We start from the raw sequence: 72,089 nt of genomic DNA, 5'->3' as shown, positions 1-72,089 counted from the left end.
TACGGGGAAAAAATCCTTGAGTCAATCACAGTCAATAGCTGTACATAAATAAACAAATATAAATAATATTATTTAATACGTTCCTAATACCTATTCCCAATTTGTTACATGCAAAGTACACATTTATATATTTACGAACAATAGATGCATCTATCATCAATATGGTTTTATAAAAGTACTCATAGTTTTGAGCATAATTTTAACGTCAACATTTATTATGATATGAAAAACGAATTTAAACCAAAATTATTCTAAAACAGGCATCTTTTTTTTAGGAAAATTTAGACAAAATGTAAACGCATTTTTATAAAATGACTACATTGTGATAATGGTGATTATATAAAATATAATACTTTAGCAGAAGGAGCATCAATTCTATTATTCTTTTTCGACTCATAAACTACTGATTCTGAACAATCAACATCATCAATATCAGATTTGTTAAATTTGTTTGGCGCATGCCTTTTACTAGGTTCTTGCTTCAATATATCAAGCGCTGTAAAAATATTATTGTTGCAAGTTAATTTATAAATATTTTTTTACATTTTTTATTGTTATTTTCACAATTATTATTTATTAATTTCTTTACTTACAATTGACGTCTACAATTTCAACAGCATAATATTGTTTATCTGTAGGATTTTTAGCAGCAAACAATTTCCCTTTGTAGGTGTTTTCATTGATTGCTTTGTTTGTCAAACCTCTTACGTGGTCGACAGGAACATTATAATACTTATTAGTCTTCAAAAATCGAACTTTTGCATAATAACCGTTTTTGCTTATTTCATTCATTTTGTACTTTATACTATACAAAAAACACTCAAATTCCTTATTAAATTTTACATTTGTGAACAACAGTATATTTTTTAATATACTATATTTCTTCTTTGTTTATTAAAGTATAATAATGTCTACACAATAAATAATTTTTATCATCTATGTTTTTATCTCTCACATTATGATTTTTGTTTCTATCGCGTGTATTGAATTTTCATAATAAAACACTACTAATATTTTATTTTTCTCATATTATTGTACATTATACATATATAAGAATATAAGAAGATTGTAGAAGCTTACAACATTTCATTAACATCATACAGTCATGAAGTTCACGACACGTGTATAGAAGTATCCAGAGGCTTATCACTGTAGCACATATATATATTACACCGGCACACAAAATAAAAAAAGATGTCTGTAAAAAAATCAGACCCATGTATCCTTATGTTTTTCGAGTCGCTGAATTCGAATCCGGTGTCAGTTTGGCCCCATCACGTCAGGGTCAAGGCCAGTTGGAGGTTAAATTAAGAAGAAACGGTTCAAAAAAATTAAAATGCCATATACGTATGTTTTTTAGGTCGCTGAATCCGAATCCGGGGTCAGTTTGGCCCTACCACGTCAGGGTCAAGGTCAGTTCAAGGTCAAACTGAGAAGAAACCGTTCAAAAAAATTGAAATGCCATATATTTATGTTTTTTTGGTCGCTAAATCCAAATCCGGGGTCAGTTTGACCCGATCACGTCAGGGTCAATGTCAGTTCGAGGTCAAATTGAGAATAAACGGTTAAAAAATGAAAATACCATATATTTATGTTTTTTTGGTCGCTGAATCCGAATCCGGGGTCAGTCTGGCCCTATCACGTTAGGGTCAAGGCCAGTTCAAGGTCAAACTGAGAAGAAACAGTTTAAACCGATAAAAATGTTATATAAAACTATCCAAAAATGGAAAAAGATATCAAAAATTGTAAAAAGTCTTATTCAAGAGATTTGATCACTTAATATCTTCCTTGTGTACAGAGCAAAATTGCTTTCGTTTATATTTTTTTCTTATTTTTTTTCCACTAGTTTAGTAACTGTCGATATCTTTCTTTACTCCTTTTTTCTCTTGTAACGAACTCTTTTTTCTTAAAATGACCTATGTAATGGGTTTCTTTTTCTCTTTTTGTTATTTGTTTTAATGTCTCTCTTCAGTGTCCAGCAAAAATCTGCCATCATGTTGACATTCCATCTTCCTTGGTATCGATTCTCCATTACACTTATATCTCTATGAAATCGTTCTCCCTGTTCTTCACTGACATCTCCTAGATTAAGAGGGAAGTAATCAAGATGGGAATGTAAGATATGCATTTTATAACTCATCAAGCAACCCAAATTTTTCAAATTCTCCAACATTTGTTCAACTAGTTCCTGATAGTTCTCACTCTTTTGATTTCCTAAAAAGTTCTCACGAACAGTTTTAAAACTATGGCATGCAGCTTTTTCTGTGTCGTTTATTTTTGGGATAAATGTTTGTAGTATTAGAAGATGAGGTCATTATCTGAAAAGTTTAAGTTGATTTACAGTGAATGCTTTGGTATTGAAGTAGCCAATCAAAATGTAAAATGTAAAAAGTTTGCAGTAGATGTTATACGATGGTAACGATGGGAAAGAGATAAAACAGAAAGAAATTTGAAATTTACAAAACCAATGATATAGTCTTCTCCAACGTGTCAAAATGACTGCTATTTTTGTATGACTAATACCAAAGGTTTTAACACGGCTACTAAATCTAAAATTGTATACGCAGACGTTTCTTCAGTAGTGAAACCTGTGAGAATAGAAGTCAGGGATAAAACTGTTAGTATCGAACCCATGGATGTGGACCGCTCAGGCGAAGTAGAAGAAATGCAAGTTGATGAGTCCTGTGACGAAGAAGGTTCTGAGGTTGAAGAAGAATCTGACGAAGAATCCTCAAACGAAGAATACCTGCCAGCTAGTACAAGAAAAGCTCCAGAAACCTTTAACCAAGAAGAGTTAAGTGATCTTATTCGAAATTTAGGATTACCTAAGAAGGAGGAGAACATCTAGCGTCAGTTCTTAAAGCGAAAAATCTGTTAGCAAAAGGAACAACGGCCTCTTTTTATCGAGATAGAGAAAAAGAATTTAGGAATTTTTTTACGAACGATGAAGAGAATTCGTTGGTATATTGTATAGATGTTAAAGGTTTAGTCTATGCAATAAAACCGAATACGTATAAAGACGAGGAATGGAGACTTTTTATTGATTCGTCAAAACGAAGTCTGAAAGCTGTTCTGCTTCATAACGGAAACAGGTTTGCATCCATTCCCATAGCTCACTCGCCTAAGCTGAAAGAGACTTATGAAAATTTAGAAATTGTATTGGAAAAAATAAAGTACTTGGAACATCAATGGAAAATTTGTGGGGATCTTAAAATTGCAACCACGATCTTAAGACAACAATCAGGTTTTACTAAAAATCCCTGCTTCTTGTGTTTATGAGATAGTAGAGACAGGGTAAATCACTACGTTAAGAAAGTATGGCCAACTAGAACGCATTTTTAACCAGGATCGAGGAACATTATACGTACGCCATTGATTGACCCATCAAACTATCTGCTACCACCAATTCATATCAAACTTGGCCTCATGAAGCAGTTCGTCAAAGCTCTGGATAAAGACGGCGATTGTTTCCAGTATTTAGGAGAAAAGTTTCCCGCAATAAGTGATGCTAAATTAAAAGAAGGTATTTTTGATGGTCCTCAAATTCGTACTCTATTTGAAGACGAAACATTTATTACAAAAATGAACGACACAGAAAAAGCTGCATGGCAAAGTTTCAAAACTGTTCGTGAGAACTTTTTAGGAAATAAAAAGAGTGAGAACTATCAGGAACTAGTTGCACAAATGTTGGAGAATTTCAAAAATTTGGGTTGCTTGATAAGTTATAAAATGCATTTCTTACATTCCCATCTTGATTACTTTCCTCTTAATCTAGGAGACGTCAGTGAAGAACAGGGAGAACGATTTCATCAAGATATAAGTGTAATAGAGAATCGATACCAAGGAAGATGGAATCTCAACATGATGGCAGATTTTTGCTGGACGCTGAAGATTTAGATTTAGATTTAATTGTTTTTTATTGTTGTACATTGTATTGTACATATACAATTATACTATATTATAAAAAGAATAAAAATTTTGTGTAAGGGTGTATTGTGTAGGGGTGCTAGTGCGTTTGAAGAGTGTGAAATGGAATGAAGTGAAATGAGATGAATGAGAATGTGTGTATGTTTGTGTGATGTTTATGTGTTTTCCAGATTGAAGAAGTAATTTTTAGCTGCTTGTTTAAAGTGTGATATGGATAGTGTGTTGCGAAGATGAGATGGAAGGCTATTCCAGAGGTAGGAGGCGCTGATGAAAAATGAAGTTTTCAGCGTCTCCGTCTTGAAGGACGGGATGTCCAGTGGAGTCACCTCACCTCTCACAGGCCTGAGCGCGACGTGAAAATCAAAATAGGCTATTAGATAAGTAGGTATTGAGGTGTTGAACATTTTTCTTAGAAAACAGGCCATGAAGTATTTCCTACGTCCGGCGGTATTAAGCCATTGCAGCTCACGCCTGTAAGGGGAGATGTGCTCGTCCCTCCTCACGCCGTAGATATAACGGATCTCCGTATTGACAAGCCTCTGCAGTTTTAAGTCAAGTTCCTGAGTCAGGTCGCAGTAAGCAAGTGAGCAATAGTCAATGAGCCTTAGTTTTAGTTACATTTAGTTTAAGTCTATTCAGCGCAGCCCAGCCCATTATCCTCTCGGCGTTAGCGTTCATCCTGACAGAACAGGAGTCAAGCTCCTCGAGGTAGCATTGGCTGTAGATCTACAGGTCATACGCGTAGATTAGATGGGATACATCTGAATCTAGGCAAAAACCAATATCATTGATGTACAACGAGAACAACAGGGGGCCTAAAACTGACCCCTGTGGGACACCGGTGTTTAGTGGTAGAAAGGTAGAGATCTCATTGTTGTCACCAATGACGGCCTGTTCTCTTCCCGAGAGGTAAGATGCAAGCCAGCGGATAACCTGCTCGGAGAAGCCTAAGGAGGATAGCTTTCCGAGTAGCCTGACGTGGCACACCGTATCAAACGCCTTGCTAAAATCAAATAGAAGTAGAAGAGTGACCTTCTTCCTGTCTATCCCAAGCCTGACATCATCAGTCAGCAAAGACAGGTTGAAAATTTGACAAAGTAAAGGCGCGAGTATTGGCAATGCTTTGGAGATTACAACCTGTGGGATGCCATCGCTTCCCCTGGCCTGGGTATTGAAGTGTGATACTGCATCCAACACGTCCGACTCTGTGATAGCCCTGAAGATGAAATGTTCAGGGAGGTCTAGACTCTCAAGGGTTCGCAGATACTCCTCAACAGATGGAGCTTGAGGATCATTTGAGATGGAACTAAAGTGTTTGTTGAGAGCATCTGGAGAGAACCGAGCAGGTGGAGAAGATTTAGAGGTAGTAATATCAAGATTTTCAAGCTCTCTCCATATCTCTGCAACGTCGGTCAGAGTAGACAAGAGTGAATAATAGTAATTCAGCCTGGCCTCCTCGACCCGTCTATGAGCGTCGTCCCTTGCGATTCTATAAAAGTATAGATCCCAAGGTAGTCGACTTCTGCGAAAGCGCCTGTAGAGTCTATTCCTTTCAGTTAAGAGGTCACGAAGAGCCGCGGTGAACAACAGGTGACGCTTACGTCCAGGTGTCACAGTCTTTAATGGGGCGAGATGATTTATTGCTTTCGTGATGTTGTCGTTAAGGATGGTAATGCATTCGTCAAGTGATGGCGTGGTGAAAGATGACCAGTTGCATGCGCTAAGGAAGTCCCTTAGCTTCTCAGCACAAATTCCTTTGTAGTTTCTGTAGGTGTATGTAGCAGGTACGTGGCGTGGAATCTGTACGTCGAGTGTGGCTATGATAAGGTCATGTCCGTTGATGAAAGGAGTGTCTGTATTCCAATATGAGAGCAGGCGATCCTGTTCATCGATTAAGCATAGGTCGAGTCAGGTGTCAGAGTCCTGTCTGTGATGGGTTGCACCATATGGCACACAAGTAAGGGAGTTTTCGTCGATGAACGCCTTGATGAAGTTGGCGTCTTCAGACGAGGAAAGCTGGTCTGCATTAAAGTCTCCCATGATGACCTTCGTGGAGTAATTGTGCATATGTGTTGTTAGTTGTTCAATGAAATTAGATCCCTGGATAAAGGGAGAATGAGGAGGGCGATGCACAACCCCCACGAAGATGGGTGATACTCCCTTAGCTGTGATTTCACAGAAAAGATACTCCGGCTTATCTGGTTTGCCCCATTCACCGTCAGATGAAGAAATAATACTAGCTGTCAATGAGTGATGAATGTAGAGGGCCACACCTCCACCGTTCCTGTTTCTGTCCCGTCTGTACAAATTGTAGTCGTCCAGTGAAGGGATGGACGATATCTTGTCGCTTAGCCAGGTCTCAGTTACGGCTATTACGTGGAAGGGGGAACGAGTGGACAAGAAGAACCTGATCATCTCAATGTGACCCGTAAGGGAATTCGCATTGAAATGACAGACCCTTAGGCCCCCAGACAGAGACGCTTTAGAGGTAGATGTGGATGAGTTTAATGTTTTAGATGGTGGTTTTGGTGGGATGATGAAGAGAAACATTAAAACAAATAACAAAAAGAGAAAAAGAAACCCATTGCATAGGTCATTTGAAGAAAAAAGAGTTCGTTACAAGAGAAAAAAGGAGTAAAGAAAGATATCGACAGTTACTAAACTAGTGGAAAAAAAATAAGAAAAAAATATAAGCGAAAGCAATTTTGCTCTGTACACAAGGAAGATATTAAGTGATCATATCTCTTGAATAAGACTTTTTACAATTTTTGGTATCTTTTTCCATTTTTGGAAAGTTTTATATAACATTTTTATCGGTTTAAACTGTTTCTTCTCTGTTTGACCTTGAACTGGCCTTGACCCTAACGTGATAGGGACAGACTGACCTCGGATTCGGATTCAGCAACCAAAGAAACATAAATATATGGTATTTTCATTTTTTAACCGTTTATTCTCAATTTGACCTCGAACTGACCTTGACCCTGACGTGATCGGGTCAAACTGACAACGGATTCGAATTCAGCGACTCGAAAAACATAAGGATACATGGGTCTGATTTTTTGTACAGACATCTTTTTTTATTTTGTGTGCCGGTGTTATGTATGCATATATATATATATATATGTGTGATACCTCTTTGTTTTTCAGATCTTTTGAACACAATTAGTGAGAAAGATAAAAGTTTGCCTTCTACATCACGTAGTGCAGACAAAACATTCCCTAATCCTCAGCCATCGACAAGTTTTTCTACAGTACCACCTTTTGTAAATGAACCTTCAGAATTTCAAGAATATGATTACCGCAATATCACCAGTTAACACGCAGACATAAAATTCTGGAGAACTATACGAACTAGAAGAAATAAAAAAGAATATTGACATGAATTGTGAAGTAAAAGTTGCTCATGAAAATTCATTTAAGGCAATGAAAAGGAAACAGAAAAAGCAGAAAGATGCCAAAAACATACACAAAAGAAAGAAAAGCAAGCATGAGAAAAACTTGCCTGAAGGAAAATCAGGTTCATCGTCAAAAAAAAAAAAAAAAGAATCAAAGAAAAGATCCAAAATGGGTCGTAGAAAGAGTGATTCCGATTACGATTCGGACAAATTCATCAAAAGCGGTCAAAAGAAAGATATGGAATATTGGAGAAATGAAACAGAAGATGGATTTGTAAGTACTGATATAGTATATTACGATACTTTATGAAACAACTTGCGTAAACCGAAATTTAACGAGTGCATTTTTGCACGAGCGTGGCATAAATTGAGGTTAACACTACGGCGTGTCATAAAAAGATTTAGTTTATTTCTATTGATTTAATAATTTTTTGTATGTGTTTTTAGGTGAAAATGATACATTTCAGATTTGGAATATCCATACCTCTTTCGACATGGAAACAAATTACACTGGAACAAACGCCCACCAAATTTTTAAGAAAATTGGCGAGAGCATTGTGGGGTTCTCACGCTCTGGCTAAGCGGGCAATCAATATTAAGAAATGTTCAACTAGTCTTCCAGATCGATCTCCAAGAAAATCTCTTATACCGGTTAAAAAAACACTTTTAAGAAGTAAGATTATTTACATTTCTTTTTTTTTATGCACTATTTATTATAAATACTTTTAAACATCAATCTATTATTTAATTGTTTTAGAATTGTACTTCTCTTTTATCAATGACAAAATCTCTAAGGCTGAAGACCGACTCCGACTTAGAAATAATTGGAAAGTTGATTTGGGAGCTTATATAAATTATTTGATTAAAAAATATAGAAAGGAATCTTCAAGTTCAGATTCCAATTCTGATAATGATTCATCGAGTTCAAGATCGAAGTCTGATTCAAATTCGAGGTCAAGTTCAAGATCGCAAAAATCAGAATCTTCCGATCAGACTATCTGATTATGTACTGAAGCTTTTACTATGTGATTCATAGTTGTTAATTAATATACGAAGGTTTATAGATGTTTATTTCTATTCAATTAAAATATTAAAGTTTATACTATGTGTACTTCATAGATGTTGTTTACGAATGGTTATACCATACTGAAGTAATGGTTAAACTGTACGCTTCTACTAATACAGTATTTTATTAGTAAAATAAAGTAATATTTTGTTTACAATATAACTTGGTATTTATTTTTTATTGAAATCATGATTAATAACATGAATATTTTGTGATTGATAGTTTATCATATATAGCTCTATTATATAGTTTTATCATATATTTTTATCATGTAATAAATTGAAACCGAAAATCATATAATAAAACTATATGATAAAATTATATGATAAAACCATATAATAAAACTATATGTTTTCTTCAAACGGGGTACTGCATGTAATTATTGCATTGTTTGGCAAAGCTATACGGTAACTGTGTAGTGATTTCACGTAGCCAATGTAAAAAAGGTATGTACGTCCAACTATTGAAAAATAATTACAATTAGTAATTGTTGAGGTTGTTTTTTCCTGTTTGAATATGTATTGTCTCTGTGTGTATGTACGAGTGTGAGTGAGGTGAGCGTCGCTCTTATTGCCCCTCCCTCGCACCCTATACATATATCGGAGCACTCGCCGTTCGTTGAGTTTAGAGACTGTGAGTCGTTCGTCGAGGTCGGACCTCAGCATTCTTGTACACTAGCTATAGAAGGAGTTTTTTTAATAAATATACTTATATACGAATATATCAAGCTACCCGTTCAAGATTCGTCTTTCTCCCATTCCACTACCCTGTCACACGATAAAGTGCCAGTTATTCTACAGGTTATGGGCCCAGAGCCCCGCAGTGGAGAGAAAGAGTCTTAAACTTTATTTTGATCGAAGTATATACAACGCGCACAAAGTGTCGAAGATTCTAGAAGAAACCGTTGGAGAGACGCCGAGTGAATCAAGATGTCCGAAATTTCAATGAAGCACGTCACGCTGTTCGATGGAACCAATTATCAATCGTGGAAATACCAGATGCAAAATGTGTTCATCATGCATGGTATCCAGGATGTCGTTGATGGTACGAGAATACAACCAGATAATAGAGCATCGGCTGCTGCTATCGCATGGCGGAAAGACGACGCAAAGGCGAAGTTTGCAATGTCGTCGACCATGGAAGCGAAACAAGTGGAAAATATTCTCTCATGCGACACGTCGGCGGAAGCCTGGAATCGACTTAAATCCATCCGTGAGCAGAAAACGGAGTCACACAAATTGCTGCTTAGTCAGCGCTTCCACGAGTATCGGATGAATCCGAACGACAACGTGGCACAGCACGTAAATAAGGTGCAGAATATGGCGCGATCCTTATTAGACGTGGGGCAAAATTTGTCGGACATTCAAATCATGGCCAAACTATTGGTGAGTTTGCCACCAAAATTTCATACGTTTCGGTCGTCATGGAACAGTGTCACACCAGATCGCCAGACCATAGAATATCTTCAAGAGCGTTTGATCGAGGAGGAATCGCTTCTAGATCAAGAGAAAGCTGATATAACGGCTCTAGCTGCTACAAGTAATGCCAAAGGTAAAAGGATGGACACCCACAGTAAGAAGAAGGCGGCTCAACGCCGGGCTAGGTGCAAGAAAAATGTCGAGTGTTATGTTTGCAAACAGCTCGGACACTATGCTCGCGAATGCCCGACAAATTCGAGGCCTGCTAGCAACGTAAACAATAATTCAATACAAGATTGCGCTCTTGTAGCGTCGTACAAGAGAGGCACAAACGTTTCAAATCTGTCGCATTGGGAACCATCGACCGGAGTCAAGCGGGAGATACTCTCGATGGACAGAAATGACGTCTGGATAAGCGACAGTGGAGCTGCGGCTCACATCACCTACCGCAAAGATTGGTTCGCTGAGTACCGGCCGAGAAGGGACGGCACCACAATTGTTCTAGGCGACAACAGGGAATGTGCGGTGCTAGGAGAAGCTACCGTAAAAGTCGAAAAGCTTGTCGACGGCAACTGGAAGGAAACGCTTATTGAAAATGTCGTTTACGCGCCGAGCATGAAGAGAAATTTGTTCTCGGTCGGACGCTGCATTAAGAAGAATATGCAGATAAACAGATAACAGCAGAGATGGCGTCAAAGTAGAGCGCAACGGAATCGTAGTCGCCAACGGAGTCATGGAAGATAATGAAACATTCCGGATGTTTATTCGACCGTGTAGAGGTGTCAAGTACGAGGCAAATGCTGCATCTACAGCAAATCTGAGAACGTAGCACGAAAGATTAGGCCACTTAAACGTACGTGCTCTCAAGCACCTTGCCGAGAAAAATATAGTGGATAGGATCACAGTAGAAGACAGAAGATCAAGAATCGTTCTTCTGCGAGTCATGTCAATACGGCAAAACGCACAGAGTATCGTTCACGAAGGATGTCGTGAGAAATACGAAACCAGGCGAATTTATACACTCTGACGTATGTGGACCCATGCCCGTGACGTCGGTCGGTGGGGCCAACTACTTTGTGACATTCAAGGACGACGCATCGGGTTATTGTCGTGTTTATTTTGTAAAGCACAAGTCAGATGTTGCCGAGTGTATTATTGCCTTTGGTAACGTGATTAAGAACCAATTTGGAAAATCCATGAAGACGTTTCGGAGCGATAATGGACTGGAATACGCCAATAAAAGAGTCAAGGACTATTTCACGTCTCAGGGAACGATCCAGGAATTTTCTGCACCATACACTCCTCAACAAAATGGTATTGCGGAGAGAACTAACCGTACTTTAATGGAATGTGCTCGCACACTGCTCCTTGCAAAAGAACTTCCTAACTCACTTTGAGCGGAAGCAGTAAACTGTGCTTGTTACCTGTTAAACAGAGCAACTCTCTCGAGAACTGAAAAAGTCAAGACAGCGTACGAGGCCTGGTCAGGAAAGAAGCCTGCACTCCAACACCTTAAAGTCATTGGTTCAGAAGCCTTTATGCATCAGCAATCAAACAAGTTGGAACCAAAATCTAAGAAAGTAGTGCTCGTAGGCTATGAGAGAGATTCTGCCAACTATCGACTCTACTGCCCCGAAACCAAGAAAGTCCATGTAGCTAAGCATGTGACAGTGAATGAGCTGAGTGGCTCTGTGTTTCAACAAGTGTTATCTGTCTACGAGTGTGTCGATCTTCCCAAGGACGAAGTCGACGGTGGTGAGGATGAAATTCCGAGTATTTCTGAAGATGATGATCAGGCTGGAATCGACGAAGCTGAACCTGTCTTGCCAGAAGATAAACCTGTTGTACTTAAGAGGAAAATGGCAGTTCAAAAGCCAGCTGCTACCACCATGAAACTCAGGGATCGATCAACAATCCGAACTCCAGTCAAATATGCAGCAAATATAGCCATATACGAGGTACCAGAAAGTTACGAAGAGGCAGAATCGAGCAAGAATTCATACCTCTGGAAACGTGCAATCCAGGAAGAATTGCAAGCACATTCTCGGAATGGCACATGGAAACTCGTAACAAGGGCAGCTGGTATGCGCACCATTGACTCCAAGTGGGTTTTCAAGATCACACAAGACTCTGAAGGAACCATTCAGAGATGCAAGGCCAGGTTATGTGCCCGAGGATTTCAGCAACACGAAGGGCTGGATTACAAGGAAACCTTCGCTCCTGCCGTTCGATACGACACTCTACGAACTCTACTGGCGCACGTCACGCAGGAGGACCTTGAGATGATCACCTTCGACGTGTGCACAGCTTTTCTACACGGTGATTTGGAGGAGACGATCTACATGGAAGTACCTCAAGGTGTAGTGAGTAAATCTAATGAAAGTGTTGTGTGTTTGCAAAAAAATCTCTGTACGGGCTTAAACAAGCTCCAAGAGGTGGAACACTAAGTTCAAGAAATTTTTGGATAAATTCAATTTTACTGAGACAGAGGCCGATCACTCCCTATTTGTAGCAAACTATAAAAATTGTAATGTCTATCTTGCGTTATTTGTGGATGATGGTTTGTTAGTATGCGAGTCAATGGATGTAATTAAGATGATTCTGCATGCATTAGAGTTAGAGTATGATATCACTATAGGTGATGTTTCGTTCTTTGTAGGCATGCAAATTCATCGCGAGAGAACAAAGAAAACTATTTTTGTAAACCAGAGTGCTTATATTACCAAGATAATAGAGAGATTTGGTATGAGTGAAGCGAGAAAGTTGAGTGTGCCTGCTGACCCTCACGCAATTCTGCATCCGGCAGAAGAGGCAGACAGAAAAGAATGCAATGTACCCTACAGACAGGCTATAGGCTCTTTGATGTTTGTTTCAATGGTATTGAGACCCGACATTACATATGTGGTCAGTCTTTTAAGTAGATTTCTGAACAATTACGATATCAACCATTGGAATGCTGTCAAGAGAGTATTGGCCTACCTGTCAGGTACCGCTGATTATGGAATTCTGTACCGCCAAAGCGAGAACGGAGATCAGTTAGTAGGGTATACAGATGCCGATTACGCGAATGACTTGCTCACTCGAAGATCAATTTCTGGTTATATTTTTTGTTTGGCGAACGGGCCTATAACTTCGAGACGGCAAAGCCTAGTTACACTTAGCACAACGGAGTCCGAGTACGTGGCTGCAGCGTCAGGTGCTCGGGAGGCCGTTTGGCTAAAGAAATTACTAACTGGGATCGAATATCAATTTAAACACGGTTTGACTCTTTTCATAGACAATCAAAGTACGATAAAATTAGCTAAGAATCCCGAGTTCCATCAAAGAACCAAACACATTGATATCCAATACCACTACCTGCGTGAAAGATTTCTAACCGGAGAAATCTCTATTGAATATATAGCAACGGAAGCTCAGAAGGCGGATATTCTCACGAAAGCACTCCCTCGAAATAGATTTTGTATGTTGCGAGAGAGCTTAGGTATAACCAACATGAGTACCGTATGAGTGAAGATAATATTCTGTACGCGAAGAAAAACGGCGGAAGTGTTGGGGTTGTTTTTCCCTGTTTGAATATGTATCGTCTCTGTGTGTATGTATGAGTGTGAGTGAGGTGAGCGTCGCTCTTATTGCCCCTCCCTCGCACCCTATATATCGGAGCACTCGCCGTTCGTTAGTTTAGAGACTGTGAGTCGTTCGTCGAGGTCTGACCTCGACGAACGACTCACAGAATTCTTGTACACTAGCTATAGAAGGAGTTTTTTTAATAAATATACTTATATACGAATATATGAAGCTACCTGTTCAAGATTCGTCTTTCTCCCATTCCACTACCCTGTCACACGATAAAGTGCCAGTTATTCTACAGTAATAAAATGCTTTTTTTGCCACTTGAAATCTTAACATACCATGTGGTTTTACCATGATGTAATTTTAGAAAAAAAGACATGCCAAATTATACGGTAATCTTGTAATAATTGTGTATAGTAGAAGCATCTGGTTTTTTTCAACAGTAATGTCTTACCATTTCGTTTTAAGATATAGGTATCTTTATTATACTGTTGTCACAAGCAAAAAGGTACGTTTTTTTAAGAAATTCTGGAATTGAGATCATATTAGATGTTTATTTCTTCATATTTTATTTATTTAAATCCGTTCGCAGAAAATTCAAAAGATAATTTCATCTGTACATTCATAATTTAATACAAATATCATATTTTGATAAGCTACCTTTTTGTTTGTCATGGCAGTAGTATAATATGTAAAAGTTTACAACACAATTCTTTTTACTTACTAAACTTTTGATAAGTTTTTTTGACTTTATTTTGTTTATTGACGTTTCAAAGATAGGTTATAAATACTAAAAGATAAATTATGTTGAAACATAGTTGAAAAATATGATCAAAGACTGTTTTAATATTAAAGAGTACAATGTGATATTAAACGTAATTCATGCTAGTACAGTGTTTTACTGTTTAAATTTACTTGTAACAAGAATAATTTTCTTAGATTCAGAGATCTTGATTCAATGAGCGTTAGCTTAGAAGATTTAATGCCATACATACTTTATATAAATATTTTCACCTTTAAAAACGTGATTACAAAAGTATTATTACATTTAAATGTATTGTATTGAGCAATTTAATGACTGACAGATTGTAACTAAAGAAATTAATTATTTTTATAATTAAGATATAAGTAACTTTGTAATTGTGACGAGACACGAGTCTCACACATATAAATAAACATGAAGACGGCCGTAATAAACATAACATGCGCAACGAGCGAATACACACGACTCGAAATGGGCGCGCACGCGCAACATTCACAAGGCGAGTCCGCACGAAGCGAAGCGAGCGCGCGCGCGCGCAATAACTGCAAGGCGAGTCCGCACGAGCGCGGAGCGCGACAGCCGACGAACAGCTTAGCAACGACGCGCCAGGTGGCGCGAGCGGCGTACGTGCTCATACGTATCCGCACCGCGCGCCTTTATAAGGCGGCTAGCGCAACACGGTAGAGAGTTCTACTCGAGCTCCACTCCAGGTAGCATCGTGCGCACACGTTACAACAGGGAACAGCGAGAGATAGATCTGCGCCGACGAAGTCGTCTCGTGAGCACGCGTGACGATTTGGTAGACGAACCGAAACCCGTATCTCCGAACCCCGAAACTCCGAATTGCCGTCGTGAGTACACGAGGCAACCCGGAACACCCGAGCGACATCGAGTCTCGTCTACGCCACCGTAAAAATCCTAACCAACAAAGCCAGCCTTACGCCAACATCTCACGACTCGCTCTATCTCTGTGCGCACACAGGATAAAGAGAGGAACGAGACGAGCGACGAAGATTTGTGAAGCCGTGCGCACACGACTCCACCGTACCGAATGAAATCCTAACCTTCAAACCCATCACCAATCCGCCATACCGTCACCGTACCGAAACACCGTAGCCGTAACCACCGACTCATTGTTATAGCGAAGTCGCGTAGATATATTCATAAATTGTTAACAGCCCTAGTTTAAACAATTCCATTTGTAAAGGCGAAATATTCTTAATCAAGCGCATAAAGTTATTTGCTAAATGAACAATTGTTTTATTTAATTATGTGTTTTTTTAAAAAAAGGTTAAGCTAATTAAATATTTCTATCAGTTGATTTTGACAATATTTCAAGGTCCATCATTTCATTTAAATTCATGTTTTTTAAGACATCTTTTCTTACAAAATACTTATGACGAATATCACAACTGAACATTTTTACATTAGAATGTATATATTGATCTATTATGGTTTTGTAAACGTATTTTTTGATGAAATTTTTTATTACAATAACTACCCTGATGAAAATTTCTGCCTGGTTATCTGATATTTTCATCAGGGAACGTATTGTGGAAAAATGAATATTTGAAAAAGTCATTTTTTTCACAAACTATCAACTCTATCAAAAAAATGATAGAGGCACTTTTAAATGTAAATACCTCAAACACTCTGTTGATGCTCCCATAATTTATTTATCCCTTAAATTGAAAAAGTTGAAAATGGCTGCCAATTGCCGATACATGAAGTTTTTTACAATATTATCACAGTTTAGAGTGTGCCACTTAATTCTTTGTGTCATTTGGATCAAAAAATATCTCTATCAGTTTTAGTCCAGAGTCAGTCGCTTTTAAGAAAACATGCATTATGTTGATGCATAAATAATTTAAAAAATTATTTTTCTCGAAATCTATCATTTTTTTGATAGAGTTGATAGTTTGTGAAAAAAATGACTTTCAAATATTCATTTTTTCACACTTTCACTACTTTTATACAACTGTATTAAATTTTCGATAAAATAAAAAATAATTATGAAAATCTAGTTTGATTAAGCAGCAATAAACTTGATACAATAATGTATAATAATAGTAAATATTTATCTTCGTAAATCCTTATTTGCAGTTTCCATTGCTGTTAATATTATATAATAACTGAACATTCAAATCAAACACTATTTCGCTGGGAAAGCAATTTCCTGCGCTGTTTTCATGCGCACGCGCACATGAACCTAACCTTTGTCACAGCAGAACTAGCAGAAGGTTAAAACTGGTTTTTCATTCGTTTCGCGCGTATCGGTCTCGATAACTTTTTTATTAAAATCAAAAGTGCAATTGGTATATTTTGTTAAATACGTGCGATAATAAATGTATCGGGAATATAAAGAAAATGTGTATCGTGCAGTAATTGTACTTTAGATTTCATAAAATACTGCAAGAGTTGACTAGTGACAAGACAAGGATGTACAGCTGTATCATATTGGCATTAATTGTTGCAGGTAATAATGTAAACTTTAAATATATTAATATTTATTATGTGACAAATATATTATACTATAAGTATATACATACAGCCAGACGCATGCTTAATATATTCCTAGCTGAAAGAATCTATGAAATCTCATTCAAGAAGTATACAAAACAAAAAAGTAAACTACAAACAAAACCAGTATAAAAAATACATATGCATCTTATCAATTCACCAGATCAATTTAAAAAGGTTGCTTGAATGACTTTTTATATATTCTTTCAGCTAGAATGCTACGTCATTTTTCACATTGTAGTGCAGAATAATTATTTATATTGAAGAAATTGAGGAATTTTTACGTAACCTCAACTAAATTTTTTAATGATAATTATAGTAATATAGTCTGAAATGTTATAGCAATAGGTTTGGTCACACTCGATAACCTAGTATAATATAAGCTAATTTTATCTACAGTATAACTTTTGAAATTTTGTATGATTCGATATACTTCCATTTCTCTTTAAAATATACAATATCTCATTATAGTTTTTAACCTTCTTAATACTTATGTAAAATTTATGTGAAGTACAGATAAATTAATAAATAAATTATACTTATGTTTGGAATCACCAATGACAATAAGATCCAGAAATTAAAACTCTTAGTTATTAGTTACTATACTGATATACTGTTCTGTAAGGTCTAATTTTTGTATAGATTCTTGATAAACGATTCAAAAATAACGAATACACGTCGAATCACTTCATGGTTTTCTTGTATCGCCAAATGAAATGGCCATGTGTTAAGCAGTAACCGAGCAGTGATCGTATGATTTTCCTCAGTTTTTTATCTATACCACTGCCAAATTAAACCCTGCTAATGAACTACTGTTAATCATAATATCTAAAATCGTGAACAATAAGAATAATCAATGCGTTATGTTATAAAAGTACTACATACACAATGATCATTAGTGAAAGTATATAGTTTTGAAACGTGTGTACTATAATATTGAGACTACTCACTGACATATCACTGATATATGTGTCAAATGCTATAACAAAGAAAGTGGTACACATGTGTTCAAGATAGCCAGCAGTAAGCTCTGAAAGTTAAGGATCTACAAAGATATTTCCATATCAGTATGAGATCTAGTTATCAGAGACGATACCTGGACTACTTGACATTCTATACAACTACACAGAAACTTGTGAAGTTGTATAGAATCAAGCTAAGGTGACAGTATTTGCTAGTCTTGTTTTTTAAAAAAATGTATTGTAAAATTTTTATAAAGGTGTTGATATCAAAATCAAACTGGTATCACTTACAACAAAAAAACTGAATTTATTAACACCAATAAACATACAAAATTTGAGCCCTCTGTCTGGGTATGAAAGTTTTTTAATGAAAAAGAATACAATACAAGTAATCGTAATCAACAAAATTTTGTATTCTCTTACATTTAAAAACTGTCATACCTAAAGGGCTGAAATTTTTTATGTTAATTGGTTAAATGGTATTGGAATAAAAAAAAATTAAAAAAAAGTTGTCTGCCGTAAGTGATACCAGCTTGATTTTCATATATTAACACCTCTAAAATAATTTTGACGTCAAAGCCATGAAATTCTATGTGAAGGCTATCTATGACATTGGCTATCTCGCTGGCTACCTTGACACACAAATACCACTTATTAAATTGTAGGATTTTATACAAAAAATGATATAAGAGAATAGTATATGGCAGTAAGTAGTCTGTTAATTTATACATGTGTATATGTGTATAAGGTTAGGTTATGCCACTTTAGTATACAACTTTTAAAACTACACTCAACTAATGATAAATTGTGTATGTAGAAAACTGAAGTAGATTTTCAATTCAATGTAACTTAAAACATAAAACACGTCCTTTTTTAAAATTAATATATATTTTTCGCATGTATCTTTAGCACGTACTAAAAACATGTAATTTGCCTGGTAATTCTTATTATACACACACTTTGGCACACTATGGCACACATCGATTTTTTAGAAAATTTCATTTTTGGCACACTGTTGCACAGTTTAGCATAGATTTGCATACTGTGCCATAGTGTATTATAATGTGTCGTAGTGTGCCACAAAATTTTAAATTTATAAATAGGTGTACGCTTGCTGTGCTATTGTGTGCCATAGTATGTAAAAGTGTGCCATAGTGTGCCATACTGTTTCACTTGTCCGAATTTGACCACTTTGGCATACTTTGGCACACTTTGGCACACTCTCGCACATTTGGCACACTTTGGCATATCTAATTATTTCCACTAGGGTTGTTATTGACATGCTTGCACACCTATTTTTATATATTTATTTTTGTAAGCAAGTGTTTACATAAATTATTTTTATTTTAAAATATTAAATGATATTTTATTATTTAAAAATAAAATATGTTGATAAATTGTTGTTCATTACTTTTTTTTTTATTTTACAGATCTTAATCATTGTATTTTGAACATGGAATCATATTAGTAGCGGTAGCTTCGTATTACACTAAAAGAACTTGTAAGTAGGTTGATATATTTTTATATTGACTCTTTTTATTATTAGCTTAGCTAATGATTTTTTCTTTTCAGGTTCATACGCTTAACTTCAAGTAAATACCAGGATAGCACGATCAGATTTTCTATTAAGGAAACTAGTGATAACTGATTACATAGATTTTGTATAATTTGTGATACATTTTTTTTTTACAACTTATCGATTTCTTCTATAACTTTTATAAGCGAATGATTGTAATTATCATTGAATAAAGTTTTGAAAAAAACTAATAATTTCTTATGCAATCGTTTTTTCCTTTTTGTCCTTTATTTACCTTTTTTACACTGCTACCTATTATCTTAATCCTACAATAATCACCAGTAGCCATAGCCAAAGCCATTAAAAGCCATAGCCATCGCCAAAGCCAGTAAAAGCCATAGCCATTGCCAAAGCCATTAAAAGCCATAGCCAAAGCCATTAACAGCCATAGCCATAGCCATTAACAGTCATAAACAATAGTTATAACCTTTATCAGCTATAAATAGCCATATATAGCATAGCAACTGGCGTTTTAATCGTAATAAATGTTAACTTATTAGAACCTAAATGTATTATTTTAAATATCAAATTGAAACCAAAGCATAGAAATATATTTTGTTTAAGATTTAATTTTAAATTATTATTATTCCATTTGAATATCGAGAGCCTTAATCATTTATCATCAATTATTTTTTATTATATAAAAGTTATTTTTATAATAGTATTTCGTAAGACTAAAAAATAAGAAAATAAACAGTAATATTCCTGAAAAATTCCCACAACATGGACAACAACGCATAAGAGTAGGTGATTTACTGGAAGATTCAGATATTGATGAATTTTATTATTACTAATTGCTTTTTCAAAGTATAAGCCTTTCTCAACTTTGCTTTTACATGCAGGTTTTGTTTCTCAAATTCCAAAAAATCAAAAACATATACAAATCATATATTTATCATCAGCAGATAATGACCCCAACGGTGATGGACATTGGGTAACTTCTTATTATGACACTAATTATATTTACCTATACGATTCTATGAATAATAAAGTAATGCACAGAAATTTGGAAAAATCGTTAAAAATGCTACATCCCCATTATTTTGAAATGCGTAAAGAAGTTATATTCTTAAGTGTTCAACAACAAACAAATATGAAAGATTGTGGTTGTTTTGCCATAGCTTTCACAGTAACTTTGTTGTGTGGCATGAAACCAGATCAAGTTAGATACAGTGTTGATGCAATGCGTCCCCTACTGAAAAAGGTCAGCTGATTTTCAGCTGATTATCACTTGATTATCATCTGATTTTCAAGTGAAAATCATGCCAAAACGTCACCTGATTATCGGGTGATAATCAGCTGAAAATCAGGTTGATAATTTCATTATTTTTAAAAAACTATTGCACTCAATCTACAGTTATTTTCGCTTAAAAATTGTGTTAAAAATGTATTTTTAAAAATGAATTAACGTGATGGAATGTAAAATTGAAATATACATCACAAGTCATTTATTTTAATTCAAAATATTTATTATAACTTTGATACAACCTTTGGTATTTTTATTATATTTAAATACATAAACTTTTTTGGTTTCGATCATTATGTTTACGCTCTTTAGTGACAATAATTTATGGTAGAACTTTTTTAAATTAATAATTAACAATCATTGTTAATAATTTAAAATTATTAACTATCTTTTATAATAGAATTTAAGGAAAGACCCCTATAACCTAAAAATTAACTGTTCTTAAACTGATTTTCTAGAGTATTTTTTGATAAATATTAGACATTCATCTCCTATTACGTTGGAAATAGCCTCCGTAGAATTTTCAATCATTTCTTTTTCAGTTTCCGTTAAATTTTTATAACGTCTATTCTCATTAAGATAATCTTCAAATATACCTACAACACAAAATATAAAAGTTTATGTGTATATATATATATATAATCATAAGTCACGATACATATTTGAAAGTGTCTGCACAAAACCCGTCACACAAATGCAAAAACTAAAGCAGTCATCCCTTTGTCCACACAAGTACCGTTTCGTATCTACAAATGTCCGCACAAGTACCGGATACATTTAATTATATCTATATATGTATGTATGAATGTGTGTGTGTGTGTGCGTGTGTGTATACGCGTCAATAAATATTCATACGTACTTAAGTATAAATTTAACTTGTGCGGCGAACAAAGAACTATAGGGTTTCCTCCAGGTAATTTTTTATTTTTCACTTTTGGAAAATCAAGGAAACGGTGAGCTAACTGTCGTTTTTTCCAAAGAAAGCCTGTTAAACTTCGTAAATAGTTATATACTTTTTCGTATTGGCTATTCTCCATGTTTGTGGGCCAACTTTACAATCCATACCAAGGTAAATCTATTAAATTCATAGGACAATTCTATAATAACTTAATTAAGTAAAACATTGTTTTTCAAATAAATAGCTAGCATAAAAGTACCAACATACCTGCCCATCTACCTCTTCGTATCTTTTATATGTTTCTTGTTTTTCTGTTTTCAAGTCGAATTTTTTTCTCTTGTAAGTCTTGTACAATTTATGTTTGAATTGGAATAAATGCTTCAAAGGAATTTGATTGATATCTGCAAAAATTTAGAAAAGTTTTTATTACAAATTTTAAGTATTTATCAATCGTAGGAGTGCCTCGGGGAGATCAATAAATTCACTCCTACAATTGTTAAAAAGAACCAACGAGGGATAGAGTCGACGAGAGGAAAAACTGTAGATTTTTCTCTTACATCATTATTTAAGTATTTATATTTAAATAAGTAAATAATTTTTTACCAGTTTCATCATCATCGTCATCATCATCATCATCATCTGATGTTTCTCGTATTGGCAAATCAGGAGAAGCACAATTATTTACATTTTCTGCATTACAATTCTTCTCAGTACTATTTAATGGGATTTCTTGCACTCTTGTAACGTTCTGAATTGTAAATACGGCTTCTGCACTATAATCATCGTCTTCCATATTTTGTTCATTTTCTGTTAATCTGAAAAGATTTCTTGGTTCAGGTGATACAGAACGATGAGGTGTTGGTGAACGATGAGGTGATACTGTACGATGAGGTGATGCTATACGATGAGGTGATACTGCACGATGAGGTGATTCCGATTTACTTGATAATGAAGAATCAGATATCCTACGCAAGCGAGCTAGCCTTTTTCGAAATGCAATAGTCTCTGGCGTGATCGAATTACTTGCACGATTATTTATGGATAGCTGTTGCTTATCTTTATTTGTAGAGACATCAAGTCCTTGTAACATAACGGTCTTTGATGATATGAAAGACTTCCTAGCTTTTTGCGTCTTTTGAGGTACGGGAACTATATTGCTTATGTCAGATAAAACAGCAGGTTCTGAATTCATTGTATAGCTTTCTCCTGTTTTTTGTGTACTTGTATGTTCTATTTCTAAACAAATAAAAAAGATTTGTTTAACACGGATTAATATGATTAATAAAATATCTAACTTAACGTAACAGTAAATTGTAGTAAATGATAATAAAAAGTAATTGAAAATAAAAAAATTTAATATAAAATGTAATATTAAAACATTTAAGAAACGTCCAAAATTTAATAGATATTTATAACTTTTTGCATTGTCTTACAAATTATCTTTTATTTTGTAACGCTCTTATATATTTTATTATATTTTAAAATTGTTTTGACAATTTTATGCTGTACATATGAATCTATGTTATACTAACCTTTCGTGTTACTATTACTTGGTACGAGACAGTTAGTCAATCTTACATTAACAATTTTATTTAACTGATTATCATCACTGCGCGTTGTACCACTATCATCATTGCAACCCTCTAAAGTGAAGTCTTGACAACTATCCATTAAAATTTTACTTTTGTACTCTGTAATAACTTTTTTTAAACTCTCTTTTTGAGCTAACATCTTACAAATTTTTTTCTTCAACTGAAAAATGCAACTCAAATATATTGACTAACAATAGAAAATATTAACTGTACATATTATGAGAGTAAAAGTAATATTACTTACAGGTTGCGTATATGTCGTCTCTTCATTATCACTGATATCGCTTGATGATGTCAATTTTTTGGCAAAATTAACCTTTTACCTCTTGCAGAAGCTTTTTGCTTAGCATCTTCTTCAGATTCTACAGTTTCAAATAAAATTAATTGCAATAGCTTTATACTGTAATATAACATATAATACATACCACCTAGGCTTACGATGTACCCTGGATATTTTATCCCATCTTCCCATAAAATATAATATTTATTCTTTTGATCAAAGTCGGCTATATCTACTGGTTTGATATGATCAGTATCATTTTTTTGGAAAAATACTGATGATATAGGTACAGTATGATATTTTTTATCATCTAAGTATCGAATGCAAGCATGCCATTCCATTTTAGCACTTTTCTTGTAACATAACTTATACAATATCTTTTGCTCATCAAACATTTTAAATATATATAGAAATATTTCTAAAGATGCAAGATACTATCAACAAACTTTTTTTTTGTGAAACGGTTTTTTTTAAATACATTGTTGGTGGCCTTTAATCACTTCCTTACTTATTTAATTTCTTTTTTCTCGATTCACTTTAATATCGAGCATATAGAGCATAAATGAAAGTATCTATCTATTTTTCTTCCTTAAGCAGTATCGGCTCTAACCTCCAAGCCATGTACTGTAGTATCTATCTTTAAGATACATATACATATAATCTTAAGGTTGTCTACAATCATGTCACACTGCAACATTTTTCGCGACGTGGTTGCGTGATAATACACGCATTACAAATACGGGAGATAGTTTTTAAAAAATATAAAAATAACTCAATAATTGTATTATCAAGAGCAATCGTTAGTATTGCATACCGAGTAATTGGAAAATATAATTTTTCTACATATATGGCATATATATATATATATATATATATATTTTTTTTAAAGAGCAAAACTAGTCCACGTTTTCTACTACCCTTGCCTAAGGCAGTATTATTGTTTATTTAAAATTTTGCAATTAACACAATGGATCAAAATAGGTATAAAAGATACCATGAATTGGGGGATAAATTTATTCCAAAGAGAACTGCTCACAGATATAGTGAGGTAATATCTTCTACTGCTATGTGTATTGAGGTTAGTTAAACACTGATAATATTTATCTAAATCATAAATTATTAACTGTTTATGATTATTAAAAAAAAAATTTTTTATTTCAGGAAGCTGTAGGCAATTTTCTACCTATTATTTCTGACGAGATAATTAATGATATAGAAAGTCATCATGAAGTAAATGTAAACGCAGAAATGTGTCATAACTTGGATTGCACAGAGGTAATATTTTCAATTGTAATTTACATTCTTATATAATGAATGCAGAGTTATTATATTTATTGAATAGTACATGCATACGTTTGTGATTGCGACTAAAAAGTTAATTTTTTTCCCTATTAATAAAACATATTTTTATCTTGTACTGAAATTTTAATGTAAACGGTACATTTATAATAAATTATTATTATACATAATTGAATAAGCTACAAATTAAATCTGTAAAAAGTAGCGAACTCTTATGATGTTATAAACGTTATAAATTACTTCATTAATAAATTTGAAATGAAAAAATAAAGATGATGCATTAGAATAAGTTATACCCAAATTTCATGACCTAATTGTTCATTTCTAATCCAAGAAAATCGGTTGTAACTAGAAAAAGTTGATAAAAGTATTATTTGCACGTAACCTTACATAACCTGCTACTTAATATTTTTGTGTTCCGTTGTAAATTTTTATACTCAACTTAATTTCAAGGTGTGGTACCGTAAAATAAAATATGATGAACAATGAGAAAAAGAAAATGTAACATTATTAATAAACAAATTGAGTTAGTGTACATGAGTGCAACTTTAAATTTTTGTCGACATATAATTAAATTATTAACAAATTTTGTTTATACATTCAAATATGGTTAAATACAAACATGTTAAATTTGAATTATAATATTTTGCAGATTGCTTTCTCGGGTGAATTTCTAAATGATTTGGATGAGTATCTTCATAAGATATTATTAGATGATAAAATAAGAAAGTCTCTTCAATCACCTAAAAATTCAAAAAGTTTGGATGAAATGATTAATAGCAAAGACTTCTTTGATCCGTTATCGATTCAAGTTGAAATTAGTAAGGGCGAATTATTGTTAATGATTTTAAAATATAGTATTGTTAACAGCTTATCAGTGACTGCAATGACTAATTTATTTAAATTAATAAATATCATATTCCAATCTTCAATTTTGCCTGATTCAAGATACTATATTGATAAATTATTTGATTCTTCGAATAAAGTGGAATTTCATGCCGTATGTTACAATTGTACAGCTTATATAGGTAACTTTAATGAAATCAACAATGTTAAGCAATGCCATTTATGTAATACAGAGTTAGATTTAAGTAATGCTACCAATACAAGTTTTTTTGTTTTAATCGATCCATCATCTCAAATCAAAGATCTTATAATAACATACAAAGATCATTATGAATATGTTATCAAAGAGAGACTGAATGAGTCTACTTCTATAAGAGATGTATATGATGGCAAGGAGTACCGTACATTTGTTAGAAATTTGCCAGAAGAAGAAAAATCAAATTATGTAAGTGCAGTTTTTAATACAGATGGAGCAAGTACAAATGAACTGCCTAAGCAAGATAGAATGTCTAAGTTAGTAACTTGTGGCTTGTGGTTTAATAAGCAGAAGCCTGATATGAGTATTTTTTTATCGCCTTTTGTTCATATGATGAATAAATTAACGAAAGACGGCATCCAATGTACTATAAATGAAGTAAACTGCAATTTAAAATTATATATTGTTAATTGCTGTGTAGATTGTGTAGATTCTGTGGCTCGTGCACCTATCCAAGGAGTGAAACAATTTAATGGTAAATCTGCTTGTAATTGGTGCCTTCATCCTGGTGTGTGGGTAGAAGATTCAATGAAATATACTTTACTAGAAACTACTGTTCAATCAAGGACCCATGAAAATACAGTTCACAATATGATGATTGCGACTCCTCAGAATTCAATTGATGACATAAAATATCCTTCGCCGCTTATCAATTTACCATTTTTTAACATTATATCAGGATTTGTACCTGATTATATGCATTGCTGCTTGGAAGGAGTTGCAAAACAGCTTACCGAGTATTATTTATCTACTATGAACAATGAAGATATTATAGAAATTGATTCAAAAATTAATAAAATTACGGCTCCGCATCAAATATCTAGATTAAGTCGACCAATAAGTATAAGGAATGAATGGAAAGCTCGTGAATGGGAAAATTATACATTGTACTATAGCGTAGTTGTTTTGACTGACCATTTAAAGCGAGATTATTATGAACATTGGCTTCTTTTTGTCGAGAGCTTGTACTTATTACTACAAGATAATATTCACATCGATGATATAAATCAAGCTAACAAGATGTTATATGAGTTTGTGTGTGAAACCGAGAAATTCTTTGGACAAAAAGCTATGACCTATAACATTCACCAATTATTGCATTTAGCTGAAAGTGTCTTCAATTGGGGACCATTATGGTGCCATTCAACATTCTCGTTTGAATCAGCTAATCACGATTTACTTAAAGCGATAAAGTCATCAAAGGGAGTCACATCCCAAATCATAAGATTTATAAAATTGAACCACACAACATCAGTTTTAAGAGAATGTGCATTTCCATACATAGATGAAACTGTGAAGATATACTGTGATGACATTCTGGAGCCAAGCATTCAAAATTTTTCGAAAATATTGAACATCACTTACTTTGGTAAAGGCGAAACCATTGACGATTTATTATCAACGAGATTTGGTCTGCCCACAAATGCATTGGTTTATTATAAACTTATAAAAGATGGTTGCTTATATGAGTCCAATTTAAAACAAAAAAGAAGATCAAATAATGCATTTGTCTTATTAAAAGATAACAGTACATTTGTAAGAATCGAAAAATTTATTATAGACGAAGAAAGCAAACAAGAATTAACAATTTGCAGTATTTTGAAAACACGACATTATTTTACGAAACATTATCATATGTTGCAATTAATTGAAAAAATTGAACCAGATTATAGTATTATACATACGCAAGATATTAAGACCATTAGTACTATGATGAACGTTATGAATAAATTGTATTTGACTCCTTTACCCAATTTATTACATTATTAGGTAATTTATTATATTTTTGTAAAAAATAAGTAGAATTATTTGTCTGTTGTATATTCCTAATTACAATAACAATCTAAAATACTTTTATCCCTTCTTTGCAAATTAGATATCCGAAAAGTGAATTTGAATAAAATTGTACTATTATACTTAAATTAATAATGAAATATTATTTTATTTATATAAACTTATTTTTGGTATAGAAATAGATATATAATATTGTTTAATAAATATTCATGATAATAATTAAAGCATTATATGACGTGAAATTATTTCCAAAAATCCTAACCCCAAAACTTTAGCGCACCTGAATGTTGACAATTCATTAATTAACATCATTTTTAAGCGAACATAACTGTAGATTGAGTGAAATAGTTTTTTAAAATAATGAAATTATTAACCTGATTTTCACCTGATTATCACCTGACGTTTTGGCATGATTTTCACCTGAAAATCAGGTGATAATCAAGTGATAATCAGCTGAAAATCAGCTGACCTTTTTCAGTAGGGTCCACATTTATTGAAATTGCTTGTAAATCAGTACATAGAACATTTCCCTTGTAGTATAGTCCCCATTCCAATTTTAGTCCGGCCCAGAAATTTGTATAATAGAGATATTATTATCAATAATGGTTGTCTTAATGATGATCACATTCATTATTTTCATGAAATGTTGCAACGAATTTCTGTGTATAAACCTTGTTCAACATTATATTTATAGAATACGTCTTAAATATTACAAATAGATGAACACAATAAACACATACAAATTTTATTCCAGCATTCTCCTATGACGGTAGGCCATTTTATATGTACTTATTATGATACGAATAGTTTATTTGTGTATGATTCCATTAACAATACAGAATTACATAGCGATTTTATTAAAGTTTTAGAAAAGTTACATCCTTATTGTTTTAATGAGCATAAAAAACCTATTATATTTAAAAAAGTTCAATCCCAAACAAATGCTACAGATTGTGGTATTTATGCTATAGCGTTTGCTGTGCCAATTTTATTTGGTTACAAACCTGAGACTATAGTATATAATCAAAAAGAAATGCGTAAACATTTATTACAAATGTTTGAAAATAGATCAATACATTTTCCATATATTAATATTATTATTAATAATTCTACACTATTTAATTTTAATGGCATAATCGATAAAGGAATTGCAGTTCCAGGTTTTAGTAATAATGTTGCGCAGGATAAGAAACGTAAAATAGATCAAAATTCGGATGAAGTTTTTACAGACAGTAATAAAAAAGCAAAGATACTCAGTATTGCTATCAAGAATAAAAATAAAAGCTATTATGAAAAAAAAGCAAAGCTTTTACAGGTACGCAAAGAAAAACGAAAAATGAAAACATCGAAATATTTACTTAATAGTCAAAGTAAAACTGATAATGAAACCTTGAAATACTCAGTTCAACAATTAAAACCTTCAAAAATAATAAGTAATCTCGAAAAAAATTCTTTCACAGAAAATAAAAAACATATTTTTTCTCAAAATAAGAAATCCAATACACAGCTGGATATTAACTCACAGAACTACAAAAAGAACGACACTGACAGTCATAATATCCTTGATTCTGATAAAAGTAAAGAATTGTCGTGTAGTAAAAATTCCGACATACACTTAAATTATACTAGTAAACAAAGTTTAAAAAATAGTAGTTTAAGTAATAGAAAACTACATTATACAGCTAAAAAATCTGCAGCAATATTAAAAAAGCGTAACAATAAGTATAATCGTGATAAACTATTACTAATTACAAAAAATCAAAACATAAATAGAAACAAAATTACAATGGCAAAAAAAAAATATAATATTATGAATGTGGTTAAGGACAGTACAATTAAATTGCTAAAAAACACTGCAAATTTTATACCTCAAATTATGATTGAATTAGGTTCTTCATATTCTTTGTCACAGCGTAGAATAGAAGCTAAAAATTTAGTTTCTACTTCTATTTATGTACGAGACAACTACATGAATATAGCAAGAAAAGAATTGAAAAATCTTCAAAATAAAATTCAATTATCTTTAACTCGATTAGGTGATGTATCTATTATGGACAATGTGGACTGTGCATTAACTGTCTTATGCGGTATTCCTAAACATACCTCCTCCTCGGAACCTTATTTTTTCGATGCTGCTTATGACTTTCGACTTGGTTTATTTAATGATTTTAATATTGAAAATAAAATTATTATAAATGAAGAAGGAAAAACCACAAATATTTTACCACTTATTGAAGATAAAACTAAAAAAAGTAAAGTTTGGCCGTGCAATGGTTACTGTAAAAGTATTGATGTTGATATATTAATTGAACTCAAACTCTTTTTCTTGGAAATTCTTGAAGTGAGTTTTAGAAGCGGTTACAATAAATGCATTTTCAATCGCCGCCAACGGGTCCACTACCAGTCCAACGCGCATGCGTAAACCAACAGATAATAGTACATTACGATAATAGTGGCATAAGTCGTACTTTACGGCACGGCATGTATAAGTGCCCGAGCGTAGCGAGTGCGCTTAACGCCGTGCCATGAAGATCGACTTATGACGCGTGTATCGTACGATATTTTATAGCACTGACTAGCATAAATCCGCTGTCACGCCTATCCGTGGGATTAGCAGTCCTTTTTTGCACCGTGAGGTTAGCACCCGAGCGTAGTGAGGGTGATATGCATGGTGCAATAAAGGACTACTTATGCCACGGATAGGTGTGACATAAATGCGGATTTATGCCACGCAGTGCCACAAATTGTTTTTTTTTTCGTTAAAGCAATAACTGTTTGTTATGGTGTGATTTTAGATAAAAAAATACGATGTGTATTAAGGGCAAAGTATTTCCCAGTACTCGTTTTCGGCTCGCTAACGCATCAGCCTTCGATTTGTTCTAGCTTGGTATGCAATATATTATTTTAATAAGTAACAACTTTTACTGGGTAAGTGCAAAATTTACAACATTCTTTAAGTGCATAGATATTTTTATTTTGTCATAGTATTTATTTCGAATTCTGATAATGTGTATAATACTATTTTTAGACAAATTATAGCTTGTAAAATCGTTATTACAGTAGAATAATCAGCATTTATATTTAACTTTATATTTATATTATATTATATTATACCTTCAGTAATCTTATTATTTGTGCTGGACTTTTTTTTATATAAAATTTACTTTTTCGATACAGTGAGCGTAAAATGCACTTTTACCACATTTTCATTTAACGCATCTTCAACCGCACTTTCCGCATTCTGTATCAAAAAATAATGTATATGTAAAATAATATACTATTTCGCTACTGTAAATGTCACTATTCAAAAAGAAAAAAAAAATAAATAAAAAAAGAAAAAGTTTGTATGTTTCAGTAGATTACAACTGAATAATATTCAGAGATAATGGACTGTAAACATATTTCTATAAGTGCATTTCAATTTATTTTTTACCTGATATAAATGGTTAATTGTGTGGAAAACAGATTTAAAGGCTTTTTTTTAACAAGGTGATAAGCTAAGTTACAATGAAACTTTCTAATTAACATAAAGGTAATGTATGGTATAATAAATTTCAAGCGAAAAAAACATAGTTAATAAATTATAGTATAAGTAATTATTTACCATTAATTTAATTGTGATGTAGTAAGAGTATAACGTAGGACTTCTGATCATTAAAAAATAAACACGCTTTGTTGCGTATGTTTTTGACTAAAATAATTTTCATCCCTGACAAATTTTTTACTTCGCCAATTCCCATTTTTGTAGATTCAAGTGGATAGTTTGGAATGTCTTCTTTAGTTAAAAATTCTCTACCAACTATCACATCTTCATTTCCTTGTTTGCAAATCCGTTCTATAACGATTATATTGTTTTCCGCTGTAATACAGCAATTGTTCGGCCTAGAATCTTTTAATTCAAAATCAGGAAATCGCAATGAACGATGACTACTGTGACAACCTCTCCGAAGAGTTCTGTTAGCCGCAGGTTGGGTCATTAATGGTACATAGTTTTCCTCATTGCAATGTTTCTTTTCGACAAAACCACTTCTTTCCGCCAATCGCCTATGTATTTGTTGAAGTATTTGTTCTTTTTTTCTCACCATTCTTTTTAATGTTTGCATGTAATTTTCGAACGGAAAAGCGTTATACTTATCCAATGGTCCAAACATTTTCGAATCGTCAGCAATATGTATCAAGTTATGCATATTCCATGTGACCCATTTTTCATCATAAACAATTTTAAATTTACGAACAAAATAAACTAATAATTCTTTTGCGTAATCATTATATTTCTGATGCATAGTAGGGTGGCATAGAATGCGAATAGCACAGTTTAAAACGTTGAAATGCTCCATGTACTCTTCAGGAAGTATACTCTGTATACTTCCTGAAGAGTACATAGATAATACATACATACATACTAGATAATTGGTCCTACATATAATAAAAATAATCGAAAAGTGGTTGCCTTCCAACGTCCTAATTCCATGAGTGTTTGTGGTTTTCTTGCGAAATCTTTAGGTAAATAGGGACTTAAGCCGACAAAAGAATTTGATAAACTATCCAGTTGCAGAATATTTAGATTTGGAGTTCGTGGAGTAATCCAAAGTCGAAGTAACACCTTCATTACGCCGAGGCAAACTAGGTGCATATAGTCAAGTGGTACTTGTTGAACCATATCAAGGGTTAAGTGGTCTAAAGGAGACGTTCCATTGTGATGTTCCATTTGAACACGTGAACGAAAAGAATCATTGGTTCTAAGCGACTTATCTTCGTAAAAAAATACTAAGCGAGACTTCCAATCCACTTTAACAGTGCACTTCCTGCAGCCATAATAGCCATTAAATTGCTTTGTGCATAAAATATAACTTGCGGCAGGACTGTCAAAAATAAGGCATCTAATATTCACAAAATATCGCTGACCCTTGTGAATGAAGCCATTTTTATGTAATTCAAGATACTCATCAATAAAAGGATTTAGGTAGGTTTCCACAGAATTTGGTTTTTCATGACCATGGTATACACCAATTAAAAAAACTTCATTAAAAGAATCATGGACAATTCTTCCAAGTATAGGCCACAAAGCTGATTGAGGTGACTTCGTTATAGGAAGCCCGTCAACATTAACATCTATTTTAATTTTATCACCATATTTATTTATAGCATTCTCTAAAGCTTCTTCTAATCCGTAGTGGAAGTAGTTGCCAGGAGGGCATGCAGTAATATTTGTTTTTCATGGAGTGTTTCGCAATGAACGCACATCTTTTGGAAGATAGCTTAATCCAGCATCTCGCAATATCTTTAATAAAGTATTTCCATGGATATCAGGATAATTACTAGACACAAGTAAATTAGATAATCTATATTTTATGTCTGCTTCTATTTTTTCTTTTTCGCTAAAACTATCTTCATCCTCATCGGTACTGTCAAAATCTGTTGATGAATCATCCGAATTTTCAGCTTCACATCTGCTAATAAGTTTATTAAATTCAGCTGTTATGTAATCAAGTGGAACGTCATCATCAGTAAATTCCAAAAGAAAGTTGTCTATCTGTACGCTATTATTTTCTTATATTTCATTAGTATTAATTACTTCTTCATAATCAATTTCAAAATTATTTTCTTCCAACTGTGCAAATGCCATATCTATTTGATTAAGAGCATCTCTGCAGTTTGCATTTACTCTTCTCCTTTTCTGTCTCTCAGACAGTTTAATGAAACGTTTTCTTTCAGTCATTCTAGAAAGATATTTAAAAAGAACGTTTTTGAAATGGTGCAACCTTATTGGTTAGTTTTTTTTCAGTCGAGCGCTCTGATTGGAGCAGTTAAAAAAACGTTCTTTCAGTATCCACTACCACCGAGTGTACCAATTTTTTAAATAATTTTTCAGTATGTACTATACGCAGTAATTATTTTTGTTTTGAGTAGCAATGCATAAGCGTGCGTGAATGTTTATGACTTTTATAACGGTGTGCTGGATGCAGTTGTTCAGTTTCCAGTTCCGCTATAATCAAGGTCCGTAGACCTCGTTACTCTCGAGGAAGAGAGTCGTCGGGATAGCACCTAGTGCTGAATAGGTTCCGGCCAGGCCAGTTATGCTGCGATCTCGTACATATACAAGACGCAAGCCCGCGGAGGCGGCTGGGTCGGTGATGGAGCGAGATACAAGTGTACGCGTAGGAACACGCAAAATAACGACTACCGAGATTGTTGAGGGACTGTCACAGCGTTTATTGATAAACTATATACAGGGCTTGCATGCGAGCAAGCGAGGTCGCAGGTACGAGGGAGGATAAGGAGAGCCCTGGCGAGTGTAGCGTGAGAGAGAGAGAGAGAGAGAGAGCTGGCACTTACAGTTAGCCGGTATTGCCCTGATGTTCGCTGTCAGCAGTCGGGACCCCGTCGGTGCAATTCCGGATGCGGTAGCGAGACGCAATGTCGTATACGCACGCACACTCACACACTTCAACTTTCACTCTCCTAACAGCTATCTCCCGAAAGTACTGAGCGTCTCGCGAGGAGTCAGTTCAAAGGTCGGATCGTATCTGGCGGCACGCGTCTCAGTCGCGTGTCGCCGAATTTTCTCTCTCTCTCCCTCTCTCTCCGCGTCGTCCAGCGGCTCTCCCCGCCTTGCCAGCGCTGGTACCTGTAACAGTGTGAATTTAGTACAAGTCTTTCTTCTCGCGGCATGCTGAGCTTATGACGTGCTAATATCGCCCGTCATACTTTACATGCGGTAGTATGAATGTATTTAGCAATGAATGGATGAAAACAAAAAAACCAATAATACGTGATTAGAACTTCAAACATTTACAATAATTAGTGTTACATATTTTAACCAGTGCTAAAGTGAATGTTTAATATTACAAAGCTTCGTCTAGAAAAAAGCAAAATTAATATATTTATAGGTAGCATGAAAGTATTAAATATTTTTATAGTACTATGGGATCGAAATCCTCACTTATGTTTTTCTAATCCGCGGTGAGCTCATTATTTACTTTTACTAGGAATGATCAGGCGCGCAAGCACGGCGAGTTTTCGATTGTTGTTTATTAATTTTATTTTTTCTCTGTTAAGGTTTCTCATACCGATTAAAAAAGCGTTTATGATTATGTTATATATGGTTATGTTTGTAAAAACAAATCAACATAAACAAAGCCATCCGGCTCGTGGCTCGCGACTCTCATTACTCGTTTGATTCGAGATCCATTTCGAGATCGAGATCGAGATTCGAGATTCGAGATTCTCGAATAGGATTTTTATATAAGAGATTACTCATTGTTACTCTAAATGTGTGTTTTTATTAATGGGAATAAAATAAAGAAGTACAGAATTTCTGTATCCAAATATCCTTAAGGGATCAAAACACTTTTAAAACCAACATTTTTATCGGAGGAAAATTCAAACTATATACTATACACATTGGAATTGCGTACTCTACTAAAAAAATCACGTGATTAAACACGCAATTAATCACATGATTACATGAATAGGGTGCCCTATTTAGCTGTTACCATCCGGATGGTAACACCTCAATTAGGCACCTTACTTATAAATTTTGCTTTTTTAATAATTATATTTAGTAAAAAAATTATTGTAAGTAAGTCACGTGATTAATCATGTGATTAATTGCGTGATAAAGGCGTGATTGGTTGCATGATTAAACACGTGACTAAGCACGTGAACAATTTCGTTATTAATTATCGATTATATAATGAAGTGATCAATCACGCGATTAATTGATCAATAATATCGCGTCATTTACCACGAGATTGATTACGTGATTAATCACGTGTTTAATCACGTGATTTTTTTTAGTTGGGTAGGTTAAAATGGAATATTCACTAACTAAGCAACCAGCTAATTTAATGTTATTAAATAATATTCAAAGTACGATGCTCATACAGTAGTATCAACAACATATCAAACAAGAAATCAATGGAAATAATAAAACGAAATTACGTTAAAAAGCAAATTCAAACTATAATAGGTCGCGGTGTTCCCCGACGGCACAGTGTATTACTAAACTTATACTTGCCATCGTGGCGCTACCGCGCCTCTTGATTTCATTATTAATTAAATAATAATTTTGAAATTATTTGTTTCATAATTTTGTAACAACAAAACTTTTTATACTTCATTGTATGGCAAGCGAATGCATGCATAAGAACATTTTTTTTTAATTTTTTCGACCAATCTAATTTCTTTTTGGAGGCATTATACGTTCTTTGATTGGTCGATTGAAAAGGGCGCGTTTGCTGGTCGATTTTGAATGAAATTCATATTTTAAATTTAAGAATTTAAGAAATAAAATCTAAAATTTAAGGGGTCAAGCCTGGGTTAAAATGTACAAAAAATCAAAATTTTTTTGCTTCATCGGTAGGAAATTTTCTGTACAATATAATCCTGAAACCAAATTACTACAATCAAGTAAATACAGAATATTTATAATTTAACAATTTTTTTGTAATTTACCAGCGCTCGAAAATGTTAAGGTGAGATTTCATAAGCCTGCATTTTACAGGAAATTTCCCGTAGAATATGTTCCTGAAACTCATTTTGCCAAAAATAATTGTCTTGCAAAGTTATAAACGAATTACTATACCCATGTAAATAAACATTTTTCATATAGTATATTACGATACATGTGACCTAAGTGGCACTTTATTACACGGCCCGTAGTTAGCGTCGTCCCGTGTAATAAACGTTCCGCTTAGGTCACAAGTATCGTATACTATTTTTTAGCACGTGTGACATAAAACCGCCACCGAAACGGGGACAGGCGGTGATGAGGGGGGAGAGGATGGTGGGCGGGGGGGGGGGGGGTAAAAAAAAATCAAAAAAAAAGAAAAAAATTCTAACCCATGAAATTATACAATCACCCTGGTAAAAATAACTTATTAAATCCGATTCAAAAGGTAATAGGTTGTAATTGGATTTCTTAATCGGAAATTATTCAATTAAAATCAATTTAATCGATTAAAATCTATTTAATCTGATTATAACTTTTAGTCGGTTTTAATCGGATTCAATCAGTTGTATTTTTGAACAAATAGAACATTTTATTTAAAAACACAACTGTTTAAATCCGATTAAGACCGACTAAAACTTATAATCCGATTAAATAGATTTTAATCGATTAAATAGGTTTTAATTCGATAATTTCCGATTAAGAAATAATATTAAACCCTATTATCTTTTGAATCGGATTTAATAAGTTATTTTTACCAGGGCAAGTACAAAAAGTTATTTTCTTACTAAATTATGCAACAAATAATTTAAAACTACTATTTAATAATTTCATACTATTATATAATGATTTTAAACTATTATTTAATGACCAATGAAATTAATATTATATAGTTAATTAGTATTAATAGTATACATATTTGAATTTCCCTCCTAGAAAAATGTCGCATGCATGGTTGCCATCTTGAAACTAACGTACAAATATCGAAGTGATTAGAAGGCGTTTTTTCAATTTTGGACGCTCTTTGAGGCTATTTACAGAGATTATTTACTTCTTTCTTTTATTCCCGTCAATCATAAGATATATTTCAAGTGTTTTGAGTATTTATTGTAGCTTAGTATGGGTCTGTGACTTAAGTAAATTCGTTATTACACAGTGTAATAAAGAGCTCCTTAGGTCACGGATAAGCGTGAACTAAGTGCGAGTTTAGGTCACACAGTGCTATAAAAATCATAATTTTTTATATATTAATTTTCCAAAATAATATAAATCCGAAATTGAAATTAATTAGTAGTTTTAAAATTTCATGTAAAAGAAGTGAAATATCCAATCAAATTCAAATTCCCGCTCGAACACGCCGCGCCGAATGACGAGGAAAAAGAAAATCACTGCTTTACCGATCTAGTATATATAGTAAACAGCTTGAACAAAAGCTAATGAGTTCAAATTATATATATATATATATATATATATATATATATATATATATATATATATATATATATATATATAAAATTAAAATGGTGGAATGAGTGAGGGAAGCTTGGGTGAATAGATCAACGCAAAACACAATGAATTTCGCGGGAGAAGAAAGACGACTTGCCGCGGCGTAAAAACTCTCACAGAGTAGAGAGAAAAGCCGGGACAAGCCTATAGTTTTATTTTAGAAATAAGGAAATTATACAAAGAAAAGTGACTCTACGATAGACTAAATAAATAAAGAGAAACGCAATTACAATGTACGCTTATACAAAAAAAGAGAGACTCTACTATAGACAACAACCGAGAAAGAAACGCAAGTAGCTTAATTTTATCACCGCGAGGTACCTTTCGCACGCTGGAGAGCTCTCCTACCTTAGACACAGAACGAGACGTGGACGGCGCGACGTAAAGCCCTGGCCGCACGTTGGTGGGATGCACCTTCCTCGGTCGCAGGACGCCTCGACGTCTCGAGGGAACCAATCCTGGACCACGGGCAGGCCTTTTAAGCCCTGCCGCGTAGGCAGCAATCGCCGGGTGGAGATCGACACGGCGAGGAAGCTCACACGTGGCCAAAATCCCAACACTCGAAGACACACACACTACGCAACGCACGGTGATACAATAAAGAGTGTCGATCGTCCTGAAAAGGACGATGATGACGACTCTATTCGCTCGCAATTTACACAGAGGCTTTTGCAATTGCAAGTACAAAAGCGCAAAAAGTCAACTGATTACTCGAGAGGAGCTGTCAGAACTGAACTGCACGTGCTCCCTCGCGCCGGAGCCCATCTGGACAAACGATTTTCTGGCAACTTTGGATAATTATCTTCCGGAAGTAAGACCGAGACTCCTTCATTGAGAAAATGAGAGGGAGTGAGCGCCCGTAGATCGTTGACGTCAGCACTCAAGGCACCTAGTGGACGAGAGTTGAGACAGGCCTCGATCTCTACCAGAACTGTAGAAAACTCCTCGAAAGTGAGAGTATGCTCGCCAACAACTCTCTTCGAGTGATGCTTCACCGACTTGACACCTGCTTCCCACAAACCACCGTAATGACGCACACTAGGGCGAATAAATGTCCAGTTGATTCCATCATTGGCAAGGACAGCGCCAACCTTCTTGTAGAAGTCTGAGGCACGCTGGAACATACTCCTTATCTGCTCCTTAGAAGTTGGTGCCATTGTCGCTGTAATGATTTTGGCAAATGCCTCGACGTCCCACAAACCTACGATACGCACAGATAAACGACGCTGAAGTCAGGTCACCAACAAGCTCCAGATGGATAGCACGAGTAGCGAAACATACGAACAACGCGATGTAACCCTTGAAAGAACGATTTCCACGACCCTTTGACATCCGAATTTGGAAGGGACCCGCGTAATCGAGACCAGAATGAGAGAAAGCCCTACTACTTCTCACTCTGTTAGCAGGAAGCTCACCCATGAGTTGTTGAGCCGAGTAAGGTAGTAAGTAAAGGTATCATCAACGTACGTCTCCGATTCTAGACAACGAGCCCCGAGAGGAAACCGATGACCTTCATCCTTAACTAACTGAGACAGAGTGCGAATCGCTAAATAAGGAGCACAAGCCGTCTCATAGGTGACCGTAGTCAGACGAAAATCAACTGGTTCCGATGCTGCATCGGGTGACCAGACCATCCTCTGATAGTCCTGATGCTCTGGTTCCACCTGAATCTGCCGAAACATCTTGATTATATCGGCAGTAAATACGAAGCGATACCTACGCCAATTTAAAAGAATCAAAGAGAGGTCACTCAGCAATGGAGGTCCTGTCAACAAAAAGGCATTGAGCAAGTGCCCGTCCTTCGTACGCCGAGAAGCATCGAACACAACTCTCAACTTCCATATCAACAGAAGCATTTGCACGACTGGGTGGTGAGGCAGATACCAGGCGTCAGCCTTGTGGACTTCCGACGGAAGAACGCGCGTCATGTGCCCTAATTTCTCGTACACCTCCATGAATTCGCGATACGAATTGGTAATCCTCGAATCCCGTGAAAACCGACGATGCAAATTCGAGAGAGAACCAAGAGCCATACGTCGAGTTTCTGCTCCCACTGACGGAAGATCAGGCTTCAACGGCAGCTTCACCACGTACCGCCCCTGTGCGTCCCTACGATGAGTGTCCTGGAAGAGTTTAGTTTCCACCACTTTCATGTATAATCTTTTGGGCTTATAGACTGTCTGCACTAAATTAAATAAGAGTAAGTAGCAATAAAAATTATATCCATTGAAATAGATAAATTGTGAACTGCTATCAACAACTTCTATTTCATTTTCATCTTCCAGACAAGTTGACACAACAATGTGCTATACCCGGGTCACCAGAAATACCAAGATGCAAGTTGTTCCGTCGAGACCCGAGGAGAAGAGTTCCGCCGTGAAAACGGCGTCGAGCGAACTCCGCGAGGTCGATGTAGAGCCCGTGGCGCCATCTCCCGTGCTCGAGTTGAGTAAGCGACTTCCCGACTTGCTGCGCTCGCCGACAGCGCCGCCGGCCTCGTGTCGCGCACGGTCGGACGAGTGCCGAGTCAGTACTCGATAAGACGCCAAGCCGTTGACAGCTCACGCTGTCTAGCTAAGCGACGAATCGATTTCGACCTCACGAATTTGCTCGTACGAAACGTCCGCCGAAGTATTGTGGTGCTGGTGCTTCCGCTGATCTCTCTCTCTCTCTCTCTCTCTCTGGATATCTTGGTGTTGGTATCTCTCATTCTCTCTCTCTCTCTCTCTCTCTTTCGCTCTATCTCAGCTTGCACGCCGTGCTTGACTCGCGACCGGTTCCGCGAACGTGGTTACGCGCGCGTCGAATCGTGCAAGTCGGTAGAACTGCGCTACCGACTTGAGTCAGCGGAACTGCGCCGCTGACACGAAGTGAAAACTCTCTTTGAGGGTGATCGAGTACACGATACACACACACACACACACTTACAGTCCACACTTCTTCGTTCCGCAACTTGTAATATCTTCGAGAGGGGTTTTATGCCGGACGGCTATCCCCTCTCATTCTGAGCGTATTAAATCACTCTCGTTTTCGCTCAAATCGACTTCTTTATTCTTCTCCCATACCTCTTCCTATTCGAATAACAAAACACGAACAAGCGGGAATCCACGCCTAAGGGGCTTCCCGCACGACACCAGTGCCTTTTAGTGTAACAATAGAGTAAAAATATACCAGACAGTTGACGTAAGTATTACTAAATCTATTGAGATGATTTTTATGTATTTATTTGAAAGTCATTTATCTCAGTATTTGTATTTTTATGACTTTAGATCACTTATCTCAGGATATCTCAGGGTCCGGGTGTTTAATGAACTTCAAATTTTAAGGGGAGCTTCAGAGAACCTTTAATTACTAATATTATCAACATACTACTTGGCTACTTATTTAAAATTGATATTTTTTATAAATGTCCCATTCAGTCCAAGCGTAACTTCAGTTCTTGTTGCAACTCACTTCAAAGGGTTGTGTATCAAGTTTTAGGTTTGAGACTTTAGAGACAGCGGAAGGTGTACACTGGTCTCAAAATGCGATATTGACGGAAGCGATTCACAAGAAAGTACAACTTGTGCTTTCAATAAAGTCAAAAAAAAAACATACAGGATTGTTGTAATTCACTTCAATGGGTTGTGTATCAAGTTTTAGGTTTGGACGATGGATTAGTTCAGAAATAAACCAGTTTGCACAACAATATTTTGAAATATTTGAATTTGAAACTCTAAACTACGTATACCTATTTATAATTGACATGGGGCAGAATTATAGGAAAATCTCAAAAAGTAAATTGGATGTTGCATACAATATGAGTGTACCTAATAATTCAAATTGTCGTCAAATGGGTTGAGAGGAAGATACACAAGAAAAAACTGAGATTAAACAATAATATACACTGATTAAAAAGCACGAGACAAACAAAAAAGTAAAATTCAGTGTCTTTGTTTCACTCTGACTCATTTTCGGGGTAACTTTTAATTCTTTGAGTCCCTGCGTCGTTTACTACAAAAAGCTGAAATGCTGTATTTCAATTAACCTTACTTTTTATCAATTTTATTCTTAATAAAGTATACATGCAGATCGGTATACATATATTTCAAGCACTGATGCTAATAAATTATTCACGATTCTCTCCCAATCTTTAATAAAGAGCAATTAAAGTTTATTCAAAACTTTCAAAAACTGGAAAAGGTGATACAAATAATTGAAGATTTTTTTAAAAACATGTGGTTTGCAAATACTTATAACAAACATTCGTTTTTAATGTGCCACATGTAGCTTAACGTAAACATTAAGCATTACCTAGAAAATAAAAAATAATTACCTTATTGGAGACTTTTTCCTGCAAAGCCACAAATTGATCGCAGATCCACGATGTAAGTCACCTGCCGTATGAAAGCCGAGGCCTAAAATTGAACGTCTTTGTTCGTCAAGCCTTGAGCGGAAAAGAATGTACAGTGCCCGGAACGTCGCGCAATAACCCCAAATTTCATACACTGAAGAGTGGATCGTCCGGTATATAGCCGTGTAATTCGTTGAGAGAAACAAAACGGCCACAGAATTGTAGATAAACGCCGTTAAACCATTATACCTGTGCCAAATAGGCACGTTCACGAAAGCCGATAATGAAATATGGTCTGTAAAAGTGCTTCCTTTTTAGCTTTCCGGTATGACGCGTTGGCTTGTGGCAACCGCGAAACACTCGACTCGAAAATGGCGAAGTATATACTGCGCTTCATAATCGAATCGAATCCTTTTGAACCGATATATCGCGATTCTTCCGGTATTCTGTTCTTGAATATAGTTATTACCAATATAATTACTAATACATAACGAACCAAAATATTCTAAACAATAAAACACTTAAAAAATTTTATAATTTTCCTTTCATATGAATAAAATATTCAGATAAATAATGTACATAAATAAAATGATTGGATCGTGAATATTTTAATCATAATATTTATAATATATGCATTTATTCATGCATATATTTATTTATCCAACAAACAGGTTGAATAAAAAATCTTTTAATCTCCTTTCTAAAAGAGTTCTAAAAGAGTTCTTTTTGAGATGTGTGAGTAGTAAGTAAGCCGGTATGGGGACATAACAAATGACGTGATCACTGGTGCATCCTTATCTTATCGATGTAAACAATTAATAAAGATAAGGCATCATGTTTGTTTATACAAACAAGTAATTAACATTATCTTTATTACATGTAATATAGATAATTTTAATTAATTATTTATGTAAACAAACAATACCTTGACTTAATTATTTGTTTATAATGATAGGATAACGATACGTTAGTAATGATCTCATTTGTTGTCTCCACACACCAAGTTAGTAAATAAAAAAAAATCATTTCTTACAATATATAATGGTTTTATTATAAAAACAAAAATTATTTATTTGAATTATCATAAACAATGTATATCCAATCACACATGTATACACATACGTACACTTACGCGAGCGCACACACACACACAATCGTGACCACGCTGTGTCGTTCGTATTGTATAATTTTCGAATGTATCGTATCGTCTGCTAACGCACGAGGGACACTAGTTTCTTACATTGCGCTCTGTCTCACTCACACGCACACACTTTCTTACGCATACGCTCTCTTTTCTGCCTCTCTCCTTCTCTCTCTCACGCACAAGCTTTCCTTTTCTCTCTCTCTCTTACGCACACGCTCTTCCTCTCTCTCTCTCTCTCTTACGCACACGCTCTCACTCTCTCTCTCTCTCTCTCTCTCTCTCTCTCTCACGCACAAGCTTTCCTTCTCTCTCTTACGCACACGCTCTTTCTCTCTCTCTCTCTCTCTCTCTCTCTCTCTCTCTCTCTCTCTCTTACGCACACGCTCTCTCTCTCCATCTCTCCTTCTCTCTCTCTCTCTCTCTCTCTCTCTCTCTCTCTCTCTCTCTTACGCACACGCTCTCTCTCTCTCCCTCTCTCTCTTCACCTCTTTTTTTTTCTTACGAACACACTCTCACACATCACTCCTTACTCTTAATTACTAATCTAGTCACACACACACACACACACACGCGCGCGCGCACGTGCACACACACGTACGGGTAAATATAATTAGTGATAAAACTTACGCGTTCACTATATACTATACACTCACATAAAAACACAAAATATCACTATACGACGTCAACTGTCTCGTCTTCTTCACTTGCTTCTATCTTCATGACGACAGGCTTTTCCATGTCAGCTAGGTCATCGGGAGATGCAGGCAAGTCAAACTGAAAAAATTCTTCTCCTATATCAATTTGCATGGCGGCATCGTCCACGGCCTCCACCTCCACTTCCTCCGCTTCCTGCGCTTCCTCTTCCTGCTCCTCTCTTTTCGTGATTTTCACCATAGCATCTTCATTAGTATGCACCTGTGTAAAGATACACACAATTAACTTATTATGACAAACAAAAGATATTTACCTTACGAACTAACCTGCTGCTGCACCAACTCCTCGGCAACCTCCTCCGTCGCATCCCTCTTCGCTATTCCTACGCTGCAACACCACAGTTCTCTTCTGCTGCACGTCGTACAGCGTCGTTCCCTGCACTCTGTGCAGTACGTCCAGCGTGTACGTATTGTTATACGCTTCATCACCCGCGCACACACTTCACATACATCCCCAAGCTTAGGGATGTAGTAATTGACGGGGCCGATGGAAGGTGAACTTTTCATGATGTGCAGCGTGCGTTTGATTTCTTCACGCTCCTCATACAGCTCAGCATACGTGTCGCGGTGCTGCTGTATGAGCCGCGACGTACGCTCCATCCGCGATTTTAGGAGAGAGCATTTCTCCTCCAACTGACGTAAAACAACACTTTTCACAGACATCCTAGTGGAACTACGATCAACTTGGACTGACGCAGCAGTCATCTGTAGGGCCTAGGAGGAGAAGGAGGGACGAAGGAGAAAAATTTAGACTTGTGCTGATTATTGTTTGATACCGCACGTGTGCTCGTACACCCGATACCCGAACGAGCTGGCTGACGCGTTGTGCAGCGAAATGCTTTACGGATACGGGATACTTTTTACGAGCGCGAGAGAGCACAACCTTTGACTCTCAAGTGCTCTTCGCAGGAAGTTGATATTTTTTAGTATCTACTTGTCGCCATGAGTCTTAGCAGGCGATACCTATACAGCGGAGATGAATTAGTGTGACAAAACAACTATACATGTTTGATACTGCTTGCTGCTCTACGAACACGGAATACTTTTTTTACGATTGTGTGTGTGTGTATGTGTGTGTGTGAGAGAGAGAGAGAGAGAGAGAGAGAGAGAGAGAGAGAGAGAGCATGATCTTTGACCCTCGACTGCTCTAAGCGTGAACTTGATATTTTTAGTATCTACTCGGCGGCAAGAGTCTTTACAGTCGATACCTATGCGCGGAAAAAATGGATCAGTGTGACAAAACAACGGTTCAGAGTAATCTCAAATGTAATTAACACGTGGATTCTCGGAGCCGTATATTTGATACTGCTTGTATGAGAATCGCTATGGTCATCGCTTGCACAGGAAGTCGAATGCTATTAAATGTGATAGAGCATTGCTTTCAGCCGCCTTGTATCGTGCGAGAATCGTCGACGGTATCATTATTTTAGATTGTTATGCATCTTGGACCCGTGAGAGCGTAGGTAATATAATACCTATTAATCAGTCGATCCTCTTACCGTGTAAGTGACATTCGGCGAACTTTTGATATTCGCGAATGATAAAGCTGAGGCAAAACTTATCACAGGATGTTATTTTTTGTGCTTTATACTGTTCCGCGAGTCCACACATCCCCCCACTAGCAAGACGTTTTTTATACTATATAAACCGTACGTTGACCGCAGGAGCTCAGTAGTCATGAGAGTAGTTGCATTAAATCAAGAGCTCGCAAGCATGTATAACGTAGCCGAGGAGTCTTGACGCAGTGTAGTGCTTTGCATCACGGGCAATCTTCAAGCAAATAGTGTTGTTACACGCAGGTGTACAAGAAGTTGGTGTCTACGCGTGAAACGCATGGTAGTGTGCCAATTATGCCGCGAGTTTTCACGTCTTTTACGATGCTGTGGGCCACGGAAAATTGCACAGCTTCATAGATATTTAAAAAAAATGCAACTTAGCTGTGCGATGTGCAGCAGAATTTTATATGCAACAGAATTTTGCGCATTTACCTGTGTTGACACGGTTAATGACAGCATTCGAGGAGAATAATGTTGAGTACATTTTTATTGATTGCAATTTTTCTGCACTATATCGCGTTGTCATTAATAAAAATCAAACAGCACTTGTACTTGGCAACGAGGTAAACGGTGCCACAGCTGATAGCATCGTCTGCTGCTGCTACAAGCTCTGTTTCATTCACTCGCGCGCGCATATACACATTCGTAACGCAGTGTCGTCTGCTCTTGCCGTAGAACGCGTCGCCTACTACGTATGACGCCTAGTGTTTTCAAGTCGTCTGCTTCAGCGCTAGGGATATTAGCTTCTTACATCTGTCATATTACATAGCATGCGATGCGTATCTCTCTATCATTACAGTAATATAACGTATAATTATAAAATCAAAGAATATACATCCGCTATATTCTATGACAGTGAGAATACTTTTTTAAACAACTGTTTTTCTCACTATACTTCTTGCTTTTTTTATTAAAAAAATGTGTAATCAAATATCGGTTAATATTTTGTTTTAATTCATTCGACATCAAAGAGGTTTTAATATTCATGTGTTGTATGCATCACTACCTTCGAATACATATAACGTTTATTATAAAAAGTAAGCTCTGTATTTTTAACATAAAATTGTTTTACATTTCAGCGTTAGAAAATTTTATTGTTAGCCGACATAACGTCTGATGAAGATGATGATAATATTACAGAATACACATCAAGTGAATATGTTGAACCTACGTCATCGGATGAAGGTGAGGAGGAGGAGGAGGAGGAGGAGGAGGTGGAGGAGGAAGAAAGAGAGGCAAGGAAGAGGAGGATGCAGCGCAAGCGGTGAATGCTGTAGCCGATGTACAGTTTGTACCGGCTGAAATGGTGGGGGTGAGCGCTGCCGATGCACACGGAGAGGAGTTGCGGGCGGAGGAGAGCGAAGCCGTAAGGAGAGAAGCAGCAGCAGCGGTGGCTGCGGCGCCTGCAGCGGTGCATCTTCAGGTGAATGAGGCGATGGAGGAGGAGGAGGAAGATGAAGCAGTAGAGAGAGCGCAGAATGAGCACGATGCTAGAGCGGAAGAGGATGAAGATGTACCTGCCAATAGGGATTCTCAGCGCATGTTTAATGTTGACCACCTTCTTGCCACATGTATAGAGCCAACAGCTGCTGCTAATAATATTCTACAGCGCTTGATGGAACGAGCAGCTGATGAAAACGAGAATATTATTGAGTATGCGGAGCATCCACGTGTCAAAAGACGGCAACAAATCCTCGACTTTTTGGCCCGACCAGTAGAACCCGAAGAAATGCGGTACACAAGAAGAAGAAGCGCTGGAGGATTGGTCACCGAGCATTTTTTTAACAAGGGAAATCCAAAAGATCGTCAAATTAATGAACGTGAGTATTATACTGTATTTAAATATACATTTTTCTTGAAATAAATTCTTATTTTTTATATATTATTTAAGTTATTCGACGTGGTCTCGAAGGATTTGCAAAGTACCCCAGGGCTTTGAAACAAGATATCATGCGTATCATGTATGTTCGAAGAGCACAAGAAATACGTTGGTTTTTCAATGCTTGTAAAAATAAAAATTCCATACTGTTAGACACTGAAAATTTACCTGAAGTGTTTAATCGCCTGGGACAGAGTTTTTCAGGACCACCAGAAGAATAATTTAAAATTAAGAAAGTGTAAAATAGGGTATTCAAATATTTTGTATTCAATAAATTTTTTCAGAACATAATCATTCTAACGATTCATCTTGTTCTTCTTCTACAACCATTTTTCCCTTATCTACATCATCTTCGAACACCAATACTTCTGTAGAATCACAGGATTACGAGGCCGATGAAAGTGATTTTTCTATTCAAGTTGGTAGAGGACCAAGAAGAAGAAGAATTGAAAATTCAAGCAGCAATAATGATTTGTCTGACTACGAACAAGAGTATAATTAGCCCAGTGAGGAGCATGAGGAGGCGGAGGAGGAGATCAGCGAGGAGGAGGAGGAGGAGGATGAGGAGAGAAGCGAAACAGACGATAATATAAATTATCAAGGAGTCGATGAGGAAAGAGAGGATGAGGATACCCAGCCTCCTGGTAATCGTTTTGACATTTTCCAACAAAATTCGCATTATATATTTAAGTATAAAATAGAAGGTAGACGTATTGTGCTAAAAATAAGATCTCCACCGCAGGATGGATCTATAAATCCAATAGTTTACTTGGCATTAGTTATTCGCGATATTTATTCTTATATAATTTCATTATGTAATGAAAACGACATGATTGGTGTCTCCGTTAGAAGTTTAAATTTTGCCCGAGGACCGGGTGGGTTATCTTTACGATTAGTAAATAGATTTTTTTACAATGATTTATGGAATTTAATAAGCGGATTGGAATGGATTGGAATGGAATGGATATGGAATTTAATAGCTCAGAGTAATGAGGATTTTCAAATAGATGAGAGCTTTATTCTAACAATAACACTTATTAATATACCTAATGGTGGCCAAGGTGGAAGTAGAAAGAGGATGAGTGTTGATAGCTTAGCTCAGAGATAATTTATGCTTGCCAAGAGCTTTAATTGTCGGGGAGGCTTTTATGATGTATAAAAAATTCTTTTCAAACGAAGCCATTGATACTTGGAATATTGTTAGAGATAGCAGACGTGGTATGCAAAAAGAGCGCGCAAATCTCCTTACTATTAATGCAAACGTCGTAATTCCTGCAAACGGGTGCGGTATACGAGAAATAGAGACGTATCAGCGGTATTATGTTGTAAAAAATATCGCTATTGTAATATACGATAGTTTATCTTTTGGAAGTGGAGAACCGCCCTTTTACGATGGAAGACCTCTGTTAAATTCAAATTCTTTTGACGTTATAAATCTTTTGTACGATGCGCGAAGGCGACATTTCGATACAATATTAAATTTAACCGGTGCTGCACGCAATCGTTTTTTTCTGCGAACATTGTAATAAAAGCTATAGATACGTAGATGAGCATAGATGCACAGCCAAATTTGACAGGTGTTTTTGTGCACCAACGTGTAATTCTAATATAGATATTATAAAATTTGTAGTAACAGAGAATTTTACGGACAAATATGTTTCGACCGTCACAAAATAGATGGGTCATACAAAAAAAAAAAAAAATAAAAAAATATGCGATCTGGTAAAAGTTTGTAATATGTGTTGCAAACGAATTAATATCTACAAGTCAAAGCACGAGTGTGGAATCAATTGGTGCAACTTATGTCGCGAAAAACATGATGTAAATCAGCTCTGTTATATTCAACACATTGGACGTAATGTTAACGCACAGATTAATTGTAAATCCCCAAAGAAAAACTTATTTATTTTTTATGACTTTGAGACGCGTCAAGATTCTGCTTACCATGAACATGCACAGATAAAAATACACATTCCAAATCTATGTGTTGTACAACAGGTTTGCGATGATTGCATGGATAATGAAAATATAAATATACTATGCCATACGTGTGGTATAAGAGAGCATATATTTCGCGACGATCCAGTTAGACAATTAATAGGTTTGACAGTACGTGAGAAAACTACCTTCGGTCAAATAATTTGTATTGCTCATAACTCTCGTGGGTTTTATTTTGGCAATTTATTTTGAGAGAAATCGTTGAAAATACCTCAATAGTACCGAACGTAATATTGAATGGACAAAATATAATTATGCTTCAATGCAGGCGAACAAAATTTATTGATAGCTTAAACTATTTTCACATGAAATTAAGTGCTTTACCACAAACCTTTTCTCTACCACCAGCTAGCAAAAAAGGATATTTTCCTCATCTATTCAATACTTTAGAAAATCAAAATTATGTTGGGGCTTTACCCGAAGCATCGTTCTACGCACCTAATGCCATGTCGACGTCTGAGAGGGAAAAGTTTATTGCATGGTATGAGGAGAACCGAAATACTTATGTACCGAAACACTGCTAAATTATTCAGCGCCTACAATGAATTCTCATCTTACATCAGCACTCTAGTATTTAGATACTCCTGGTAATATGGAGACACCACCCAACACCCCAGTCATTGATCCAACAGCAAATAAGGGAAACGTTTATCGTCAGTATTTTTCAATTAACGGCCAAACTGTTGATCTAATTGGACATTTACATTGCGATGTTTTTAATCAAAATAAGTTTTTGCTAAATGGTGTTGAACTACGCTTACGATTAGTGAGAAGTAAGGATGCTTTTTGCTTGATGGATGCGTCTGATAACGACAAATTTAACGTACATATTAAAGAAGCATCACTGATTGTACGTCGTGTTAAAGTGAGTCCAGGGATTATGTTAGCACATGCGAACACTCTCGCAAAAGCCACGGCTAAATATCCAATAAATCGTGTAGAAGTAAAAGCATTTACATTGCACAGTGGTGTTCATGGCGATACGCTTGACAATGTTATCCTAAAAGAATAATCATCGGTTTCGTAGATAATAGAGCATTTAATGGGAATAGAAAGTTCAATCCTTTTAATTTTCAACATTTCAACCTAAACTATCTTTCACTTTATGTGGATGGAGTACAGATTCCCAGCAAACCGCTACAGCCACGATTTACGGGGAGTAATCCAATATTCGTAGAATGTTATCACACATTATTCTCTGGTATGGGAATACACTTTCTGAATGAATCACTGACGGTTACACGAACAGATTACAATAAGGGCTATTGCTTTTTTGCTTTTGATCTAACACCTGATTTATCTGCAAACTCATCATTTCATTGGAATCTTATCAAGCTTGGTAGTGTTCGAGTAGAAGTCAAATTTGAACACGCTCTAGCAGCAACAATTAACTGCATAATTTATGCCGAATATGACAATGTCTTGGAAATAGATTCAAGTCGACAAATCATAACGGATTTCAATGCTTAGGAAGAGATGGTGGGGATAGAAAGAGAAACAACAGCAGCGCCTTCTACATCGTTAACGGTCAGAGAACAAGATACACTATGCTCAGTTCTATTTGAACGTTTATACAGTTCAGTAGTGCTACTTTACCTTCTGCTGCTGCTGATGCTAATCGCTCTTAAACTGTCATGGATTACATTATTAACGTTCAAGGTCTGAGAGATCTTAATAACAAATTTATTCCTAAAGAAGTAGCTATACTTGGTCTAAAAATAGAGCTATTGGACACTGGATCGTAAAGGCCCCCACAATTTCACAGAATTGTCTATTGGAATAAAAAGGTCTAACGAATACATCTCTAATCAGTTTCATGGTGTCCGCTGGCATGAAGGTGACATTAGTAGGAACAATTGCAATTTCATTTATAAGTGGCAAAAGTAGCTATACGTATTTTTACTCGTGGATACGATAATTGGAGATATTTGGAAACTGTCATGTCTCGTGAAGTTGTGAATGTGGAAGAAATGTACGCGCCGACTTTTCAAGAATTAAAAAAGAATTATCCGGATAGATTTATGTGTTTAAATCACAGTATCCAAGATATAAACAACACTCGTGATTGTGCTGCCAACCAGGCATATTTATTGAGAAAGTGGTTGCACTCTATTGCCGAGGATATAACCCAAGATTCAGCGCAAAAATTTAGCGACGCTCAATTGCCTCGTGTGTTCACGACGGCAATTCGGAGTTTCGGGATTCGGAGATACGGGTTTCGGTTCGTCTACCAAATCGTCACGTGTGCTCACGAGACGACTTCGTCGGCGCAGATCTATCTCTCGCTGTTCCCTGTAGTAACGTGTGCGCACGATGCTACCTGGAGTGGAGCTCGAGTAGAAGTCCCTACCGTGTTGCGCTGTCCGCCTTATAAAGGCGCGCGGTGCGGATGCGTCTGAGCGCGTACGCCGCTCGCGCCACCTGGCGCGTCGTTGCTAAACTGTTCGTCGGCTGTCGCGCTTTGCGTTCGTGCGGACTCGCCTTGTGAATGTTGCGCGCGCGCGCCCATTTCGCGTCGTGTGTATTCGCTCGTTGCGCATGTTTACGTTTATCACGGCCGTCCTCATGTATATTTATATGTGCGAGACTCGTGTCTCCCCTGGTAAAAATAACTTATTAAATCCGATTCGAAAGATAATAAGGTTTAATTGGATTTCTTAATCGCAAATTATCGAATTAAAACCTATTTAATCGATTAAAATCTGTTTAATCTGATTATAAGTTTTAGTCAGTCTTAATCGGATTTAAACAGTTGTGTTTTTAAATAAAATGTTATATTTGTTGAAAAATACAACTGATTGAATCCGATTAAAACAGACTAAAAGTTATAATCAGGTAAATAGATTTTAATCGATTAAATTGGTTTTAATTGAATAATTTCCGATTAAGAAATCCAATTACAACCTATTACCTTTTGAATCGGATTTAATAAGTTATTTTTACCAGGATCGTCACAACATCATTAAAATTTCATCTTCTAAACAAATAATTATGATATGTTATCATGTAAACATATCGTTAAGATGTCTTATACACGTGTCATAAAGATAATCTTTATCTTGTAAATAAGGTGTCACACGTGTCACATCCTCATCTTATAAACAAGTAATAAAGATTAAGTATCATGTTTGTTTATACAAACAAGTAATAAACATACTGTTTAATATTGTGGTAAAGATATCTTATTTGTTTATGTAAACATGATATCTGACGTACACGGTATAAACATGATACTCTTATCTGAATTACCTGTTTATAAACATGATTCCTTATCTTATCTTTATTACTTGTTTACATTGATAAGATAAGGATGCGCCAGTGATGACGTTATTTGTTATGTCTCCCCATACCGGCTTACTTACTACTTGTGTGTTTGTGTTTGTCAGGTAAAGAATGATTTTTAAATACTCGTTTATTTTGTTTTTTTTTTCCGCAGCAAAACATTTTTTCAAAAAGAATACTTTTTAAATTCTTTTTAAGTACTTATAATATACATAATTATTACTTTGAAGAACTTGAATCCGTTCACTAAACATATAATTTTGTCCAAAAAGAATACTTTTTAATACTTATTTAATTCTTTAAGTATTAAATTATTGCGGACTTTCGTTAACTCTTAAAGAATTCTTTTTTCGAAAGTGTGTTTGTTGGGTATTTTCATAAAGATAGTCCGATTATCTCCTAATACTTTTAGTTATAAATAATTATAAAACAAAATAAACATTTAACTTATTTATCTTCTATAACTTAAATATGTCTTATTAAAAATAATAACAAAATAAAAAGTTTTGTTCACTGGGATTTACTCAAAAACTAATTATTTTATAACAAAAATCTGTTATCATAACAATAGTTTAAAATAATGTATGTAATTAATATATTAACTTACATATTACTGCAATCTTAATAAGATAAAATTTGTAGTTAATTAATCAAACTAAGGTAAATCAATCAGAGTAATAAAAAGGTTGTTTATGAAAACTGATGTTGTTTATGATGTGGTATCTATAACATGTATATATATATATATATATATATATATATATATATATATATATATATATATATATATATATATATATATATATATATGTATGTACATTTGTAACTTCATTCATAGCATTCTAATCTGTTCTATTTTAAGTTTTGATATTATTGATGTTTAGTTTGTATATTTCTTAAAATATTTCAAAAATAAAAATTAATCAAACTCTTAATGTATTTTATATAATTTTAGATAAAACTGTTGTGATGTTTTGATTTCTATTTGAATTTCAAACGTTTCAAGTAGCGTGGAATAGCGGATAGCCAATTAAAGCGCAAAAAGAGAGAAAGAGAAATAGTATATGGGGTGTACTTCGAAAGTCGTATCCCTATCACAAATCAGGCAGCGGCTTAAGATTTACTGTTTTATAATATTGAAATGTTATTATGTCAGAAAGACATCAGCAGATAATGATATGATTATATTTTTCATAAATAAATAGGTTTATTTAAGAATATATAAATAAATTAATGTTGATAAACAAATCAATCATAAATTTTACATAAACATACCTTAAAAATAGTAAAATAATCTTTATTATAAAATAAATATTGTTTTTTATATAATCGTATGTTTTATATTTTAATTATTAATAATTATAATATACATAGTTTATATTTTAAGTAACAATTGTTGTAATACATAGGGTTACTATTTCAAATCGTTGTCTTTCATAACAAAGGAAGGCAGCATACTTGTAATTATATTAAGTAGTTTTATGAATTAAAATGTGTCGATTGTAATTGCTTTTATCAACAAAAGCTTTTGAACAAATTTCACAAGAATATTTTTTATTATCTATATGTATACGTTTATGAGTATATAAATATTCCTTTTGTTTAAATTTCTGATCACAAATATCACATACATAATTAGATTCATTTGTATGCGTATTTTTATGTGAATCTAAATGGCTTTTTCGCAAAAATTTCACATTGCATATGTTACAAGCATACTGTCTATTATCAGTATGTGTATCACATGTGCTTTTAATTGTGAATTAGATACAAAAGCACTTCCACATGTTGAACATTTGTAATTTTTTCTCCAAGGGTTTTTCCCAATCTCCAGGTGAGCGGAATGGTCTTCTTCTTAGGTGGTATGTGCCGCAGGAGGTCGTGCAGCGGTGCGAGGAGTCGTGCTGCGGCCGGGATGCAGCGCCGGTAGTAGTTGACCAGGCCGAGCAGTCGACGAAGTTGGGCGGAGTTGCTGGGCTTTGGAAAGGCCTGTATGGCGTCTATGCGGTCTTGAGGAGGCCTCGAGCCCCCGGCGGAGACCGAATAGCCCAGGTACATGACTTCTTTCTTCCCTAGAACGCACTTCTCGGGATTCACCTTGATGTTTGCTGCCCGCAGGACGTCGAACAGCGCCTTGAGATGGCTTACGTGCTCCTCCTCGTTGCTGGAGGCGACGATTATGTCGTCGAGATAGGCGCGAGCAAAGGGCAGATCGCGGAGCAGCTGATCCATCGCTCTCTGCAGCGACTGGGCGGCGTTACGCAGGCCCAGAGATGACCGCGTGAATTCGAAAAGGCCGAACGGGGTGATTATTGCGGTCTTCTGCATGTCCTCGGGAGCGATAGGCAGCTGGTAGAACGCCTTCTTGAGGTCGACTACCGAAAAGATGCGGCCTCCCAGCGCGAGCAGCTGGTCTTCGATTACTGGGAGTGGGTAGCGGTCCGGTACGGTGCGGCTGTTCAGCTGTCGATAATTGCCAGTGATACGGTAGGTGCCGTCTGGCTTCAGGACGAGGCGCAGCGGGCTGGCCCAGGAGCCGTCTGACAGGCGAACAATCCCCATCTCCAACAGTACACGGAATTCCGCTCGAGCAGCTTCGAGGCGAGGTCCAAGGAGTCGGCGAGCCTTGGCTGCTGCTGGTGGGCCGGTTGTGAGGATGTGGTGTTGCGCGTCGAGGCCCAGAAGGACGATGGTTGTGCTTTCCGGGGTTGCGAGGTCGGTGTACTGCCGCATCAGGTCGGCGAAGATGCCCTCCGCTACGTCTGCGGAAATCACGACCTCCACGGAGTGTACTTCTGGAGGACGGAGTGAGCCAGGGGCATGTCGTGACGTGTCGGTGTCTCTTCTGGATGTCGACAACGAGGCCGTGGTGTGCGAGGAAATCCGCACCGAGGATCGTGCTGCTGACGTCGGCGATGATGAACCGCCATGCAAAGGGCCGCCGCAGTCGAAGATCCACGTCCATGCGATGTGCGCCGTATATATCGATGGACGTGGCGTTGGCTGCGCTCAGCTTGAGTGGGCCGCGCTGGAGTTGCTTTTTGACATAGGAGCGGGGCAGCAGCGAGACTGCTGAGCCCGTGTCGACCAGGAAGCGGAGTCCGGACGTGCGGTCGAGGACGTGCAGGCGTTGCTCGTTGGGTGCGCCGACCGCGGCTGTCTGAGGCGGCGGCGGCGCCATCAGTTTCCCTGGGTCGGATAGGAGCAGGACGGCCGGCACTGCGTTGCTTCGCTCGCAAAGCACTGGTGGTACCAGCACCATGCTGGATTTGCGGAACGCAGCGCTGGTGAAGCGGTGCGGGCTTGGCGCTGGCTGGCGGGAGTGCGGGAGCGGCCGCGTCGCTGCTGCTGTCGTTGCTGTTATTGTTGCTGGTTCGACGTGAGGGTAGAGGCGATGGACTGAAGCACGAGCGACTTCTGCTGGAGCATCGTAGTGACCTGCGTCATGGCGAGGCGGAGTGAGGCCATTTCGTGCTGGGGCAACGGTGTGCTGCTCCCGGATGCGATGCCGCTCGATGTAGGTGAGCTGGGACGCGACACTGCGCTGACTGGCACGCACGGCGCCACGAGCTCGTCGGCGAGAGCGGCGAGTTCCTCCAGCGAGGTCGCCTTCAGCACGCGGCACATGCGACTGGCTTGGGCTGGCAGCAGGTCAAGCCATTTAACCCGCAGGGCCTCGTCGGTGATGGCCGTTCCGGCCAGACGCCGCATGTAGTGCAGCAGCTGGGAAGTTCTTGCTGCTGAAATTCCTTAAATAACTATAATTCAATTTGTTATAAATGAGAATTTTGCGCATTATTTTAATTTTCAATAATCACACATGAAAATTTCAGGTGATAATCTCATAAAGTAATATTTAACAAATTGAAAAATTGAATCAATATTTTGCGCAACTGGAATGCGTCGGCTGATCGCGACTAAAGGAATCAATTTCCTATCATTTGTTATCAACTTCAGATTTGTATCAAGCTATATAGCTTTCTGTTTGTAAACAACGACTTTTTAAAAATTTACCCTCATATAGTTTTGAATATTTACAAATTTGTAAAGTATATTTTTTTATTATTTTCGTATTGGTTTACATATTTTAGATTATATAATTTTATAGTATATATAGAAAATCAATAAATATATTACTAACACATTTACAAATTTATTTACCAAGCATACATAAAAAAGGTAAATAAATTATTTAATTAACAATTATACTAGAAGTAATAAAAAGTTTTATTTATTTATAAATTTGAAAAAATTAGACGTACATATAATAAAATTTAGTATATTTTTGATTATAAAATGAACCAAGAAAATACAAAAGTTATTTGTCCAATATGTCATAAGAGTTTTATTAACGCTCAATTCCTTACTAAACATACAAATGAAAAACATCGACTTAAAATTCTAACGTGTAATAATTGTGGACTTATTTTAAAAAATAAAAAACATTATTCTCGGCATATGATAGAAATACATACAAACGCTATTAAGAATCATAAATGTAAAACGTGTGATTTATCTTTTGTAAGACAAAGTAATTTAATACGCCACGAATTGAAACACAAGGAAAAAACATATATTTGCTATATCTGTGGAAAAAACTATTATAGATCGGATGTCTTAAAAAGACATATACTATCACATGTATGAAAATTACTTATATAAAGGTTATATATGTGGCATTCCGCATCGATCCACCCTGGTAGAAATATTCAGCAGTACTTATTTGGCCAGTCGCTTCTCAGTTTGGAACAAACTGGCCAGTTCCTTAAGCAGTGACTACCCAGTGAAAACACGATTTTCGACAGTTTTTTATCCATTGTCACTGGCTAAGTACTGATGAATACACTACAATGTCTTTTATCAAGAGTCTTTTTATCAAAATTTCATTTAAGAAATTTAAAAGTGTAGATATGATATATATATATATATATATATATATATATATATATATATATATATATATATGGGTGGATCTCTTTCAAATCGAAGATCAAACATTTTTTTCTTCTTTAACTATAGATATGTTATACCTATCTTATAATCCATTTAAACCTTAATATTGGTGAAAGTAAGATTTCGACACCCATATATGTATATATATATATATATATATATATATATATATATATATATATATATTCATATTATACGAATATTATTATATTATTTTTTAGATAATAGTTAAGTAATCTTCTAAAAGTTAAATCTTTCGATCATATAAAATTATTGAGTGAAAAAATAGAACTAGAAGATCTGATTATTGGTTCTGAAATTTTTATCATAAAGGTAATATTTTTAAATCATCTATTATGAATTTCTATTTGAATACCAAATTGATTTATTTACATTAATTTCAGAATATATCAGACAATAAAAACGAGAGTTAAAATATGATTTCAAGATTAAATTCCAAAAAAAATCTACTATCTAAATTCACTATCTACAGATGAACTGTCCTTTTTTAATTATTTACAATACTTTTATATAAATAAATATTTACATTTTTTATACTCAATTTATTATTTATCAATACAATATAATCAAAACCAAAATTTGGGGGTTGGCGAGCGGAGCGAGCAGGGGGTACCCCCCTAGTATATATATATATATATATATATATATATATATATATATATATATATATATATACACAAAGTGAAAAATTGTTTTGTAAATTAAATTTTATTTTAACAATTAATAATAAGAATGCAACAAAAATAAATGTTTAATAGAATGTAGCAAATTTATTTTGGCAACGCATCAGTACTCATATATATTAGTATATTTACATATTTTTAAATTCATATAATATGCATTATTTATTAAATTTAAAGCATAAAATAAACTAAATTAATTTTCAAATACAGATATATTTTTAAAGTAAATGTTCTACACGCAATTAATATTTTAATAATTGATAACAACTGAAATTTACTTGACAACATATCGGTAAATATACATATTCAAATATTATATGATATATTAGAGTAAATAAATTAAATATATCATAGTAAATAAACAAATGATTTTTTTCTGTATAATTTATTTTCATTCTTTACAACATACACTCATTTATATCCAAAGTCTTATGCAGAGGTGTGCCAGCTCAGAACCGGCTTAACCATTAAAGCAACACTTGAACATTTTTTTGTTTTCGGAAGTTTTAATTATAATTTAATATAAATATGACATTAAAAAGGCCTCTAATCAATTTAAAATTCAAATTTTGCGCCACAATATAACAATAAAAAAAACCACTGACCCGCTTATAGCTATAAATAAAGCAAATTTACAATAGTTACAATCAATCACGAACTCTCCCCTATATCATTTTGCAAAATTTCATAGTTTTATTATAATAACATAATGAGAAAATTCAATTGCTCTAATTTTCTTCACAAAACTAAATATATTTTGCATAATACAATCACATTATATCAATTATGCTTCAAAAATTTGTCAATTGACGGGTCCAATAACTATATTTTTATTCTAATTAAAAATATTTATAAAATATATTTTATTTTTAGACAAAATTTAGGATACTTCTAATAAGTTCGCCCAAAAAGAAATGTAATCTCTACAAAAATTTAAATATCCACAAGAGTAAAATTTCTTAAAACATTTTGTTAGGTGAATTTGATTTATTTTGAATTATTGTGCATGCCAATAATATTATGTACCATAATAGTATACATTTCAATTGCAAAAAACTTGCAGATGTAAAAAATAAGATAAATTTTTAAAAAATGAAATGGAGTAGTATAAAAAAAATAATATATGTTAAACGGTTTTAAAATAATATTACAATATTATTTTAAAGGGAAACTCCACTCATTATAAAAACTATTTTAAATTTTTATAAATCAAATATGTAATTTGTAATTAACAAATTTTCATTTGTATTTAGAATAAGAAATATTTGACTTGGGTTAAAGTGCTATTTTTACTGTTCGATATCTCATTTCATCGAGTAATCCACTTTGACAAAAAATGTTCCCTGAGCATAGCCGAATTATGAAAACTTATAAATCTGAGGTTAAAATTTATGTTTCAACTATAAAAATAAAAGTTTGATTTTTAAACAAAATTTTATTTTATGATATTAATTTTTTATATTATTCATTGTAACGAGGAACAACGTCCCTCGCCATAGAGTGACGAAACAGGGTAGACTCGCGCGCGAGAAGAAAAACACGTGCGAATTCGGGTATAAGAGCGAGAGAGATAGAGATAGCGAGCGCGCCGGCTAATCCTTCAGGTACGCGCTCAGATAGCTCTCGGCCTTCCGAAGGTAAACACAGGACTTTGCTCGTGATATCGTGTGCTGTACTGTGTCCAGCGGATCGAATTGTACCTTGTGTGTGAGTGCGACGCGGAATACGAGTATTCCTGATCTCCCTGCTTAGCGGTCCAGCAACGTATAGTCCTGCAGTCTGTCTGGGATCAGGAGCGTCGGTGACGAGATCGTGAACGTTTGTGTGACGCGCAGTGACAGAGATTGTGTGTATGAGAGTGTGTATCACCCGTGCGAGGGTGATCCGGTGCACGCGACCTTCACGGCGATATAATCGTGCGAGCACGATTATTCCAGCATCGCGGTGCGTCGCAAAGTTATAGGCGACTCGCGTACCATTATTATTCTTTTAGATCTGTAAACTCACGGTTTTGACGCGCTAGTGAAATATAACTTAGACTTATTATTTTACGTGCTTTTTCGTCATTTCTAAACCTCGCTCGTTTACTTCCGATTCCTGTTCCTTCCTATGAATACCACCGCCTCTGCGGGCGTTATTTATTGGTACTTATCTGACGCAGTTGAGCAGCCGAGCACGCACCAGGCGGCGCGTAGACCCAGCAAAACAGAAGCAGCAGAGAGCTACATGCAACGGAGGTGTTTCGCGGGCGTAGAGGAGTCCTCCGCCGCATCGAGGGAACGCGATCCAGTCGTTTAGCGTGTTATTCGTTGATCGAATTTACACCCCGTTACAACATCAATATTTAACAACGATTTTCAATAATTTTAAATAATATTTATGTTTATAAATAATATAACGTGTTGAGCACCGCGGCTAACACGAAGCGGTATGAGTACCGCTGCGCCGCGACGAGAGTACGTAGAGTCGCGCGCGCGATAGAAAAACACGTGCGAAATTCGAAGGCGCGAGAGGGACGGAACCAGCGAGCGCGCGGGCTAGTCCAGCGAGGAGGACAGATAGCTTTCGGCTCCCGAATTATAAACACGCGGCTTCGCTTGTATCGCGAAAGTGCGTACATCGGTGTTTCGCGGTACGTGCGGCGTTGAGAAAGGAGTGTGTGTGTGAGTGTGTTAGGCCGATCCAGGTCCTGCCGAGCGGTCCAGCGCTAGACCCCGACAATTGGCGACGGCGTCATCGAGAAGACCAGCGGTTAGTGTGGATGCGCTCAATGCTTGAGAGAGAGAGATTGTGCGCGAGGATACCACCTGCGTGGTGCGCAAAGTTGTTGCGACTCGTGCATTATTATTATTGTGTCTCTCGACGTATTGTAAATTCACGTTTATCTCGCGAACCTAAATATAACCTTAGTCTTTTTATTTTACGACTTTTTGTTATTATTTAACAACCGCCACCTTGATAATTCCTTCCCGCGATTACCGCCGCCTACGCGGGCGTTGAACAAGCAACTTCGACGCACCTGAGTAGCCGAGCACGCACTAGAAGGTGCGGGATCCACGAGAAGAAGCAGCGGGATAAGCTGCATTGCAACGCGGGTTAATCGCTGGCGTTGAGGTGCTATCCGCCGCAACGTAGGATAGCGATCGCATTCAAAGTCTTTTAGGCGAATAAAAGTCTCACCCCGTTACATTGGCGCCCAATTCGTGGGTTAATCGGGAAGGAACGCGAATAAAAATTGTAATTTTCGCGACTTGCGGTGCGAGCGAGAAACCGTTGCGAATCTAAGAAGGTTGCGCGTGTGACGTAAACACGAGCATCCCCTTGTTTACGTCGCGCTCGAATCAAGCGGATTCGAGCGACGTTCGAGTATATTCGTGCGGCGTATACGAATATTTCGAACGTAATTCACTCGAGAGGTCTGTGAATAATAATCGGAGATTTTTGCTGCCGAGCCGAGAGCAAATACCTACCGATATTATCACACGACTTAGTATTAAACGACTCGGAGCAGCGAAACTTGAAGCTGACACTAGTATCGCATGCTCTCCGAGTTGAATAATTTTCTATTTGTTGTCGGGAGAATTTTAAAGCACTCTCGTTAGGATTGAGAGTTGCACAATTATTTTTTCGGGACATCTCGGGTGAAAATAGAGCATAAAGGCGAAATTGTAAATTGTCTATTTTTTTTTACAACGAATAAACAATAAAAGGCAGCAAAGCGGCAACAGAACCACGTGTAGCCGCATAGTGCAGTCCACACACGCTATAGTGGAGCGAAGCGCGCAGCGGCGCGAGTGTGTTAGTGTGAGTGCGAGCGTTTGCGGCGCTATATAGGGTCAATTCTACGAGAACGCGGCGGGCGCGAGATATATAGTCAATTCCACGAGAAGACGCGGAATAGTAGACGCCCAGTTTTCAGCAAAGAAGACCTCAAGAACTTTCAAGAGAACAACACACTCGACTCGTAGTTTGAGTTATACGCGCAATTCCGCGAAATATTTTTTTTTCCGGGTGTGTGAGTGCGTATACGCCTGTAGCGCAAATCGTGTGTTGCAAGTGAGAGCACGGCGGTGCTACGAGTGCGCGACCCAGAAGCAGTTCGTGCTTATCTGGCGTAAATAAAAATATCTTCCATTTTTTTATGGATTTCGCTCCGATTTTACGAACTCGATTTTTCGTTTTACTCGATTTCGCATAATAATCTACGTCACATCGACGCGCTTAGGTGTGCAAGTGTGTGAGTAGACAGGTTGTATTTCTGTGGCTTACGTTGTATCAACAAAAATACAATTTAGGGGCTATCAGGAGTGAGTGAGTAGAGTAGAGAGAGCTGCCACGTCGTTGTTGCGTAACCGCGTAAACGTCATTAGACGCAGTAGATACACAATCAAACATGGCAAACAAGATTGACAAAGTTGTCAAAGATTGTTGCATGGGCATCGATGAAGAAGAGATGGAGGAAGCTCTCGAGAGTATGCAGCTGAGGATAGACGGCAAGCGAATACAACGTGCCGCCAGGCTGCATAAATGGCTCCTTGGAGAATACACCGAGTCCGATTTTAGGGAGAGCCTTGACGCCTCGACAGTAATGGCGCGAGTAAAGAGGGAGGAACTGCGCAAATAATTTATTGACGCGACGGCGGAGCAAGTGTTGACGCGTTCGATTTACACAGGCGACTATGACGCCGATCAGCCGCACCCTCTGAAGCTGTTACAAAGGGAGATCGAAGCCAATGAAGTCGTGGTTACGCCGGCAATCGAAATACATTACGGCCAACCGGCGCAAGGTGTAGACCAATAAGCTGGGCCTAATCTACAAATACTGAACGCGATGACGATGAGAGACGCGTTCGCAGATGCGCCAGCCGATGAAGAGAGCGAACAGGCACAGGCGACAATGAGGACGCCGATAGACCAAGCCAGGCTACCGGCGCAAACGGCGCAGGGGCGAGACCAGAACAGAGTGGCCATGGTAGAAGTGCCAACGGGGAATCTGGTCATGACTGCAACCACGACAACGACGACAACGACAACAACAACGCCAACGACTACGGCGGACGAAGAACACAGCGAATTTGTCTTAATAGACGGAAAAATTCGCAAGGTAACGGTCCCCACGCCACACGCAGACGTTGGCACAGCAGCGGCGAACGGCGGATTAGGGACCAGGCCGCGTCGAAACGCTGCAACGAAGAGGAACCAACCGCAGAACGGCGGATATGGTGAAGGCGAACGTAGCAGCGCGCAATACGCCCAACGCCATGGGGACTAAGCGCAAAATTCGATGGCTCAGAACGACCTACTGAGTCAGTCGATAGCCGAAAATACCGCAGCGGTGAGGGCGCTGATGTGCAAGATGGAGGCCATGATGTCACAATGGCCGACCAACATAGCGTCCAGTACAAGGATGGAGCCACCAGTAAGCGAGAGTAATCCGCAGAACTCACGCAGAGCCGGTCATTTGAATTTTCAAGATATCTATTGTATCAACCACATTAACCACAGCAGCTTCCGCGAAGATGCGGGCGCGATAACTGGTACAGCTTCCAACCCTTGGAGCACGGCGAATCCTCTCGGTTTGCAACCCCCAGTAGTTGCTAGGGGGGGGGGGAGGTGGAGGAGTGTGAACGCGCCTAACGCGTACACGACAGCGCTGATGAATGGTAGCAACTACGACGGGTCGCAAAGAGATAATAGTAGACCCATCGGTCTCGCGGTAAGCAAATGGGGGATTCAGTTCACCGGGGACGCGTCAATGAGCGTCGAGAACTTCCTGCAACGCATGGAAGGACGCAGAAGGCTGGACGACCTGACCGACGCGCAAATGTTGGCTTCACTACAAGAGGTGCTGAAAGACAACGCGTACGAGTGGCTACAGAACCGCCTCATCGAACAGGGAGAATGGTCCAGCTGGGACGATTTCTGCGAATGCATCAAGAGATGGTTCGGCGAGACACAAGGCTACCAACAGAAACTACTGAGCGAACCATGGAGCAACCGTGGAACAACTCCTCGAGGCAGCAGTCGAAGTTGAGGCTGCTCTAGCTTGCGAAGCCTCATATCGAGCCCCTCCGAAGCCTGGAGTAGCGATCATCCCCGAGTGCGCCTTTAAGGGCGAGACGCCAAAAACTGGCGCGAAAACGCCTGTTGCGGCCGTAGAGCTGGCAGCACAGACTGACGTACTGCCCTTACTATATAACGCCTTAGATAAGCTGTTAGATTCGAAGCTTGCGGCGATGGCGCGACCGGCGAAGCAAGCTAACGCTGGAAGAGGCAGTAAGAAGTCAGCCCCTCAGCGCGGACGCTCCATAGGAGACAGAGATAAGTCTCTCAGTCCGAAGAGCCAAAGCCAAAAGTCTGGTGAGAGTTCCGGGCAATCAGAGCAGCAGGGGCAGAGAAAGCCGTTACAGTGCTATAGATGCCGTGGAAATGGACATCTTGTCCGAGAATGCCCCTTGAGTAAGGGAAACGCCAAAAGGGAGGAGTAGGCGAGGTACTACTCCTCTTGAACAACCGCGCGAGACATCCAGAGAAGAGGATAGGCACGTGACGGAGGGCGTAGCCGACACCTCGCGCGAAACCTCAGGCGATTTTGATCGCATGGTCGAACTGTTGTCCCGTGAATCTCACCAACCGACGATACCACCAAATGAAGACGAGTCACGCTGGTGGGTACAAGTGGGCATCGGAGGGTTCCGAGTTAGGGCTCTCTACGACCCAGGCGCCGCTATGACCGTGATGGGGTCGTTGAGACTCCAGATCGCTAGCGCCTGCGGTCGACCTTTGCGACAACGCGATAGCCGTCAAGCACAGTGTGCAAATGGACAAACGTCGCCGATCGTGGGATTCGTGGACTTGCTATTCGACGTCGCGGGTGTACAACGCGACGTGACGGTGGCGATCATGCCCGAAGCGACCAATGAGTGCTTAGTTGGCACGAATTTCGGACGCCTATTCGGCGCAGTCCACGATCCAATCGAAAACGTTTTGTATTTGAAGAAGGAGCGTAAGATGGTCCAACTTCACGTGGCTACAATAGCTGCAGCAGGGGCGATAGATATCGCCGCGGTTGGACTCGCGTAAGTCAATGACGACGAACAAGCACAGATTCGCAGAATGCTAGATAGCGTCCTGCCGAAGTCCAACCGTACGATCGGACGAACGCAATTGATCGAGCACGGGATAGACGTTGGATCGGCTAAGCCGATAAAACAGAAGTATTATCCCGTGTCGCCGAAAATAGAGGAAGAGATGTATCAGCAAGTGCGAGAGTTGCTGGCTGCGGGAATCATCGAACCCTCTGACAGTGCTTGGTCAAGCCCGGTAGTGATGGTGCGCAAAGCGAACGGGCAATATCGTTTTTGCGTCGATTTCCGGAAAGTCAATTCGCTGTCTAAGGCTGACGCATATCCATTGCCTAACATGGATGATACCTTTCGTAAACTGCAGAAAGCGAAGTACATATCAACGTTGGACCTTAGCAGCGCGTACCACCAAATACCGTTGAAACCGGAGGCAAGACCTCTGACGGCCTTTACAGTCCCTGGGCTAGGTCTATTCCAATTTACGCGAATGCCATTTGGGTTAGCCTACGCTGGAGCGACTTTCCAGCGAATGATCGACGAAGTGATCAGCCCAGAGCTCCAGCCGTATGCGTACTCCTATCTCGATGACATCATCATCGCGACTGAGACATTTGAAGAGCATCTCGAGTACTTAGAGAAGGTGCTCAAGCGAGTGAACGCGGCTGGACTGACGATTAACCGGATCATCTGAGAAGATAGCGCCGATTATAGCGTATCCAGCGCCGAAGAACCTCAAACAGCTGAGACGCTTCTTAGGAATGGCGTCGTGCTACCGCAAATTCTTGCGCGAATTTGTGACCGTTGCTGAACCACTCCATCGCCTGACGAAGAAAGGCAGAAAATACGAGTGGGGAGCGGAACAGCAAAACGCTTTCCAACAAGTGAAAGCGCTGATAGCGTCTGCACCGATTCTTCATCGTCCAGATTTCGAATCGCAATTCGTGTTGCAGACGGACGCCAGTGACACCGGGCTCGGCGCGGTGCTTTTCCAAGTAATCAACGGGGAAGAGCGGGTTTTGGAATTCGCTAGCCGCACAATGTCGAAAGCCGAAAGGAATTACAGTGTCACGGAGAGAGAATGTCTCTCTGTCATCTGGGCGATACGGAAGTTCCGACCTTATATCGAGGGGTATCACTGTAAGGTCGTCACGGACCACAGTAGTTTGCGGTGGCTATGCAATCTGCATAATCCCACCGGACGTCTAGCAAGATGGGCGCTAGAAATGCAGGGTCACGTATATACTGTGGAATATAGGAAAGGCCTGCTAAACGCCGTACCAGACGCATTGTCGCGTATGTACGAGGAAGACGCAGTACCGATCAATGCAATCGGATGGGCGAGCGAAACCCAAGACGATTGGTACTGCGACAAGGTCCGTGAGACACAGCTACATCCGAGCAAGGATCCGCTGTACAAAATGTATGGCGGACAGCTGTACTACTTCTGCCCAGATGAGAAATTGCCAGCGTCTATGAATGACGAGACGGCATGGAAAATCGTCGTGCCGAAAGAGAAGCGAGTAGAGATCTTGCGAGAATGTCACGACGAGCCATCAGCCGGTCACCAAGGGCGTGAGAAAACTTGTGCGAGCATCGCAATGTACTATTACTGGCCCGGTATGCACACCGACGTCGCCGAGTATGTTCGACGATGCTTCATTTGCCAGCAATGCAAAGTCGAACAGCGCCCGCCAAGCGGCCTGATGGGAAAACGAGTAATTACCCGGCCATGGCAGATCATAGCAGGTGATGTTATGGGGCCGAAACCAAAGACCGCTCGAGGGAACGAATATATCCTTATATTCGAAGATTTATTCACCCGCTGGATAGAATGTATTCCGATTACGGTACGGAGCGCCAGAGGTATTCCTATCAGACAATGGCACTGAGTTCAAAAACAAGGCCATTAATCAATACCTCAGGGAACAAGGCGTGCGACATGAGTTGACGCCACCTTATCACCCCCAGGCGAACCCTGAAGAGAGGGTGAATCGCACCATCAATAATATGGTGCGTGCGCTCATCGAGAAGAACCATGGGATGAGCGATTAAGCGACATCACCTTCGGGTATAACACCGTACCCCATTCCTCGACAGGCGTGAGTCCGGCAATCTTGATGTACGGGACTCAGCCGAGGAAACACTCAGCAGCGAGACGCGAGCAGGACGCAGCCGCAGATGAAGAGTTGCAGCGACGCGCGATCGATGCATGGCAAGATTGCATGTGGGATTTATCCCAGCTGCGCGAGCAAGCGTCGCAGAGGGCGCAGGACGCGCAAGATCACCAGAAGAGCTACTATCACGCCAAGCGTAAATCGGCCTCATACAATGTGGGAGACTTGGTGATGAAGCGAAATCACGTGTTGTCTTCTGGAGCGGAGCAACGCTCCGCGAAGCTAGCGCCACCGTATATTGGGCCGTATAAAATCGTGGAAATACGCGGTACCAATACATACCGGCTTGTCGATGAGGTGGATCTTGCGCCAGCTGCGCAACTGAAACCGTTCTACGCGTCAGCGACGGACAAGGAGTTGCAGAAGAGCGAAGAAGATGGCGCCGCTCAACCGCCGAGGGATGCGAGCGTAGACGCGGACCGTCCGAAGCGAACCAAAAAACCGCGTGCGATCGTATCAAACCCTGCGGCCAAGAAGAGAGGCCGGCCAGACAAGAAGGTGTATACGGCTAGGCGTGCCAGACCTACGCCTGAGACCGCTAATGCTGGGGTCGACACCGAGAAGAAGAGACCTGGTCGTCCGAAGGGTTCGCGCAACCGCGGGCATGCCACGACGACTACTAACCCGTCGACATCACCGCGAAAAACGCGTGCGCAAAGAGCTGCGGACCTAAGCTAGACGATTTATATGGTTAGGTATGAGTCCCGAGGAGCTCCAAGCAGCCTTCGAGCGAGTGATGGCCGCCCTAACCAGGGAAGAAGAGCGGCCTCACGTGGTCATCTGGGGGGTAGGAGAAGGCGAGGATCTCTGGAGTGCCTTCCCTCCCGATGACGAGGTGGAGGCGTACGTCGCCCCCGTCGAGGAAGAAGAAGACGAGGGGGCGTTGGCGGTACGACGCCCGGATCCACCTGCGCCGGTTGCTGGAGAGGGCGATAAGACCGCGACGGGTCTGCGCCGACCGCGTGCGCCGCAACCGGCGCCATCCAACGTCGGTCGTCCAATGTCGGCTCGCTTGGAACGCGAGCCCGTCCATCGCGAGGACAACCCCGCGGGGACGCGAGCGCCGCCGGCCGTCTCGAAGGCAAGGGGAGAGCCCTCGAGAGAAGAGGCAGCCGCAGCGGCGTGGGGCCAGCAGAGGGCCCAGCTGGTGGAGGCGCTCGAAGCGGCCATCGACGTGCGCCAGATGGAAGGCGACGCGTACCGACTATATACACGGTCGGTGCGCAAATACGGCGACGCCTACTTCCGGTGTGCCGGCAATTGGGCGCACCTCCTTGAAGAAGGGCGAGAGGCGTTCTACGACGCGGAAGAGGTGCAACGCAAAGTCGCCGAGTGCCGCAAGCGGGAAGAACGCAAACGCGAAGATCGCGAGCGCCAGCTAGCCGAAGAGCGGCGTCGGCGAGAAGAAGCGGAGCGCGAAGTTGCCCGGGCCGAGGCAGCCCTAGCCGAAGCCAGAGCCCGCGCCCGACAATTCCAGGCGCCAGGGCGGACCAGCGCGCCGGACATGGAACGGCGTCCACGCGCAAAAAGCACGGTGCGCGCTACGACACCAGGGGCGGCAGACAGGACCTCTCAGAAGTCCTGTTATGTCTGCGGACACCCCAACGTATCGCGGAGCAATAAGTGCCCAAACGTTAGGCTGCACAAGGCCAAATAAAGCCTAACGCATAGACGCAAAATAACGTGTTTTTCTTTTATCACCCCAACATTCCCCAGATCCTTGGCCGATACACGACAACACGTTTCGTCGCGGACGTATTGAGGTAGAATCGACATCTGGTCGATAGATCGATTCTAGGGGGGGGGGGGGGTTGTAACGTGTTGAGCACCGCGGCTAACACGAAGCGGTATGAGTACCGCTGCGCCGCGACGAGAGTACGTAGAGTCGCGCGCGCGATAGAAAAACACGTGCGAAATTCGAAGGCGCGAGAGGGACGGAATCAGCGAGTGCGCGGGCTAGTCCAGCGAGGAGGACAGATAGCTTTCGGCTCCCGAATTATAAACACGCGGCTTCGCTCGTATCGCGAAAGTGCGTACATCGGTGTTTCGCGGTACGTGTGGCGTTGAGAAAGGTGTGTGTGTGTGTGTGTGTGTGTGTGTGTTAGACCGATCCAGGTCCAGCGCTAGACCCCGACAATTGGCGACGGCGTCATCGAGAAGACCAGCAGAAGGTTAGTGTGGATGCGCGCAGTGCGCGAGAGAGAGAGAGAGATTGTGCGCGAGGATACCACCTCCGTGGTGCGATACGCGCGACCTTCGCGGCGAAACACGCGTCGAGCGCAAATACTCCGGCTTCGCGACGAGTCGCAAAGTTGTTGCAACTCGTGCATTATTATTATTGTGTCTCTCGACGTATTGTAAATTCACGTTTATCTCGCGAACCTAAATATAACCTTAGTCTTTTTATTTTACATTCGATAAATGAGCCATGGAACAGTAAAATTGCACTTTCACCGAAGTAAAATATTTCTTATTCTATATACAATTGAAAATATGTTTATAATTCTAAATTACAATTCTGATTTATAAAAATTGATATAATTTAAAATAGTTGTAATAATCAGTAGAGTTCCCCCTTAATCATAATACAACTTTAGGTTTGTGGTATATTATGTTTGAAAATATATTATTATAAACTTACCTTTCTTTGATTAATCACATTTCTATTTCAAATGGTTATCAATATATTTCCCCAATGGAATACTAATAAGCACAGTACAAAAATTATACTAGCTCAACCTTTCAAGTTTTTGTGGTCATAATTATAATATCACTTTTTTAATTTTCCTTAGAGCTATAAACATTTATACCCAACATCAACCGAGTGATGTAATGAGCCAGGTGACCCTGCTAGTATTTATTAATGAACTTTCAAGCTCAGAATCGGGAAGGGGGGAAATTAAAGAAAAATCTTAAATCAATTTTCAATTTTATTTAATTTGCTGAAGAAGCATTTTTTCAACAAAATACTACGGTAATTAGACAGATCTAATTCAAATCTTTAAAATAGAGTACTCACATATAAGCATCAAACTACCGCACACCTCAATTGTAAAAATATATTATTGCAAGTACTAAAAATATTCCAAAATTAATGTAAACAAAATACAAATGTAACAAAACATACCAAATCTGGTGGACCTGTCAATGTGTAAGTTTTTCCGCTTCCTGTTTGTCCATAGCAAATAATTGAAGTAGTATATCCTTTTATAGCATATTTTATAAGTCTTTTTATACCAGAATACTGTAATATATCCTCTTGAGTCGCTGTAGGTTCGAAAACAGCATCAAATGAATACTCCTTGCAGTATTTTGTTGTATTACCTATAGTATGACTATCCTGAAAAATTGTAAAGTACGCAAATCATTTAATAAACTCTAACTTGTAATACTGCGAGTAAACTACACTAAAGTTAGCTAGTAATACAGCCTATCTCACACGCAGCTGTGAAGTACTCCCTATCGAAAATAATGACATCATACAGTGACGTCATTAAATGACGTTATAAAATGACATTATTTTCTGTAAGAAATTGGAACGAAAAATGACGTTATTTTTTTTATTTTTAAATAAAACGGTTAAAGGCTTCATGCTACAAATATATCATAGCATATACGACTATATTATTTCAACTCATCCTGCTGCGACCGCTCAGTACCTTATGCACCCAAAATTCATTAATTAAAATTAAATGATCTCATATTGATTTTATCTATTCATTCTAAGTTTGTAATTAATTGTCGATTCTGATTAATGAACAATTTTTAAAATAAGGATTGCACGCCGTATCTTCAAACCAGCAGTCTCTTTACTTGTCATTAAATTTATATAAAGACAAACTATAGAATAATCTCGCATGGTACCCCTGGTGGGACATAAGGTCACTCGAAACTGAGCGAATAGCAGGTCAAGGTAAAAGCGAAGTCGAATTTCCTTTTGTTTAGAATCGGGCTCGTAATACTGTACGTGATAGAACACACGTGATACCTCACGCGCCTTCGGTTACCTTACCAGTAAATAAAGCGCGGTCAGCCGTGTTATTATACACATTCTTAAGGTCACTGTTGTTAGCAGTTAGTTTGGTTTAGTCAAATACATTTTTTTCGTATCCGGACATTTCACCACGCGACATTTCACCTACAGACATTTCACCTAAAGACATTTCACCACATGCGACATTTCGCCACAGTGACATTTCACCACAGCGACATTTCGCCACAGCGACATTTCGCCACAGTGACATTTCGCCACATGCGACACTTCGCCACATGCAACACTTCGCCACAAATTTCAGATTTATGTTTTTTAGGCCGTTTAGTGTATGTCAGTGCTGCTGTTGGGGTTTTAGGTGGAAGGGTGCCAATTATGATGCGTTGCTCTAGACCCCGGTCGACCAACACGGTACTAGAACCAACGCGGCTGCAGTGCTACTTCGGTACTACACCGAGTCGCTGCTATTGAGGTTTTAGGTTATTTTTATATACCTTGAGAGTTCAATTATAAACCCAAGGTCAGCCCGAGTTGACCCGGTGGGTTTTGGGTGTGGAAGAGCGCGAAGCGCCCGACACACCCATAACCCATGAGGGTCAACCATCACGGTACTAGAATCAACGCGGCAACAGAGCCACTGCGGCACCACCCCGAGTCGGTGCTGTTGGGGTTTTAGGTTATTTTTATATATATTGAGAGTTCAATAAAAACCAAGGTCAGCCCGAGTTGACCCGGTGGGTAGAACCAACGCGGCAACAGAGCCACAGCGGTACCACCCCGTTTAATTTTAGTTATTTTATAATTTTCTTATTTTCACTTCCAGAAACAAATTAAAAAAACTACTATTATAAAATGAAAATAACACATAAAAAGTGATAAAAATAAAAAAAATAATAAAAATGGAACCATTG

The 72,089-nt window shown here is 37.8% G+C and overlaps 6 protein-coding genes and 1 long non-coding RNA gene across 8 annotated transcripts; 5 read left to right on the top strand and 2 right to left on the bottom strand.

The window, feature by feature from the left end:
* The first annotated feature begins 7,080 nt into the window (after positions 1–7,080).
* Positions 7,081–8,486, top strand: LOC116418314 (protein PXR1-like). The gene is made up of 3 exons (XM_031933383.1): positions 7,081–7,596; positions 7,770–7,995; positions 8,080–8,486. The coding sequence occupies exons 1-3, from the start codon at positions 7,306–7,308 to the stop codon at positions 8,322–8,324; spliced, it is 762 nt and encodes a 253-aa protein (XP_031789243.1). The 5' UTR covers positions 7,081–7,305; the 3' UTR covers positions 8,325–8,486.
* Positions 8,487–14,826: 6,340 nt separating this feature from the next.
* On the top strand, positions 14,827–19,398 carry LOC107980909. Its single transcript, XR_001729012.3, has 3 exons — positions 14,827–16,615; positions 19,052–19,122; positions 19,194–19,398. It is a non-coding gene; the product is annotated as an uncharacterized LOC107980909 (long non-coding RNA).
* A 1,246-nt stretch (positions 19,399–20,644) lies between these two features.
* Positions 20,645–23,872, bottom strand: LOC100680424. 2 transcript variants are annotated; one of them, XR_004345327.1, is made up of 8 exons: positions 23,359–23,866; positions 23,178–23,295; positions 22,874–23,093; positions 22,284–22,577; positions 21,945–22,156; positions 21,609–21,742; positions 21,303–21,518; positions 20,645–21,039 (listed from the first exon to the last, which is right to left on the bottom strand). XR_004345327.1 is itself a non-coding variant. In XM_031933382.2 (6 exons), the coding sequence occupies exons 3-6, from the start codon at positions 23,070–23,072 to the stop codon at positions 21,432–21,434; spliced, it is 1,053 nt and encodes a 350-aa protein (XP_031789242.1). In that variant the 5' UTR covers positions 23,073–23,093; positions 23,178–23,295; positions 23,359–23,872; the 3' UTR covers positions 21,419–21,431. The 2 variants fall into 2 exon arrangements, 1 of the variants encoding a protein (XP_031789242.1); XM_031933382.2 differs by lacking the exon at positions 20,645–21,039 and having other exon boundaries at positions 21,419–21,518; positions 21,945–22,577; positions 23,359–23,872.
* Positions 23,873–24,075: 203 nt separating this feature from the next.
* LOC100678206 lies at positions 24,076–27,638 on the top strand. The gene is made up of 3 exons (XM_016981916.3): positions 24,076–24,291; positions 24,375–24,488; positions 25,165–27,638. The coding sequence occupies exons 1-3, from the start codon at positions 24,181–24,183 to the stop codon at positions 27,382–27,384; spliced, it is 2,445 nt and encodes an 814-aa protein (XP_016837405.1). The 5' UTR covers positions 24,076–24,180; the 3' UTR covers positions 27,385–27,638.
* Positions 27,639–38,073: 10,435 nt separating this feature from the next.
* On the bottom strand, positions 38,074–38,523 carry LOC103316894. The gene has a single exon (XM_008212851.1). It carries the CDS (start codon positions 38,521–38,523, stop codon positions 38,074–38,076), a length of 450 nt encoding a protein of 149 aa, XP_008211073.1.
* A 7,668-nt stretch (positions 38,524–46,191) lies between these two features.
* Positions 46,192–47,613, top strand: LOC116418315. Its single transcript, XM_031933384.2, has 2 exons — positions 46,192–46,932; positions 47,004–47,613. Exons 1-2 carry the CDS (start codon positions 46,416–46,418, stop codon positions 47,210–47,212), a joined length of 726 nt encoding a protein of 241 aa, XP_031789244.1. The 5' UTR covers positions 46,192–46,415; the 3' UTR covers positions 47,213–47,613.
* Positions 47,614–67,130: 19,517 nt separating this feature from the next.
* LOC116418317 lies at positions 67,131–67,865 on the top strand. Its single transcript, XM_031933386.1, has one exon. It carries the CDS (start codon positions 67,131–67,133, stop codon positions 67,863–67,865), a length of 735 nt encoding a protein of 244 aa, XP_031789246.1.
* The last annotated feature ends 4,224 nt before the right edge of the window (positions 67,866–72,089 follow it).

This window comes from Nasonia vitripennis, unplaced genomic scaffold, assembly GCF_009193385.2.
Source record: "Nasonia vitripennis strain AsymCx unplaced genomic scaffold, Nvit_psr_1.1 unplaced0174, whole genome shotgun sequence".
Taxonomy (NCBI): Eukaryota; Metazoa; Arthropoda; class Insecta; order Hymenoptera; family Pteromalidae; genus Nasonia; species Nasonia vitripennis.
The sequence above is the reverse complement of the archived record's forward strand: the minus strand, read 5'-3'. Positions and strand labels throughout refer to the sequence as shown.

Excerpts from the sequence above, each read along its gene's own strand:
- LOC116418315 (XM_031933384.2), top strand. The coding sequence starts at position 46,416 with ATGGTGGGGGTGAGCGCTGCCGATGCACACGGAGAGGAGTTGCGGGCG. Across the intron at positions 46,933-47,003 it reads AGATCGTCAAATTAATGAAC|TTATTCGACGTGGTCTCGAA; the intron begins GTGAGTATTATA and ends ATATTATTTAAG.
- LOC100678206 (XM_016981916.3), top strand. The coding sequence starts at position 24,181 with ATGGATCAAAATAGGTATAAAAGATACCATGAATTGGGGGATAAATTT. Across the intron at positions 24,292-24,374 it reads CTACTGCTATGTGTATTGAG|GAAGCTGTAGGCAATTTTCT; the intron begins GTTAGTTAAACA and ends TTTTTATTTCAG. Across the intron at positions 24,489-25,164 it reads ATAACTTGGATTGCACAGAG|ATTGCTTTCTCGGGTGAATT; the intron begins GTAATATTTTCA and ends AATATTTTGCAG.
- LOC116418317 (XM_031933386.1), top strand. The coding sequence starts at position 67,131 with ATGTACGGGACTCAGCCGAGGAAACACTCAGCAGCGAGACGCGAGCAG.
- LOC116418314 (XM_031933383.1), top strand. The coding sequence starts at position 7,306 with ATGAATTGTGAAGTAAAAGTTGCTCATGAAAATTCATTTAAGGCAATG. Across the intron at positions 7,597-7,769 it reads ATGAAACAGAAGATGGATTT|GTGAAAATGATACATTTCAG; the intron begins GTAAGTACTGAT and ends ATGTGTTTTTAG. Across the intron at positions 7,996-8,079 it reads TAAAAAAACACTTTTAAGAA|AATTGTACTTCTCTTTTATC; the intron begins GTAAGATTATTT and ends TAATTGTTTTAG.
- LOC103316894 (XM_008212851.1), bottom strand. The coding sequence starts at position 38,523 with ATGGCACCAACTTCTAAGGAGCAGATAAGGAGTATGTTCCAGCGTGCC.
- LOC100680424 (XM_031933382.2), bottom strand. The coding sequence starts at position 23,072 with ATGTTAGCTCAAAAAGAGAGTTTAAAAAAAGTTATTACAGAGTACAAA. Across the intron at positions 22,578-22,873 it reads AAGTAATAGTAACACGAAAG|AAATAGAACATACAAGTACA; the intron begins GTTAGTATAACA and ends TTATTTGTTTAG. Across the intron at positions 21,519-21,608 it reads ACGAAGAGGTAGATGGGCAG|ATTTACCTTGGTATGGATTG; the intron begins GTATGTTGGTAC and ends TGAATTTAATAG.